Raw genomic sequence first — 59138 nt, 5'->3', positions numbered from 1 at the left:
GTTACTTTTGATATGTGAAAACAAACACCATTGCGACCCTCTAATTATGCGCAACAAATTCCACGCATCGAATCGTACACTACATGTGGAAATGGATTGACCGGGTCAAATGTACTCAACTGAAAGTGGTAACGGATTTACTTTGTTGTTGGATTTAACAATTTATGTTAGATAACTAGCGTAAATACTTACTTGACATTTCTGCAGTATAAAACAACAAAGTTCTTTTTCGACATTTTAGTTGTTTTTTTCTTTTGGTACAATTTCGGTACAGAAATAAATGCCCCCTTGGTGCAAAATGTAACGACCCCAGGGGTGCTATTTAACATGGGTAGCCGCCGAAACCTCACCTGGAATGGAAAGAACAACTTATTTCCAGCCGAGCCCGCGGTAGGCGTCATATTTACCTCTCCATCATCCAGTCTAGACCGATACTGTTAGAAACAGTACCAAATAAAGTAAATCATCCACTGAACACTAGTCGGGATATCAGCCACAACCGGGAATCGATCCGGGTCCAGAAATTAAACCAGGGTCGCTGTCGTTGTAGTCCAAACTGCTAATCACAGCGCTAATGAGTCCCTGATTATACAGGGGTATAAGGAATGTCAAAAAGGTAAAATGGTCTTGTCCTTGTGTCCGATCCAGTGGTTCCAATCACTGATGACCAATATTTAAAACAGATATTGAAATCAAAATTTTAGAAGATGATCATTATAATTATATAGATGTGCCCTAGAATGAAGTTTTGCTATGCTTTATCTTGTAAAGTAAGATATGATTTATAAATTGCGGGTTTCCAAAATTACCAAAACAATAAGTAAAATATTAAATAGTATGGATCTAATACACAGTGGCGGTTTCTATAGAAATGAAACAAACTCCTCAGCAAGCTGAAGGTATTTCATAATTGACCATACCATGTAGTCGTACTTTAGTAATCAGCTAACCTAACCAGTGTTCCTGGTTTGTCCATTCTCCGCAAGTAAATGCTAACTTTTCAAGATAAATCAGAGACGGAGGGTGAATGATTTCAGGCTAAAATATATCTCGCCTGGGTATCGATCTCACGACCCCGTGTTTCAAAGTTTTGCACTTTCTCCCGCTGACCCAAGCGGGCGGACTATAGTTAAGTAAAAGTAGAAAACTGGAAGCCAGCAAAATATTTACTTTTAGATATTACCATTAAGCATGGCCCGCAGATAAAGGTGCTGTTGTATATGTGTATTTAATTGTAAAGCTGTAGGTAGATGCATTAATTTCTTTAAAATAATAATTTGATGATGCAATTGCTTTAACTAGCTATGGGAATTCCACATTCTATTTTTAGTTCTTTCTAGCCTTCAATAATACATAACGTACTGATAGTCACGCATACAACCTAACGGAAACTTCCAGTAATATTCCTTAGACGTTATGGAAAACCCATAAAGCATAGAACATGAGAGAAAGTGCTAAAAATATTGTAACCTTAAGGACGGGAGGAGTGTAGTGTAGTCGTCTCTATTATTATGTTCCGGAATGGCACAAGAGTTGACTTTTGATGAGGATCACTTTATTATGATTTGTAAGATTTATATTATAATAAAAGGTGAAAAGCTGAACTTTGTTTGTTGTCATTTATATCCCTGAGCTATGTCTTGATAAACACAAGATTTGGTGGTGTAACACCTTTTTACACAAGATTAAGACCGATAAGAACACAACACAGAATATTTCAAACCAAGAGAATTTTAATATATGAACACTTTTAATGTTTATTAAATAATAACCAATAGCTTCTAATTCAAAGACTTTTAATAAATCATACTATCGTCCCTTGGTAGATGGTGTCCAAATACATTCGTCTCCATGTACTCCGTTTCGCGGAAAGGGTACCTTTTCGCTTAAATACATACAGTTACGCAAACGGTTACGGTTGCGCATAAATTTACGTAGATTCCGTGTATTACCATGTAATACGAAATGGTTGCGCCGTAGGTAACTAGAAATATAACAGTTGCGCCGTAATTAGAATGTAACAGTTGCGCCGTAATTAGAATGTAACAGTTGCGCCTATAATAAATCCATGATGGGCGTTAAACTTTGACATTGTTTACCTTGGTTACGGAATTTCAGTTGCGGACTAGACTATTACTGTATAAACTACCCTAGTGGAACTTTTAAGTTTAACCTATTGGTTGCGCTATTTTGAACCAGAACCGCCAAATGAAGTTTCTAACCTCTATTTATAGGGTTTTGTCGTGTATGAATTCCGCTCCTCAACTAGATGATTTCTCTATAGGTTTCTAGTGGTGGAGAGTTCCTGGAATTGGTTGCGGAAAGCGTTATTTGCCCCGAATTCGTACACTTCAAAAATACAGTTCCGTAACTCAACGGCGTAACTCAAATTAAAAGTTAACTACTACATTGTTAAGAAAACCGATTACAGATCTGTTATTGGCTACAAAATCTATGTCGAAATACCTTTTTGTCATTTGGTAATCTTTCCGTTTAGAATTGTCGTTCGGGCACTATATTCGTAAACAAAGTTTTATAGACTTTGGGAAAATGCGTAAACACACACAAATTGCAGCCACTCTCGAGGATGTCGGAGGCCACTACCGGTTTACATAAATTAAGTAAGGTTTATTCAGTACAGTTGACTAAATATTGTGTCTGAATTCGCTTTCTGATATGAGTTACGGATGATTTGTCACACATTTTCGCGATCTGTCAAAAGTGCGTTCCAAATTTCAAATTACAGTTTTATTGGTTGTAGGTCAATATTAATGATGATAAACAGATTGTGTATTGTTGTTTTGTATATTTCTCATGTTTAATGCATTCTGAAGTTGATTTGTCACTGAATATTACTTTTACCATTTTGGTCAGTAACCCAACTTTATCAAGGCACCCATTTCCTAACACTTCCCCCACCTCAGTTTTAACTTATCCTCCTGGATAATAGCCTGTTTATTCTGTTCTACCAAGGATATTTTTTTTTACTAATATTATATCATATTCTATAAAATCAGAAAAACAGATAAGAAGAAATATAAGATCACATGTATTAACAAACTCTTCCGCTCTAAAAACATAGAACTATGCAATAAAACATTATGTGGAACTTTAATTTAACAACAAACTTTAGAAATATTCATCAAGCGTTACCATTGAGATGGTCATCCATTGTTTTTCTCCTGTATGCATTCTCGTATGTTCACAGTTATAATTTACCATAATTGCCATTGTGTTTTCCTTGTATGTATTCACTTTTTTTAAGGATTGACATTTTATACCACAAGTATTAATAAACTTTTGTAACACTGTGTTTATTTATAAACACAACTTTCCGTTTTTATGTATGTATGCTAAACTTACTAAACACATTTACGTTACGTTTATCTCCATTATTTAATCTAGATATGATGGTCCTTCCTGCAATCGAAGCGGCGTGGTAAGGAGACTGGGATCAAAAGGCAACTTCTGGTTAATAGATACGAACTGTAGTGCCCGTAAATGTTGGACCTCACCAAATGATAAATTCTTCCCAGCTACAACTTCTTTTAAGAATCTAAAGTTCTGAAACCTTGCCCTAGTAATGCTGTCCTCGCTCTTTTCTTTTCGGTGTACGAGGGCTCCTGGTAGCGCAAGAAACTTGTACTTGTCAAAAAGGTAACACCTTGACATCTCAGGAGCTACTTCTCCGTAGACAAAAGCTTCCAGAGTCATGGCCATCATTTCCACAGTCAACAACCGTCTATCAGGCGTCATATTCAGCCACCCTTTTGGCGGCCACTGAACTACTTGACCATTTCCTAGGTCAATTTCCTCCAATGTATCTGGTCCCCATTTCCGGCGGGCTGGAGGACACATTGGCATGACACCTTTTTCTAAAATACTTCTGGCCATCGCCACATGATTCACTACTTCAATTTCTGGCTCCTTACCATCAACAGTTTCAGTGTTTACAACCACCTTCACTTGTCCGTTTAACTTATCAGATTCTCCCGACTCATTACCCACTATGTTCCCTTCCGATTCTTTGTAATTATTATTTATGTCCTTCACCTTCCTCCATATCTCATCATCACCCTTTTTCATTTCAACTGAGTCCCCTTTTTCATTTACAATAACCTCTCCTCCATCTAAGTCACTTACTCTTTCTTTGGTTGGTGTTGCAAATTTCACTTTCTTCACATAGTCTTTATAACTTGTCTTCCTCTTTTCTTTGATTACTACGTTGGTGTCAACAATTTCACCTGGTATAGTTTTAATGGCCAACGATTCAGTTATAAGTTGCAGCTCACCTTCCAGGGGATTATTTATACTAAGTCTTTCTTTTTCTTCACTTTCATCGCACCTTTCACTAATGGCTTTCTCCTCAATCCCAATTACTTCCTCGACTACTTTCACTTGTTCCTTTATCCTAGTTTCATTATCAGTACCAACTTTAAGTTCAATTTCTCCTTCTTCCTTCACATTAGCTTCCTCTCCGACCACTTCACACGTTACATTCTCCTTTTCCTCCATAATTGCTTCACCGGTACTCACTTCATCTACCTTCTCCTCTTGTTCCGTCATAAAAGTCTTACTAGTGTTCAATTCACCTACTACCTCCTCCTTTTCAACTTCTGCTCCTGTAACTTTCATCTGTTCTCCCTTAGAACTTTCAGCTTCTGCTTTGAAAGGCTTTCCTGCAAGTTCTCCCTTCACAACTTTGCCGTTTTGACTTCTTGCCAACATTAGACGCCTTACACCATTTTTATCCAGTCGAGTAAGTACAACTTTCGCCTCTTTTTTATTTCTTTCTGTACTCTCGAATTCTGTTTCGCTCATTGGAGGAGTGTCATTATTTTGAATTTTTGGTATATCCAGTTTAATAGGGTCAGTCTTAAACATTTGTTCATACACTGCTTTTATTTCTTCCAATGTTCCTTTGTGTTTCATTTTCTTTGCTGGTGTCTCATTTTCTTTGCCGTTCTTTCTCTTTTTGTGTTTCTTGGCTGCTGTCGCCTTAGCTTCTTTCATTTGTTTGATTTCTTTTTCTTTTCTCTCTAGATCTTCTGCTATCTTTAACCCTGCTTTCCATCCTTCCCTTATCTCACTTCTAATTTCATCCTCTGCTTTAATATTATCTAAATGGTTTGTCAACACACGCCTGGCTTCAATTGCGATGGGACTATCATATTTCTGGACCTTGGTCATGACGGCGTAATCTTTTGGGTACACTGCCAGATAAAAACAATTTGGAATGGATAAAAATCCGTCTGGCATCAAACTATATTCTCTGAAGTGCACAGAGTCACAATGTCTGCTTAAATCGTACACTCTGGTGAAGATGTTCATTTTTCGACACCAAGGACATCGAACTGACTGTCGCCGATGCACTGCCGAAGACATGTGGTGAAATAACTCCTTCCTACATTTGAACGTCTTTGTGCATAGAGGGCACTGTATCGCATCACCACCACCTTGTTCGTCACCCATTGTCTGTAGTGAAATAAAAGAGGGTTTACTATTGTTGTTGTTTTTATTGTTTTATGTTATCTCTTGTTATTAAACATATATTTTTAATTAATTACATTAAAGTTTGTTGTATATTTAGCTGTTATTATAGTGGTTGTTTTCTTTACAAACATCACATAACTTTATACAATTTGTTAAACAAATTTCCTAGAGAGTTCTTCCAAAATTAGATAATTACTGTTTCTTAAACAAGCCAATATAAACATTATTCGAGCCCTTTTATTGCAACTGTTACATTCGAGCTTTTTCGCGAGTAATCCAAATTGGAATGTTAACTCCGGAGTAAGGCCAAAGTCTGTCAATGTGGTATGCCTTTGGTTTCATTAATTTAGAGCGCTTCACTAGACACACTATGTCATCTAATACTTTTGTGACTAAATAAGGACCTTTCCATTTATTCACCAGCTTAGAGCACACACCTTTGTGTCGTGTAGGGTCATGCAACCATACACATTGACCGGCATTGTACTTTTGTAGTTTCGCATTAGAATCATAGTGACGTTTTTTGATAATCTGAACTCTTCCTGATATTCTCGCGAGCAAAGTCATGAATGCACGCTAGGTTTGTACGCAAGTCACGAACATAGTCATCAACAGTATCTAACTCATTTTGTTCAGTGCGTGGTCGACCTATTACGGCGGCCATTGGGAGGGTTACATCACGCCCGTACACCATTTTATTAGGAGACATCTTGGTGCTTGAATGACTTGAACTCCGATACGCAAGCATTAACAACGGTAGCAGTGTGTCCCACTGCTTTTGATTTTCTTGACAACATTTAGATATCATAGACACCAGCGTGCGATTAAATCGTTCTACTACGCCATTTGCTTGCGCTCGCATACTCGTCGCGTGTGTCTTCTCAATCGTGAGTAATCCACAAATTTCACTGAAGAGTTTTGATTCGAAATTTGAACCTTGGTCCGTATAGAGTTGCAGTGGTACACCAAACGACTTACAAAGTTATCGATGAACGCGTTCGCAACTGTCTTTGCTTCCTGATTTTGCAAGGGCACAACTTCGGTCCATTTTGTAAACCAGTCTGTGATAACTAATATATATTTATTGCCACTGTCAGTTGTGGGCATAGGACCTAGTATGTCCATCATAACACGTTCCATTGGTTCACCAACTGCATATTTACCTAAGGGTGCTTTGTTTTGCGACTTTGACAGGTTGCGGGCGGTACATAAGTCACATTTACGACAATAGTCCTTAATATGTTCAGTCATACCAGGCCAGTAAAATGTTCGTCTTATCTTGTCAATAGTCTTGTCAAAGCCTAGATGTCCTGCTGTCGGCACGTCATGGTAAGTATAAAGTACTACACTACGTTTACTTTCGGGCACAACTAACTGCCAAATATGTGAATTGTTATCAGTGTCAAACCTACGATACAAGATTCCCCCTTTCACACACAGTCTCTCCCACTGGCGCCATAACGTCTTTAATTCAGCTTTACCTGCTGAAACTTTGGACCATTGAGGACGATCTAAATTATCCAATTTAGCAGTCAGTATCGGTGAAATATTTGAGTCACCTAACTGAGCATTTTGTATGTCAACTGGAGTCCACCCATCTAATAGCACTTGATTTTGCGTTAGATCACTATCTTGAGCTTTTGCACGGTCACCTCTCGTCGTAGCTCTGACATCAGCTACGGTTTCATTATCTGCCCTAACGATTCTATTATAACTTTCCTGATCTTGCACAACTTCATTAGCCTTTATGTCACTATTTGATGCAGTTGGGTTATCTGTCTCTATGGTTTTGCTTGCAAACTCCTGACTGACGCATTCAGTAGCCTCATTAAGTTCCTGCTGCCCCGAACATGTGCTACATGGCTTCCTTGATAAAGCATCTGCATTACCATGACTTCGACCAGGTCTATGAATTACAGTCATACTGTATGTGCTCAACTCTTGCAGCCAGCGAGCTGTCTGACCAGTTGGTGCCTTTAAGTTGCGCATCCAGCTAACTGCTGAATTATCAGTGCGCAAGAGAAACTTGCGACCATAGAGGTAGTGATGGAAATGTTTAAGAGCTTTTACCACAGCCAACAGTTCTTTTCTTGTAATACAGTAAAGTTTCTCATGTCTATTCATGGTCTTGCTCATGTATGCAATGACGTGTTCTTTTCCCTCTATTATTTGTGACAAGACTGCACCTGAGGCCTGATCACTAGAGTCCGTGTCCAGGATAAACTCACAATCTGGTTGCGGGTATGCCAGAATTGGGGCTGTGATAAGAGACTCCTTAAGTTTTTCGAATGCCTCTTGACAGCTTTCTGTCCACGAAAATCTTACGTGCTTTTCACATAACTTGTGTAATGGCCTTGCTATGTCGGCGTATCCCTTGATAAATTTTCTATAGTAACCTGTGAGACCCAAGAAGCTTCTTACCTGCCTTTGGGTACGTGGTATCGGCCAATCCTTGATAGCACTAATTTTGTTCTCGTCAGTGTGTATGCCATCCTCGGATACCACGTGGCCTAGAAATGTGTTTGACTTCTGGAAAAAGAGGCATTTGGATGCTTTTAATTTCAAATTGTAGAGCTGAAGGCGTTCGAACACATTCTCGAGTCTTACTAAGGATTCCTCTACAGTCTTCCCTGGTGTAATGATATCGTCCATATAAAGTAGGGACTGTATCCATTGTATACCCCTGAGCACGTTTTCCATTAATCTCTGAAACGTGGCGGGACTGTTGACAAGTCCAAATGGCATTACTTTAAAGTGGTACAAACCGTTTGCTGACGTCGAGAATGCGGTCTTATGCTTGTCACTTTCGTCCATCTGAACTTGCCAAAATCCGCTACAAAGGTCCATGCTGCTGAACCATTTATTTCCGGCAAGTGCCTCGAGGCAATCGTCGACACGAGGGATAGGATAACCATCAACCTTTGTTACTAAATTTAATTTCCTATAGTCAACACAAAATCTTGTCGACCCATCTTTCTTACTGATTAACACGACTGGAGATGACCATTCACTATCTGATGGCTCAATTATGCCCTTTTGAAGCATGCGTTCCACTTCTTCTTTTTCGCTTTCTCGTTTACCCAGTGGTTGGCGTCTTGCAGCTTGTTTGATCGGTTGTGCATCACCAGTATTTATCTTATGCTTAACTTTATCAGTACATCCCAACTCGTCGCTGGATGTTACAAAGATATTCTTATATTTGTTTAAAACCGCTGCAAATTGTTGCTTTTCTTCCACATTAAGATGAATTGAACTCTTTTCAAATGTAGCTTTCAGATGTTCTGGCACACTGAAAGGGTCGTAATCAGCTGCTTTGTTTGCTGAAATGTGCGCATATTCCAATACCCCAGCTTCCGGCTCTTCATAGGACGATTTGCAAAGTCCAAAGCTTTCTCCAGGATGAAGAAGAATATTTTCTTCACTTTTGTTGATAACACCTACCCCTACATTTGAACTATGAGGATCGACTAACCCTTCTATAACTTGAAAATTTCTATCTCCAGTTTTGAAATTCTCTATAAACCCAGTTGCGGGGAGCTGTTCGTTCTCGGGAATAGTCACACTTACATATGCATACGATTGTGAAGGAATTTCAATGGGCTCACTCACGGTTACTCGACAAACACGATTAGCTTCATGACTTCCGTAGCACTGAACACATTCGCCTGACCTTAACACCAACTGAAGATCATCAAAATCTAATCGCTTTGCATGCTTAAGAATAAAGTCTTGGCCAATAATGCCATCGGTGGTAATATCACACACTATTACAGGATGATTTATTTCTTCTTCACCTAACTGAATTTGAAATTGCTCTTTACCATAGATTTTTATATTAGAACCATCAGCACCTTGAACACTTATATTTCTATTCCTAACAGCAAGAGATTCAATACCCAATTGATCAAATGTATGCTTTGACATAAGCGTAGCAGTACTACCACTATCTAACAGAAAATTGACAGGTTTTCCCTTCATGTAACCTTTGACATACAGACCATTATCATAGCTTGCATTTCCTGTGCTTACCTGATTTACACAGCTATACCTATTGATACTGCCAAATAATTTTTCTTTTGAACCACCAACACCCATATAGTTTATTGACTCACTTTCTTCGTTTTCATTTATGTTAATTTCTTTATCACTTTCAGTTATACCTATTTCTTTATCACCTTCTTCATAACACTTCTTTTTAAGATTATCATATTCCTCTGACATGGCAGGTCTTATATCTTCCTCTTTCGCCCGCTTCCGACCTACGGAGTGGACGGTGACCCGTTTCCCGACATCTTGTTGCTATTTGTTGAAGCCCAGTGACCGTTGTTAGCACCATACCTTCGTGGACAATCACGAGCTATGTGATCCACTGACCTACAGATGTAACATCTACGAGGGCCATTATTTCCTCGTACAGATCCCCTTTCTATTTTGTCTAACCTTATCTGTATTGATTTAAGAGCCTTCTGTAATCCATCCTCGTAACTCTCATTTCTGGTCTGCCAGCTTACTTTACGCTGTCCAAAGTCGCCTTGCTTTAGAGCTAATCTCTCATCTTCAGAGCTCTCCACTTGCCTGACCATATTTCTTCTTCTTTCTACATTTGATTCATTCAATAGATCTTCATACCTTTCCACTACCTCTACTGCATCTGCGATTGTTTGACAATCTCTGTCCATAACTCTACACTTCATGTCAACAGACAATGCTTTGCAAAACTGTTGCAATGCTAGTGTCTCTTGCGCTGCCGGTTCAGCTTTCTGATATGAGTTACGGATGATTTGTCGCACATTTTCGCGATCTGTCAAAAGTGCGTTCCAAATTTCAAATTACAGTTTTATTGGTTGTAGGTCAATATTAATGATGATAAACAGATTGTGTATTGTTGTTTTGTATATTTCTCATGTTTAATGCATTCTGAAGTTGATTTGTCACTGATTATTACTTTTACCATTTTGGTCAGTAACCCAACTTTATCAAGGCACCCATTTCCTAACAATATTAAGTCGATTCATTAAAAAAAGTTTTTACTAGAAGATTCGAACTAATTTAGCCAAGCCCTTTTTGATCAGTTGTTGAAATAATTTCAACAGCGATTTTTTGATAGAGCTTTAGCGTTCTTACAAGGTGTGGATTAATCGTTGTGGACCTTTATTAAAACTATAAAACCAGAAATTAGTGTCTCCTTATTAGAACTGCCCTTTATTTTTATTGCCAACCTTTGCATGGACTTTTGAGGACACGTGTTCTGACTGATCCAAAATAAGACTTATTTTGAGGATATTAAGTTTTTGTTTATGAGAAATTCTCTCCTATTATGAATTACTTAGTGCTTATTAAGTGTTACTAAGTCCTAACTTGGATGTAGTAAGTTCTTATTAGGAAACGCTGACTACATTTTATTAAACCCCAAACAAACAGTCAGGTAATGGATTCAAGGGTTGTTGAACTTTTCATTACCTCATATGAATAGGATGCCTTATTATTTTGCTTGGTATTTTACCGCTTCCCAAGGACCTTCTTTTAGATTTACTATCTGATACATAAAAACTGCATAACTGGGTTTCTCATAAATTTTACTAAAGTTTATTTTCTTCTATCTAAAAGATATTAGAAGCATCATAACAATCCAACAAAACGTTAATCTAAAATTGAAATTGTACAGTATTCCAATGTCCAGGTGGATGAAATATACAAATCCCAATCATTGTAAGCTTAGGCTATATTTGGAAAATTAAGACCACTACGCAGAGTTCTTTAGATTACTATGAGTGATATTGCCATATATAAAAAGATAAAAGAGGGAAACCTTGCTACGATAAATGTGGATTTACTAGTTACATACTTCAAGTAAGCTGAAATTTTATTGCCAGAACTGTTGATCTGTCCAACTAAAATATACGTAAAATGTTTACGTACAATACTTCGATGAGCGTTTGCAACGTTTACCTTTGTCTTCATTTAGAATTCAGTTTTAGTTCGAAACGTACGGTGCCCCTAAAGTGACATGTTACACACATTTTTTCCAATTAGGTAATGTGAGACTTTTTTTTATTTCGTTTAAACGAAATAAGTTATTTCGTTTAAACGAAATAAGTTATTTCGTTTAAACGAAATAAAAAATAGACTCACATTACCTAACTGGAAAAAAAGTGTGTAACATGTCACTTTAGGGGCACCGTAGAAACGTTCTATTAGATAAATATTGGCTGTTTCATAGAAAACACTCGCCAAAAGATAATTCTTGATGCTAAAAATTGCATTACATTTCATTCACCATTGACTGTTATTTTTGTAAATTTATAATATTGTGATCCTCTAAACATTAACATCTATTCTTCCTTTTTACTGTACTGTTGGTCTCCTGAAACAATTTTCGGAAAATAATAATGGGACAAATGCTTCAACAGATACAATTTATATAGACATTATCTGATTCTTGAAATATCGCCTATTTTTTTTACTGTCTTCAATTTACGTGGCTATTTTGAGTATTTTCCGTGTATTACGAATCAATTTTGCTGGTTTGCATTTCTACCAGTACGGACTCTAGTTTAGTGGTAGTGGTTGGGGTGGGGGTAAATCGTAAAAATGATAAGAACTGTTATTGTCATAATTTTCCTTCAACAATGAATTGCCTTTATAATTTGCAACACATAGTAGCGTGTGAAATGTTCCAACAACAAAAATGGCCAAAGTTTACAAAAATGAGAAATGAACTACTACCATAATATGAAATGACCAATTTTATGACATGTTAATACGTTTGCATATGAAACAACATAACATTATGTAGCAAATACAATTATAGGGAATAATGTATGAGCATATATAGAAAAATAAATTGAAATTACGTTGCATAACTGTATTTGTTTGTTGTCAATGGGGTGGGCAATCTCGTTACTGTATTCTCACTGTTCATTAATTATTGTACTGTTTTATATTAAACTTTACCCCTTTGTTGGTTTTAACGCACCTGTAAATATATTATAAAATACATATCCGTAATTATTCGTCATTATTTTGACGACTGAAATATAAACAGAATTGTATCCTATTTCTATTAACAAATAATCATGATTTCACAACCTGGTTAAAACTACCTTACTCATTTTACACACGTGTCACAGGGTGAGAAAAATGTGCAGCCAGACCGGGACTCGAACCCGGTGCAACGGCCAGTTTATTCCCCGGGGAAAAAACTGACTAGTCAGTTTCCCCCAAGTCAATTCCCTCCCCCCCCTACAATTGCAACTGGTTATACTTGATCGTTCTTATGGGGGCGGGGGGGACTAACTTGTCAATTCTTTCTCCCCCTCGTCAATTATTTCCCCTGTTAGTGAATTGGAACTGGTTATTCTTAACTAGCCTGCTTTTTATTTCTGATAGTCGGTTTTTATTTAAATTTCATATAAAATAAGAAATATGTTTCATATTAAGTGTAAATTAAAGAAATGTTTTTAAATGAACTTATTTTAATTTCTGTTATTATTTTTTAATTGATTTCTTCTAAGGTAAGGAAATTAATGCTGATCAGTTCTTTTTCCACCTAGCCAGTACTTGACCAGTAAGGTGGGGGAAGTAAATTTACTGGTCAGTTCTTTCCCCCCTAGCCAGTACTTGACCTGTCGGGTAGGGAGACGAAATTGACCGGTCAGTTCTTTCCCCCTAGCCAGTACTTGACCTGTCGGGTGGGGAAATGAAATTAACCAGTCAGTTCTTTCCCCCCTAGCAAGTACTTGCTCTGTTAGGTGGGACAGTTTTTCCCCCCTAGCCAGAACTTGACCTGTCGGGTGGGGAGAAGAAATTGACAGGTCAGTTTTTCCCCCCTACCATATACTTGACCTGTCAGGTGGGAGAAGAAATTGACCAGTCAGTCCTTTCTCCACTAGCCAGTAATTGCTCTGTTAGATGGGGGAAGAAATTGACTAGTCAGTTCTTTCCCCCCTAGCCAGCACTTGACCTGTCGGGTGGGGAGAAGACATTGACTGTTCAGTTCTTCCCCCCAGCATATACTTGACCTGTCAGGTGGGGGAAGAAATTGACCGGTCAGTTTTTTCCCTCTAGAATATACTTGACCTGTCAGGTGGGGGAAGAAATTGACCGTCCAGTTCTTTTCCCCCTAGAATATACTTGACCTGTCAGGTGGGGGAAGAAATTGACCAGACAGTCCTTCCCCTCTAGCCAGTACTTGATCTGTTATGTGGGGGAAGAAATTGAATGGTCAGTTCTTTCCTCCCTAGCCTGACTAGAGGGGAAAGGACTGACCAGTCAATTTCTTCACCCACCTGACAGTTGAAGTATATGCTGGGGAGGGGGGAAGAACTGATCGGTCAATTTCTTCTTCCCACCCCACAGGTCAAGTTCTAGATAGGGGGTAAAGAACTGACCGGTCGATTTTTCCCCCACCTAACAGAGGAAGTACTGGCTGGGGGGGGGGGGGGTGGAAAGAACTGACCTGTCATTTTTCCCCCCACCTAACAGAGCAAGTACTGGCTAGGGGAGAAAAAACTGACAAGTCAATTTCAGTTCCCCATCCGACAGGTCAAGTACTGGCTAGGGGGGAAAGAACTGACCTGTCAATTTCTTCTCCCCACCCGACAGGTCAAGTACTGGCTAGGTGGGAAAGAACTGACTGGTCAATTTCTTCCCCCAACTGATAGTGAAGTACTGGCTAGGGGGAAAAGAACTGACTGGTCAATTTCTTCTCCCCACCCGACAGGTCAAGTACTGGCTAGGTGGCAAAGAACTGACCGGTCAATTTCTTCCCCCACCTGACAGGTTAAGTACTGGCTAGGGGGGAAAGAACTGACCTGTCAATTTCTTCTCCCCACCTGAGAGGTCAAGTACTGGCTGGGGGGGGGGGGGAGAACTGACCGGTCAATATTTTCCCCCACCTAACAGAGCAAGTACTGGCTGGGGCGGGGGGAGGGGTGAAAACTGACCTGTCATTTTCTTCCCCCACCTAACAGAGCAAGTACTGGCTAGGGGAGAAAAAACTGACCAGTCAATTTCATTTCCCCATCCGACAGGTCAAGTTCTGGCTAGGGGGAAAGAACTGACCAGTCAATTTCATTTCCCCACCCGACAGGTCAAGTACTGGCTAGGGAGGAAAGAAATGACTGGTCAATTTCTTCCCCCAACTGATAGTGAAGTACTGGCTAGGGGGGAAAGAACTGACCGGTCAATTTCTTCCCCACCTGACAGGTCAAGTACTGGCTAGGGGGGAAAGAACTGACCAGTCAATTTCTTCTCCCCACCCGACAGGTCAAGTACTGGCTAGGGGGAAAAAGAACTGAGCAGTCAATTTCTTCCCCCACCTAACAGAGTAAGTACTGGCTAGAGAGGAAAGGACTGACCGGTCAATTTCTTCCCCACCCGACAGATGAAAGTACTGGCTAGCGGGGAAAGAACTGACCGGTCAGTTTCTTCCCCCACCTGACAGGTCAAGTACTGGTTTGGGGGGAAAGAACTGACTGGTCAATTTCTTCCCCCACCTAATAGGTCAAGTATATGCAAGGGGGAAAGAACTCACCAGTCAATTTCTTCTCCCACTAACAGGTCAGAAAAAAGGTCAAGTACATACTAGGAGGGAAAGAACAGACCGGTCCATTTCTTCCCCGCACCTGACAGATATTAAATAGTAATAGCAATCAAACAGAAATTAAAAATTTTGATTTGACAAAAAAAAACATTGATTAAAGTTACCAAAAAAGAAACATATATAGGTTTATTCAAATAACAAGAGGACCATGATGGTTCTGAATCGCTCACCTGTTCCCACATGACCCAGTTTTGAACTGAGTATGACGTCGTTTTTTCTATTATTTGACATAGTGACCTAGTTTTTGAGCTCATCTGGCCCAGTTTTGAACTTAAACTAGATATCATCAAGATAAAAAATTCTGACCAATTTTCACGAAGATCCATTGAAAAATATGTTCTCTAGAGAGGTCACAAGGTTTTTCTATTATTTGACATAATGACCTAGCTTTTGAAGGCATGTGACCCTTTTTTGAACCTGACCTAGATACCTTTGTTTGTTTTGGGATTAGCGCCATTTTTCAACAGTATTTTAGTCATGTAACGGCGGGCAGTTAACCTAACCAGTGTTCCTGGATTATTTACCAGTACAAACCTGCTCTCCGCAAGTAACTGCCAAGTTCCCAACATGAATTATCGGAGATGGAGGACGAATGATTTCAGACACAATGTCTGTCATCAAATCGTCACGGAGAACTCGAGACCCCGTGATCCATAGACCAACGTTCTCCCTACTGAGCTAAGCGGGAAGGCTGACCTAGATATCATCAAGGTGAACATTCTCACCAATTTTCATGAAGATCTCATGAAAAATATGGCCTCTAGAGAGATCAAAAGGTTTTCCTATTTTAAACCTACTGACCTAGTGTTTGACCACAGTTGCCCAGTTTCAAACTTAATCTAGATATCATCAAGATGAACATTCGGACCAAGTTTAATACAGATCCCATGAAAAATATGGCCTCAAGAGAGGTCACAAGGTTTATTTATTATTTGACCTACTGACCTAGTTTTTGAGGCACGTAATCCAGTTTTAAACTTGACCTAGACATCATCAAGATAAACATTCTGACCAATTTTCATGAAGATCCATTCAAAAGTATGGCCTCTAGAGAGGTCACAATGTTTTTCTATTTTTAGACCTACTGTCCTAGTTTTTGACCGCAGTTGACCCAGTTTCAAACTTATTCTAGATATCATCAAGATAAACAAGTTTAATACAGATCCCATGAAAAATGTGGCCTCAAGAGAGGTCACAATGTTTATTTATTATTTGACCTACTGACCTAGTTTTTGACGGCACGTAATCCAGTTTTAAACTTGACCTAGACATCATCAAGATGAACATTCTGACTAACTTTCATGAAGATCCATTGAAAAGGATGGCCTCTAGAGAGGTCACAAGGTTTTCCTATTTTTAGACCTACTGACCTAGTTTTTGACGGCACGTAACCAAGTTTCAAACCTGACCTAGATATCTTCAAGATAAACATTCTAAATAATTTTCATGAAGATCCATTGAAAAATATGGCCTCTAGAGAGGTCACAAGGTGTTCCTATTTTTAGACCTACTGACCTAGTTTTGAACCGCACATGACCCAGTTTCAAACTTGACTTAGATATTATCAAGATGAACATTCTGACCCGGGGGAAAGAATTGACTAGTCAGTTTTTCCCCGGGGAAAGAACTGACTGGGGGAAAAACTGGGCTGTTACATCGGTGCCTCGGATTATTATATTAAAAAATAGGGTTTTATAACACTTGCGACATAGTGTAGTAGTGTCCTATACCGTGACACACGCAAATGATATATTGTACTACCCAAGCGTTCTGTAATTGTATAAACTGATCGAGACTTCATAAACACAGTGTTGTTTGAATGTATTAGAGCAAATGTTCTCGATTATGATATTCTCTGTTTTACAGGAAGTAAACTGTTCCTTGATCTTCAACACGAACTCTTATTTCCAGATGGATTCGAAAAAATACACCGTGAAAACAATGCTGCGCACACTTGAGGTCTTCCAGTTTACGTATCGTCTAGTATTCACTCAATAAGAATGTTTGAGTTGGGAGTTATCTTACCTGATTCAATCTGGCTTGAAATTAAAATTAAAACTAAGACGTACTTACTCTGCTATGTTTGCAGATCACCATACTCAACTGTTGAAATTTGGGCCCGGATAAATATTTGCAATAATATTTTATTAGTAGGAGATATTAATGAAGACCAACTGAATCCAAACAATAACAAATTACGTAAATATATTACTAGTGAATAATATGAATAATGTAAAAACTGAAGCTACTAAAGTAAGCCCTTACTCTCAGACTCCATTACCTCCGACCTGAATCTCATCTTCTCTGGAGTGATTATATTCTTGTGTATTAATACGTGACCGTTTTTGAACTCTTGCATATCTCAAAATCAAGTAACAACTCAATTCCCCGTTAAAAAGACGAGTCTTGAATTACAAACGAGCTAACTTTGACTTACTAAACGAAAAATTCAAAGCACTGAATTGTCATTTTTAACACTTTCTGATATTAATACGGCAACTATGAATATCATGTATACACACAAGCATAGCAACCATTCGTCCGAAGGATAAACCGTGGTATAATATAGAAAATCGGACGCGATAGACAAAGACGCAAAGCTATATCTACTGGTAACTTGCAGATTGTACTAGATACAAATCGCTTAGAAACAAAGTAAATAATATAATCAAGCTTGCTAATAAAAGTTTTTTCTTAACATTAAGCGACTGTAATTCACCGTATCCGCGACAATATTGGAAAATAGTGAAATTATTAGTTAAGGAAAATGTATAGAATTGTAAATGTTTACCTCAGCCATTGAACAGCTTCATTATTACTAAACAAGATGTACTTAACGTTCTTTCCAACCTTGTTTTTAACAAGGCAAACATACCTGATGCAATTAGTCAGCGATATGAGAATTCCTCCTACATATTATTCCAGCCGCAGGCCGGTATCGATTTCACATTTACTTCATATAAATATCTGGGGTGGAGGTCATTTAACAACTGATTAGAACTGTACATTTTGATTGGTGGGTGAAAAATTCCTAAGGTTTCCAAATGGAATAGAGGATATTTTCTTAAGGGGTTTGCAGGTGCTCTGAGCTGTATTGTTAGAGACACTCCGGGAGAACTATGTTCCAACGTAAGTCATGTCTCAACGATATCATGTGACATATCTCGACGATGTCTGGTTACGGTATCGCTCAATATCCCGCGGCTTATATAATTTTCATTTATAATAATTATTTTGATTATATTTTCTTGTGGCTTTGCATGAACATGTATTCAGGTTTTAAAAGTAATCGCATAAATTGATTAAAACATTTAGATATTAAAAACAGTCGTCGTTTACTTGAGAAAATAGAAGTGTTTTGCTATTTTCAAGAATAAAAAATATACTACATGTTTTCAAAAACAATACTTACAGACAATTAATGGTCGATTGAAGGCAATGTCAGTTTTAATCTTAGTTATATATTTTTGCAACTGCTTTATTATATACAGGCAATATTTATCTAATATCATGTTCCTCATTCTAACCGATGATGTTACTAACTCTAAACCCGACACATGCAAGCGTTACTGACACTCATCGAAGTCTTGCGGCTAAACACATTACTTTTATTCGAGTAAAATATACCAGCAAGTCTAAATGTGACTAAAAATCAGATTTTATTCAAAGTGTGTAGTATTTTCTATCCGGTTTTCCATTTAACGGTTTCCCCTAAGATATATCAGTCCAAATGAAAGCAAAATGTACGCGGTGGCAAAGAGTTGACTTATACTACTGCATGCGCACACCTTAATTATAATTATGTCTGCAAACAGATCTTTTAGAAGCACATACGCAACGAAGCAACATAAAATGAAGATGTAATTGTAGGGTACATTTGTATTAGATTTGTATCGAGAAATATGCACGTTTCTACAGCAGAAATACTGCGCGACTTTAGGAAGAATGAATACATATTTCTCGATATGCAAAACAACAAAAAAAAAAAGTAAAAAAAAAAAAAAAATTCAGTCATGTGTTTACGAATCGGATAGAAATATCCGTCCTGAGGACACCTGCGCCTTGTTTCGGGTTATGACGTCTCAGGTTCCTAATACATTCGCACGTAATAATAATTATTATGTGCGGACAAAATTAGTGACACGCCTGCACATGATGACAAAAACATTTGTTACGAAATAGCTAATTTTTGTGCAAAGCTCTGGAAGTAATGCTTCACGATCCGGATAATCTATACATATTGATTAACTGCGTACGCATGTATCAGTTATTATGTGTTCTTACGTGAACACGGACTATTTAATAAGTGTGAACGTAAAAGCTATTTTGAGCCGATTTAGTAACATTAAGGAGGTAGGTTACCTTGTTACAAGGGTAATTTCAAATTAGTTGAACCGCAGCATTTTTTTGTATTTCGTCTAATATGAAGTTTTAACTGCTACAATCTCAATTTCGTTTGTCTCTGTCCCTTCAAGTTCAGTTTTTATCCAGGTTTGAAGAACATGACCCTCCAAAGGTATTTTATATTGAAAGAAGAAGGAAAATACGGATATTTAACACTATTCAGTGTATTTTAGTTTCATTGATATCCGTAGAAGTCTGCATAATTGATAATTTTACTAGTATGCACGTTAGCTTTCTAATATAAGCTTAAAATGTATATGTCGCGGGGCTCGTGTTTCCATGGTAACGCATTTTCTCTCATTTTTCAACAATTATGTATGAAAACGGGTTTTTCGATGGCTTCAGTGCCATTCTGTTATTGACCAACATGGAATATTTGGGTAATATGATTAGCAAAATACCAAGAACTTTACATGGTACTATGTTTTTCTTAAAGTTTAGAGTAACCATGGCAACAGAGATGTTTAAAATAGCTTATATGTTGCTTTTTACCGTAATTTCTTCTAAAAAAATATTATATAAAATTATCTTTCTTGTTAATGTAGCTTTAAAACATCTTATTTCTAACGTTAGTAATATTTTCATATGAATCGCAGTTAATTTAACAAATTTCACAGCTTCAAATACTTACAGCAGTGCCCGTCGTCTAACATTTTTATTGAAAAATCGTTCTGCATGCTGCTATTATTCTCATGGATATTGTTGAAATGAAAATAAAAAAGCCGAAGCTGTGTTCCTTAAATAGACCAGTGTCAACGCTTTTGAATTTTACAATTAGACATATAGGTCACGGGCTTCGTTTCCATGGTAACATCAATTTAATTCAAGACACCACGATTTTATACTGAAATTTGAACAATTTTGGAGCTTAGTTTTAGTATTTAAGTAACAAATTATCAACGGAAACTGGGGAATAGGTATAACAAATCAAACTGTCCAATATTTATTTGTAAATGACCGTAATAAGTTACCTTTCACCCAGCTTTATTCCCAATCACATCAGTTACCATCATCCATTTTCTTACATTCCGCATAACATTTCAATATAATTACATAAAAGAAGCAAAATATTGATCATTTTTCAGAGCGAAAGACTAATAAAAAGTATTTTAGCAAATAATGGCTGTTTAAAAATAGTTCAAATAAAGAAAAAGCACAAAATAACGTACTTTCAAAATAAAAGCTATTAATTTTGCGCGGTAACTGACACGTAACGTCATGACGTCAATGACGTCATTTTAAGGCGACAATGTTTTGAAGCGTTTCTGCGGCAATTCATTCATTATTTCTGCATTATTAAACCATTAAACATAAGATCGGAGGCAGGTTCAAGATTTTTTTCCAGGAGAATGGATATACAAACACATTTAGTTTGTCGTAAACGTCGTCGTAAATCGTCACGTTAGCTTCCGGTTGGACATGCGCACTTACAAATATCAAGGTAACCTACCTCCTTAATGAAGCGTTTACGTCACTCTGATAAAAGATATTAAGGTCCGTGGTGATGGAAGGCCCTAGGTGCCCCACTGAACATTATTTTATATATGGACGGACATCTTGGTAAAGCAAACGACCTACTGCAGGCGTACTGGATGGCTTTCTTACATGAAAATCCCATACTCAAAGCTTAATTTCAAGCGCATAGTTGAGAGGGCAAATGATTCGAAGTCAGCCGACTTTTGGCCTCGGAGTCCTTTCACGTTATAACTTACTATGGGCGGACAGAATATACAATGCCAATTTTAATGATTTTTGTAAAATTCATACAAAATCCTATTATAGATCTAGCGGATCATACATTAACTTTTAAAGAAAATCTTTTTTAAAGGAATCTATTGTAACAAAACAAAATCTTTTCACAAGAAATAGGGGGAAAATGTAAAGCTATACGGGATTTCAGTAAAATAAAAATATTAAATTAATTAAATTAATTGTGAATTTTAAAAAAGCAAAGGGATTAAACAGACCTAGTAAATAGCGAAATGATCAGGTATAAATACTCGAGTCACTGCGAACATATAGATTGGAGGGAAGAAATAAAACATGATTTAATGAGATTGTTGAAAAGCAAGTTTATTTTGTTTTTTGTTTTTTTTAAGAAAGGGACACAGTAAAATGCAAATTTGTCTGAGATTAAAATAAATGCTTATATTTGAATGCCTTTCAATTTAAGGAAAGGAAAAGGGCGAACTATTAAAACGACAAAAAAAACCTCATCTTTTCAGTTATAATAAGCGTAGAATCAATGCTTTATAGCACATAATAAATGAATCAACAAGGTCATACGGAGCGACACTGTAACATTGTCGTTGAGATATGTCACATGATATCGATGAGACTTGACTTACGTTGGAACGTAGTTCTCTTGGAGTGAGAGAGTATCATCCATTGCAAGACTCTATAGAAATAACATACCCCATAAACTCAAATCCCCGCGGTAATGAAACTGCGGGCGATTTCGACTGCAAACCTTCCATTTTTGCCACTCTGATACGGAGTGATCTCCCGTAAACGATTTACAGTCAACTCGTCCCGTTTTTGTTATTTCGTATCTCTTGACAATTTCAAAAATGGTAACTTCGCGGTCTTTTCTAAAGATACTTCTTGTTTTTCTATTTCGTCAAGGAGATAGGATTTCAAATCCCGAGGGGTAACAAACGATACCAATTTGTATAATTCCACTATGCATCATTAAAACTTAAAATAAAATCACGATGGTAGACAGATTGCGAAATCTAGGATTCTTCAACAATTTAGTCATAATTTAACATAGACATATATCTTCTGCCATACATATACAGCCGGGTTCACTTTGAATAGGACGAAAATTAGATATTCATTTCAATTAAGGTTATCTAAACCAAACAACCAGTTCTGACTGATCTCAATTCCTTTTCAAAATCAGTATATCGTTATAAGATACGATAAATACTTTATATTGTATGAATGTTACAGAATATTTAATTCTATGATTAATACTAATTGACCAGACGCCAGGCTCCGCCTACAGGTCACGTGGTACCACAAAATACTAAACCTCCGACATTTAGATCGATAATGGCTGCTGCTGCTACTTTACGCGATATTTCTGAAGAGATTGGCAAGAAATTTCTGTCTTATTATGTGTCTTTAAAACATTTAGATGAATTTCGAGAAAGTACTGTTAGGAGTCTTACATTGATAGTTTTGGGATTTTCCGACATTCGGGGACGGAATAAGTTGAGAAAGCATGTAGAAAACAAAAGAAGACGGAAGAAGGCTACACGACGACAATTACTGATGATATTTATTGTTGAAAATTTGTGTTGCTTCTTTAATAAATCACTGACAAGTTTATGCGTGGTTTTATTATTATAAAAATATTTGTTTATCATTCAGTTTCTTAGCATTTTCTCGACTTGTACTCTATCAGTACTTATGTCCCGTGTGCAAAACTGGAAAAAGTGCATTGAAGGATAATGATACATTTACATTTTAGGTATAAATAGCCCTTCTCCCTCAACCTAAAAAGAATTCACATCACCGTTGTCTTTCCACGTACATGTTGATCGAGGCAACTGAAAAGTTTGGGCACGAATAATGTAGCACTTCTAGTTCATATTTTTGCTACTTGAACATTTTGGCACTTTCTCTTCACAGTTTCTCGTTATGTAAATGCCCAATAAGAAGTGCTATGGCTGAGAAATAAACCAACAATGCCTAGTTTATCTTTGGCCTACGATGTGTCTGCAGAACTAGTAGACTGCCCGTATCCTCCTTTCTGTGTGACTGCGGAGGCAGTAGGGGGGGGGGGGGGGGGCGGGGGTATGGATGTGCGATTTTCGTACGGGCTCCGCAGCCTCTACGACTTTGTTTAGCGAAAAGTTATACATATTTGAATTAATTGAAAGCCCGTAGACCGTAGTCATGTCGTAGGTGGCATTGCACAATCTCCGCACAGGCATCGTTAGGAGGCCATGCGCTGATCGTGCAGCCAACGCACGATATTCCGTGGACAAAGTGCCTAAAAGAAATCGTACGGAGATTCTAGACACCTGAGACCTTCGCACGGCACTCGCAGAGCTGCCACAAGGTTCCTGCTTGCTGCACTACCGAATGAAATCGCATGGATATTGAGCAATCATCGCGCGGCCACATCATTTCCGTGCGGCGGCCTTTATATGGCATAACATTTTTCAGATGGTTATATATATTGGTCATCTTCAGCACGTAAGAGTTCCGTTGGAAGCCTGCGGTGACTGCAAGAAAACTGCACTGAAATTGCAAAAAAAAAAAAAAAAAAATATGGCACGATGTTAATGTGAACACATACACCGTAGCTCGTAGCCACCTACGATTCCAAATTTAGACTAATTTATCGCACGGCGCACGGGTCAAATGTGAATTATGTGAAAGCTAGATATATTAATACCATTGTATATACAAATATGTGGTAGTTTCCGTCGATTTTATCCACTTTCAATTGTCTGTGAGGACGTCCACAAGTCTTAATCCAGCGAAGATACCTCTCAAAACTTTACTTAGGTTTTGGTTCTGGGAAGCGACTATCGGACTTGCAAAGTCCCCACTGACACCTTTTTACCATTTCTAATAAGTTTTACTTATATATATAATCATTTTCAAAAGGAATTTATCAGTTATTTTTATCGGTGTCGAGATCGCAATGTCGGAGGGTAATATTTACATTAACACCGTCTGGAGGTGTGCGTCGAATCAAGCGCATTGATTGGTTGATCGCTTATCGATTTATTGGTTTGATTGACAGCCGGCGTCTGGTCAATTCTATAATATTATAATATTCATTTACTTTTTCTCGTTGAGAAGTCATCTCTGCTAGAAAATACTCGTGGTGTGCAACTTATTTGGACATATATACAAGATTTAGTAATAAATGAACATTTTCCAATGATGACAATAAAGTACACAAAGGATCTAAACAATGTTTTATTGGCAAACATTAAGTGTTTTATTTTTTTGTAAACTTTTTATATTTTTGCTTTTGGGAGAAGGGCGACCTGTAATTTTCCACAATTTTCTTTTGTTATGATCACAGCAGTGTTGTTTGTGCTGCGTTGCGGCCGTAAAATATCTCCCATTACTTTTAATCAGAGCTGATATACTTCGATCTCAGATCTTTCAATAAGACATGTATGTTGTGTAAGTGTTTTATTTAATTTTCGGCTAAAATATTTCGGCTTTGATGATTCCGATACCCCCGCTTCAATAGTTATTATTGTTTATTCATCCCTTGGACATGGTGCCTGTTTTTTTCTGTCTTTAAATTGACACTTTTATGTGATAAGGAGGCTTCTTAACCTCAGATCCCCTCTCTAAATTCCAATTTATCTAGCTCTAACCATTGTTTCCTCGTTAAGGGCAAACGCATTATTTTAACTGGGACCATATCCTGCTTTTCATGGATTTGCACGTATTTATGAACTTGTGTATAAATTTTCGCAATTAGAATAAGGCGGCTACATAAATCACAGCTGAAGGTCGAAAAACTGTTCCCATTTTTCATAAGTATTCGTTTGATACAGATTATTCGCAGTAAAATACGACTGATATATTATTCGCGAATGTTGAGGAGTTTAAGCATCACTTGGATCATGATCCTTTTAAAGGAGCTGTTCAAATATGCGTTCGTGAAACTATGGCACATGTTAGTATATCTCAACTAAGCTTAAATTTCATATAACATGTTAAATGAAATAACAAACAGAAAAGACACGGTAAAAGTGAATCTCAAGAAAGGATCAAAGAAAACAGACACAAATACTCGGCAAAAATGAACACTTCAAAACCACATCAACAAATACTTGTCCAAATTGACTGAGTGCGTTAAAAACTCCCATTGTATTTTTTTAAGCGATACTTTCCCATTACTAATGTCACAACAAACTGTCATATGTTACTGAACATTTTTTGTATTTTAGCTGTGTGTTTTAATCTATACTGAAACTAGATAATGAAATTGTATCCTACATATATTTTGTAGCATTATAAAATGTTATGACAGTACTTATTATATGCCATAAAATGTTGATACAGACGACATAAAAGTTTATTGCAGAATCTTTCAAAAGTTTATGATAGAATCTTTATGGCAACCTCCGTGGTTTCAGTTGCTATATAAGGGTGTCACTCAGCCAGAGAAATTAAATTCAGCCTTTACTCTGACAGTTACAATTTGAGTTTGTCTATTTTCACGTGGACATAGCAGTTTGTGTTGTAGGTGATACAAAACGTCGCAAAAATGAAGGTTAGCGCACTTCTCGTCGTTATGCTTGTGTTTGCCATGGTGATTACCGCACCGGAAGTTGTCAGCGCTAAAGCTGCAAAACAGGAACAAAAGGACGAAAAAGCGAACAGCAATGGAGGTAAGAATTTCATCATGTATTTAAAATATTTTTAAACCCTTTTTAAACTAAACAAAATCTGCTTTCACATATTCTGCACAAAAATCAAAACTAAATGTGTCGTTGCTTAATTTAACATAAGCCTCTGACTACAAATAAGCACAAAGTAAGACACTTAATTCATTTGATTTAAAGTGCAGCTAAGAAAGTGGCGTCTTAAAATACATAAAGAAAAGTCAAATGTGCAAAAAGTACCTTATACAAACAGAAATACGAGTTTATTTTGTCTTACATATATTAGAAATTGGCTAGGTCGAACGTATATTTCATTTTGTTATTAGGATTGCCACTGATCAATTATTCAAAACATTATACTAGTGTTTCCTACTCAGCCTGATATTGTTAAGCAAAATTTAACCTGCGATTAGTTTAACAGCCAGTTAAAGTTTTGAACAACCGAAATCTGAACTTTGACACAAAATAAAGTCGCCTCAAAGAGTTTGCACTGTCAAAGGAATGAATATGGCTTGGCTAGAGGAATCTAACTGGACCACCTAAGGAACATTCCTGCAAAGTTTAACTGAAATTGACCCGGTGGTTTAGGAGGAGATGTCCTTTAAAGAAGTTGTGGAAGACGGACGGACGAAGAACGACGGACGACGGACATTCAACTATTCAATATCCTAAAACCTTACGTGAACTAAAGAATAAGCAAGATTAATTTATGGTTCTTCACACTTGCTTTCCCTTAGATTATGAGTTATGCTCCGGACAAAAAGTGTGTCGCACGCATACTTGGACGGGGTACCGTTACCATATTCCCTTGACCTGTCGAAACATGTACATTTTGTAGTATTATACTGCAAGAAGTAATAATGTTAGAAATAGAAGTTATGAACAAAACATAAACTGCTATCCCCTCCACATCTTATAGTAACCAAACTTTATAGGTAGATTGCCTGTGGCCAGTAGATGACGATGCCCTGTATTATTTTGTGTGTCACAGGTCTAGGTTACAGTTGTCTTGAGACTGAAAATGATTTCCGATCAGTAACTGAAGAATGCTTGAGTTTATTACATTTGGGACAGTGGGTCAAAGATCATGGCCAAAGGAACCTCGAGATTTAAAACGATTTCTGAACAATAACTGAAAAAAAAAGACCGTTTCTGTAAAGAAACTTTCCGGATCCATAAACTAAAAACAAGAAGTCCGGAAGGATTAAATTGAAAACTGATGTTTACAATAGACTAATTTCATGAATATTATGTGCAGTTTTGCATTTATATATATATATACTCTGGGTACTATTCCATATTTGCATTTTGATATTTAGCTTCACGTATTCCCGCCATTTGGCGTTCACGTCCGTTGTTTATATTTTTATGTGAATTATCCTAATGAAGGAGTTAGCCGAAACGTTGATGTGATAAATTACCAGACCCAAAACATTTTATACGTGTTGTTGTTGAAATACTTATAAATCGAACAATGACTGGAAATTTTTTGACCTACCATTTTAACATTTCATGGGATGACTCTTTTCTGTTTTTTTTTTACTTTTTTTATATACTGTTCAGTAGAAAAGGTTTTGACTGTTTCACTCCTAATTCAAGTAAATATTGCATGTTCACGCAGTAACAGCCATTACTATATGGGGACAGTTTATTTTGTCAGTCATTGTTCTATTTAGAATATTCCAATTCTCTGTCTTTAAATAATATCTAGGATAAATCATTATTCGCAGCATTAACGTCTAGTCTGTCCACTTCAGTTACGACATAGGCGCGTTTCAATAACTCAATAACTAAGTACTTTTGCATTTATCAAAAAAAAAAAAAAAAATGCCATCTACTTATATATATATATATATATATATATATATATATATATATATTATATATATATATATATATATATATATATTATATATGTATTATATATATATATATATATATATATTTTTTTTTTTGCACAAGAAATTAATAAAATCATGAAATCAGTATTCAGTGATTAAGAGCACAAAGCCTTAATGACAAGGACTGACACTTAAAACCAAATTTATCATTATGTAATATCTTTTAAAACAAATATTAACAAAACTCCAATTTCCTAATTCTAATTTCATCTTCTACTATCAAACGTTAGAATTATCATTCCGCAATGCTTAAACAAAATTACTTCAGGTTTTATCTGCTGTAGTTCATACACAGGTTGGAGCATTGTAGAGGCTGGCTGTTATTAAAATTTTATAAAATAATCTGTTCTGCTTTTTGTCTACGATCGGATTCTACAGTAAAGACATAATGTGCTAAATACGTAAGTTGATGAAGACTCAAAATACCGACCCACATCCATTAATGTTACCCTAATATCCGTTATTATATATATGGTCATTACTCAATAGTACGTTATATTGTATTTAGTTGTTTATATTTCATTCAATTTTAATTTCTTTAGGAAAAAAATCGTTCCGTTTCATTTGTCTTTTTTTACTGTATTCAAACTTTCACTTTAACGTAAGCTCTTATTCTCAAAAAATGTTCTTATAATGCTAAAATGTTATGTTTACTGGGAAAATAAGTTAAGCGATAACAGAATGGTAAGTATATTATACTGGGGGGGGGGGGGGGGGGGGGGGGGGGGGGAGTGGGGGCGTAATTTTTTTAATCTCAATAAGCGTCCGAGATATCCAAATTCGGACCGTTACAATTTTAACACAGTTAAAAACACATAGCTACACGTGTTAATGATATTCTCATGGAATGTCTTTAAAGCGACTTAACATAACATAACATAACATAACATACATAACATAACATAACATAACAATCACTTTATTAAATCTAGATACATGTAACATAACATAAGAGTATACATATACAATGTTCACATGTAAATAAATTTTCACATGACATGGTACCTTTTGATAAATGATTAACAGCATATTTGTTTTGTTAGTGGAGCAAGGGAGAAAGGGATAAATGCCCTACTGTATCATAAATAAATTTGTAAATGTCCATTACATATTTGAAACGGAACATAGGTATGGACTGCGTGGATGGATCGGTAATCTCATTTACAAATAGAGATGAGCAACAGACCGTGATTGCGTCACCGTCTGTGTACTTTAATACAATCAATAGCACGTGAATTTCGCAGAAAAGGGAACAATGATAGAATAGAAAGTTACAAATGCTTGTCTAAAAATAAACTACGCTGTAAACTAGGGACATTAGGTGGAAGGGGAATTAATCTAAGGTAAATTTTACATTCATAGATCTAACTGTATTTAAAAAAAAAAAGAAACAATAACATAATATACAGTCAGTGCATAGGTAGTAATGATCGGAAAAGAAAATTTATACATAACTTTATGTATACATAATTATCTCTTAAAAAACGAAAATAAGGAGAGACTTAATGCGTTGCTTAATTGTCCTTAACAAAACTGACATGAATTTGCTGAGTTTCTTCAGCTGACTTGCATTGGTACAAGTTAATAATTCTCTAAATTTGTCAGAATTCGGCCTACTGTAATAGTATCGATTAATGTACTTTCTGCGATCATCATCAAAAAATGGGCATTTTAGTAGATAGTGCTGTTCGTCCGCTACATCGTTCGAGCGACAGATTAAACATTTGCGCTCGGCATAATCTTGATCAACCCATCTACCAATTTTAAACGGGAAAATGGTGATTACCTGTCCTAACCATACTTCCGGTTAAGCTTAATAAAATAATCTTCGAGTTGGATAGTTTCTTTAAATAATAAATCATTCCTGCCTTTATTTGTGTTAAGAAGTGAATAATGCCAATTTTGCGAATTTTGTTCTAAAAGATTTTTTTTGACTGAATATTGAATTGAGTTATTTTGTAAAGTGTCCTGCTGTAGCCAGATATCATATCTTCCTACTTCATTTAAAATGTCTTTAATCTTATTGATCCATTTGGTTCAAAATTAAGTTTATTTCTCATATATTGATAGATTTTATATGACAATTTATTTTGATTTCCCGTTAAAGTCGATTCCAATAACCAATCATCCTACTCTTAATAGTTATATCGATAGGGTATCTTCCGGTTTCAGCGTACAACATATACAACGGAGTACTTTTTCTGAAATATAGTATCCTTCTTAAAAATTCACGATGAATTTTTTCTAGTATTTCTGAACTTTCATATCCCCAAATTTCCGATGAGTATAGCATAATTGGCATAATGGTATGATCAAAAAGTTTAAGTACCAAGTAAAATGGTAACTTAAGGTTATAAATTCTGCGATAAAGTAAATGTAATGCCTTTTTAGCCTGTCCTGCCAAATGTTTCCTAGTGGTTAAAGAACTTCCAGATTTATAAAAGAATGTTCCCATATTTGTATGTTTGAACAATTTCTAGAGGTCCGAAAAGTAAAATTTCTATTGTTTCTTGAACCAAGTATCAGAACTTTTGTTTTGCTGATGTTTACTTTAAGTTTCCTTAAATCACAGTACTGTATAAAGTCATTTAAACATTTTTGCAGCTTATTTGGGTCATCTGATATTAAAACTGTGTCATCAGCATAGAGAAGAAGTAATATTTTAACATAGGTTTCTATTTGGTTAAACGGATCTCCAAGTTCGATTCCATTGTTATTCTTTTCTTCTAAATAATTTTCTAAATCGTTCAAAAATAGAGAGAACAAAACTGGAGATAAGTTTTCTCCTTGACGAACTCCGCAATTACAGCTAAAAAGTCAGACATTACACCATTTTTGGATAAACAAGACTTAATATTTAAGTAGATGTTTTTTACAATTCTAAAAAATTTACCGTCTATGTTATTTTCTAAAAGTTTTCCCCACAGCCCGACTCTCCAGACAGAGTCAAAGGCCCCAGAGAAATCTATGAACAAGCAGAATACTTTTTTATTTGATTTTCTGAGAATTTCTATCAGCGAGTTCAGGGTAAAAATGTAATCAATTGTCGAGTGATGCTTTCTGAAACTGGCTTGATTTTCTTTAATTACTTTATTATCTTCCAAAAAGTTATTTAACCTATTGTTAAGGATAGAAGTTAATAGTTTACTAACACAGCTAAGTAGGGTTATAGGCCTATAATTCTCCGGTAATGAAGAATCCCCTTTATCTTTAAATATTGGTAGTATAATACCTCTATACCATTGCGTAGGATATACACCAGTTTCAAATACACGATTAAATAATGCAATATACACTGGTAATAGTTTATCGGCAGAAGATTTAATATATTCATTAATCATACCACCTATTTCTGCAGCTTTACCATTTTTCAGGGCTTTAATGCACTTTTTAATTTCTTCACTAGTTATATTAGAGTTTAGAGAACTATCATTTGTTAAGTCTATATTACGAATCGCATCTAGGTCATCATCATCACCGTGATTATCGTTTTCACTTGCTTGTTTAAAGTAGTCATGCAAAGCCTTTAAAGATGGGGTTTCTACTGATTTATTAATTCGAACTTTATTTAAATACCTCCAATAATCTTTTGGAGACCTACTTTGTAATTTTCTTAGTTTTAATTTTTTATTTCTTTTATATATATATTAAGGTTTAGCAGTATATCACAAAACAACAGATTTTTTTTAGAAAATGAACAGCATCTTGACACACAACTTATCTGTCCAATACATATTTTACAGTTCTGTCCCACAGAGTTGGATACTTAAAATATTCTTAATGAGTTGTCCCCCTTTAAATAAGAATGTCATTTGTAAAGAAATAAATGTAAACAAATGTCAAAAACGAAGTTTTACCTAGTTATGTAAAGTTTATACACTCGCACGATGTTGCAAATGCATCAAAACGAAGGCATGTAACAGCTTTTAAAAAATGGTGAGTTTTTAAAGGCGCTGAACTGTCCAGAAGTGTGGCCCCTTCATGCAGTCCCTTTCCGGAATTCAATACATATATGAGTAATTTGACAATGGTTTTGTGGAATAATGTAAATGTTTTATACGCTGTTAAATTTTCATGTAAAACAATGCTTTCTTTCTATGATTTGATGACGTTCGAACTTTTTTCTCCGAACCATGGACCTATACCTTAATGTATTTATTCATTATTTTCTTATAATTTTTGCATGCATTATTAAGTATTAATCTATTTTCCTCTGAAGGATATTTACATGTACTATACTTTTTACGATGTTTATTGTAGTATTTTCTCGCTCTCTGAACCATACCAAGGTGTCCCATTTTTGTAAACAGACATATCACCTTGTCTTGTTGATTTAAACGAAATTTTTGCACTGTTCAAGTAAATCTTATTTAACTGCTCTGTAATGCTATCTAATTTTCCTTGAATATTAACTTGATCAGTACATGTATTTTCGATCTGCTCCAGTAATTCATTTATACTAGTATCTGATATATTACATACAAAATTATCTGCTAGCCTACTGTCCCATTTTGGTACACTAATTTTATTTTTCACATTTTTAATCTTAACTTCGTGCTTAATATTTAATACACAGTGCAGTAATGAATGGCCATCAGAATGTAAGGTATCTAGGTCAACAATGCTAAATTCGTTTAATAACTTGTATCCCTTTAAAGAAGTCAGAACATAATCTAAACTGATCTATTTCTGAATGTCATTTTGCCAACATTGCTGTCAGCGCCACATCTACCATTACATAAAACAAGGTTATTGTTCTTGCAAATATCTATCAATTTAAACCCGTGATTATTTGTTTTCTTATCCCTTGACTTTCTGTAAATTGGGATTTTATGAAAAAGCAGTTGCGCTCTTTGGGCAATAAACTAGGCTGCATCATTATCAATTCCAAAAGAGTTTATGACAAGGCCCTGAAATATGGGGCATTTTCGGTAGGATCCACCTAACACCTAAACACACCCAAAACTACATCAAAACATCCTAAAACTAACTTAAATGTAAAAAACCACTTTAAACGATACACATTAAAAAATAAAACAATCAGAATAGATGTACAGTTTAAATTAAAAGTTCAACGGGGTTTCATAAAGTAATTTTACATGAATGTAGTCCCATATGCTTTTATAATAAAAACGAGTGGCTAAAAAGTAAGCACGTTTGATTTCTTTATAAATCTATTTATTGTTACCATTACATATAATAACATATGTCCATGGTAATTTAGTCACTGTGTGGTTAGTGATAACAGGCTTAAAGTATTCAGCCACAATTCTTAGTGTATTATCAAAGTATATATTAATGATAATTATAATATGACAAACCATGATCATTTTTAACAGTGCATGCTTACGGTGATGCAAAGTGCTTACGGTGACGTAACTTGAGTCAGCCGTTCTGAAGTAGCCGACAGATATTATGTAAGGTGTTAGAATTGAATATATTATATGGCTGAAGCGTGTTTTAATTGATATAAAAACTCATAAGGATAATGTAATATAAATAGTTTGAGCGGCCAAAAGGATTTTCATCTTTGCAGTTTTCGAATCCCTCGTCGTTGACTTGTTTATAATTATGTTTACAGTCTGTCTACATTTTATTTTCTGATGAAGAAATCATAAATTGAAGTAATTCATAAAGTTTCAAAATGTTTCCGAAAACCCTTTTAAATTAAAACATTATTTCGGTGAACAATAAATACAAAATGTAATTTGAACTAGGTTACATTATACTAATTCCGTTCCTTCTGTATTTCATATAATCAATAAGATATTTAAACCTCATTTTGGTAATTAAGAGCATTTCGATGATATGAAAACCATGCATAGCCAGTTGGTATAACATGTCTTCTTACCAAAAAATTAAGAAAATATTGAGATGTTATGGTGCATACAAGAAAAGTATCTGTTCAGACAAACAAAACACTCACATGAAATTCGCTGTTTAGAAATTTCGGCTGTGTAGACAGTTTCTCAATGTATAAAACTAAAACCTGCAAATTTACAAATTAGTCTAGATCTTTTCTCAATACAATAAAAATAAAAGTAAGCTAAAAATGAAACTGCCACATCCTTATATGCCTAAAAATGACCATATTTCATCAACAAAATAGAACTACATTTTGGACTTCACTTAGAAGTAACTTCCTATTTGGTGTAAACAGTTCTTTAAAAGACTTAATTTTTTGACATTAGAAAGAAAAAATACAAAGTGAACAAATCTGACTAGATTAAAACTGGAATTACAGAATGAAACCTTTTAAAACCCAATACATTAGACCAACATATTTATACCAAATAACACTGTTTCTCAATCAGATAAGGCGAATAAAAAACGAGATCTTTTTTATTTTAAAGGCAGAAAACGTTCTCAATAATTAGCCGATTTTAATAAAATTATAAAAGCGCCTAAATTACAATAGCATTTGCAAGCTGGGTGCCAGCTATTGCAATACATAAATCCAAAGAGACTCTTTCTAAATAAAACTTGGCTTTATTCGTGTAACTGCTTCCTGGTATACCAGCATTATGTTCTTCACAGTTTCAGTTATGTTGGGCGTGCCAAACGGACTGTTGATTATCTTTTACAAAAAGTTAACCTTGCACAGGTAAAAAGGTGTATGTTTCACATTAACCAAACGTGTTTGGAAGACAGGACCTTTAACCAAAAAGCAGTGGCGGGTCACAAATCTAAATGTTACCTTTGCCTTTTTTTTCAAAATGATAGTATTTTGGAATGAACGTGGCTATCTTACAGGAATGGCATGTAGTTAGATGCTTATGTACGCCACAAAATGTGAAAAAGGGCATTTTCATTCTCATGTGCCGAAATATAATGTATTTTTATATTTCAGTAGACAACTGAAAAACCTGATTTAAGTAATTATACTTTTCTTTCAGATCAGAAAACAGTGGTTGAAAAGCCAGACCCCGGTAAGAATAATCAAGAAATCTTATCTCTAATAGTATATGTAAACAAATGGCGAAATGTAAAATGTGGTTTGTAAAAAATGCAATATTGATTAACCTGCTTAAAACTTTTACAATATTATTTGAGAAATTAAATAGTATTTTTCTATGCCAAAATTAGCACTTGAAGTTGTGTTGGTCCACATGGACATATCGCTGGGATGTTAAATTGGTTTAAAATTTATTTAAAAATATTTCTATTATACATAGTTTTCTGTATGCCGACACTAATCGCTAAAATGAGGTCTTAATTAGGTGTTTTGACAAGATCTCCCCGGTCTGGGGCGCAGCGCAATTTGTTTTAATTATACACACAATGGGATTGCGGGGCCCCAAGGACCCACTCATGGTGATCCCCCTGGAAATATCTGAAAACTTATATGTAAATACATCGTATTTTGATTTTGAGCTATTTATGAGTGTTCTTCCTGCAAGTATCCCATTGGTTTTATTTTGCATCATTAGGTTCAAAAGAAACATTTCCCTTATTTTACGACATGGGACACGATAATTTTGAATCCTTACGCGTCATTTGTCCGTCGTCCCTCTGGGTTCAAAACCTCTTTAGGGACATTAAATTCTTTCATATGAGGTAGTTATCCGGACGGCTTATAAAGGGCACATATACTGAATAAAAGAGCCAAGTCTCCAATTGATGTTTTGTCAGTATCATAAATCTTTCTTAAAGTACTTTCCTGAAAATAAGCATATGTTTACAACAGTACATTGTGGAGAACTTCAAACTCCAAGAATGACGTCATATTAATTTACTCATTTTACGACCACAGCTATCTTTGAAAGTCACAAGTCACAAAATCATGTGGCTTTCATATTTATGCATTTTATTTTTTAAACAGTCAAAATCTACATCTCTGTATTCTTTTAATGACATTCACCAGTTTCGAAAAACACGAATTTTATTTTTTAAAACTGGGCTGTGGTATGAACGAATTATATATTTGCGTGATTCTGTATTTTGAAGCTTTTTATGAATACGTTAACATGTTGGTCTAAGTGTATGCTTTATTTCAAAAATATCATTCAATAATATTGATGTTAGCAAAATGGTAAATGGCGGGCTGGCTGTTTAGTTCAGCATATTAAATGTCTTCTTCTACCATGACAGCAGCAAAGTAGTCATTTAACCTTATTTGTGTCTTAAAGTCCGACAAAAAGTACCCGTATAATTACACAGTCATGTCTTAGACCAGTCTAGTATAAAACTCCTGTTCTTGTCACTTTCAAGGTATTTCAACAGTAAAGTTGAGGAATATTATTCTGTATTCTGGCCCAATAGCGCATAATTAAAACAAATTTGAGGGGAAGCGAACTATCATCGCAAAACACCCATTTAATTTAGCTTTTTGTAAGTTTTATGCTAGAGTTGCTTTTACATGAATTGGCCCTTGTTATACGATATGAAGAATCCATAAAAGTATATCATGCCTTTGTCCTAACAGTCGCTGGCACCAACCAGTCTGCAGATAACGTAAAAACATGCATTATTCCTTCACCGCCTCGGTAGCCTAGTGGCAGAGCGCCCTCTTCGAGTGCGGGAGGTCGTGGGTTCAATCCCAGACCTTATCATACCAAAACGTTAAATATAGGACTAGTAGCGTCCTCGCTTGGCTGCTAGGACTGGTCAGCCCGGTGTCAGAATAATGTGATTGGGTGCGGTATCATGTCACGTGTCTACAGCGTGATGTTCCATTGAGGCAGCACTATAATGTTGGGCATTGCGCTCACTGCTTCCAGTAGACACTATCGTTTAAATGACTGAAAAAATGTTTAAAAAACGCTAAGCATGCACGCTCGCAAGCACGCACACACACACGCATTAGAATATAGAAGAAAAACAAGCCTGTTAAAATGGAAATTGATATCTACCATGAGGTGATCTCAATTTAAGGTCAGTCTTAATGCAATGGTGTTCTGTATTGCCATCGCTGAAACAACTTCGTTAAGATATGTTGTCTTTGGTCAATTATTGTTGTATTTGCAAAATAGTAAAGCCAGTATAAAATCATCTCATTAATGACTAATAGTATTTTATTAATTTTAATTTTAGGCTATTTATTTAAAAGCTCCATCGTCTTTCATTATTTAATTGCAATGTGAATCACAAAAAGGAACGAAAAGACATTTTCGTTTCAATGTAAAATGCGCCTCCTTTAAACCTTAAAAGTGTATTCTATATGAATAAATCATCGCTGCCAACCCGGCCAAAGTAAAGTTCTAATTGCCTATGTGTCCTCAACCAAGTAATCGCAATGCATGATTCTATTTCACAAGGCAGGAGACATATGATACAGAAACTCCCGTTTACTTAACCCACCAGCCATTGCAATTTGAATTCATCAAAAGTTCTTTCCAATTATTCAAGAGTAATCCTATTTTCAAACAGCGCCAAAGTTTTCTTCCATTAATTATACCATCTTGTGATGAAAACACGTTACTGCAAAGTGTTACTTAATGATTCATCATCTGTATTTGTAATCAGATAATACCAGTCATGTTATTTTGGTGTACCCTTTATCTTTGATTAAACTTGAACAAAAACAAAATGGCATGTTTTTGTGTCAAGAACGGATCCTGATATTGGGCGTTTTGTCTTAACAAACAAGAAGTTGTATCGCTTTTCGGCAGAACTTATTATCAAAATCAAATGAAGGATTCTGATATTGGCCTTGAAAATTCTTGTCTTGACGAAGCAAAGTATTGTCGACTTAATCCTCGTATAACTTCGGCAGAGAGTGTAGAAATACTGTAAATATCATATAGTTAATTACTATAATTCGAGTTATATCTGATGTATATTTTTATTTCAGGGAAACAAGTGTTTTATCCAGGAAGATACTGATGAAATATTCAGGTATTCAGTTCAATGTTTTTTAGTTTTGTTATACTCAGCGCCATAAATGAATTGTCAGTTTGCATTTGCGTTTATTTAAGAGAAATCAGAAAAATCGGTTTGAAATGAATGGTCATACAATATATAAGTATTTACAGAGCCACATAGTACAAATGCTTTTGGTTGTGTAGTACACTAATACATGCATATTTAAAAGATAAATAAAACTTACCATGTCTAAGTTGATATGGAATTTCAAAAGTGGTCGAGATGAGCATAAAAAGTGTTACTACCTAACATTTGATTTACTTTTTACTTGAAGGTCAGAATATTCTTTTTTCAGAGTAAACCAAAGATAATTTCACTTTTTTTTAAAAGAATATTTTTGTTATTCAATAAACGACAAGCGTGATAAAGAAGTAAGTTTTGTTTTGAGTAATTTAATTACTTTAATAAGTAGAATAGCTAAATGCAAGTCTCTTTAATTGAATCTTGAAATAAGAAGCAGTTTGAATCAAATTATAGTTCCTGAATTTGAGCACTGTCATGTACTTCTATAAGCATAATGGTTATAAAACGTCTGCTCTTTATGTACATATATACAAACTATATGATTGATACTTAAAACTTAAATTAGCAGTAAGGGGCATAGCCAGCCAGAAATGGAAGTTAAGGCATTAAATTGGGAGGGGGGATTCGGATGGTAAATGTAGCTCTGGTGCATTTTGATGTATATTTGGAGATGTAATCTCCCATTTCGGAATGCCCGCGAAAATCATGCACAGGTCCACGTCTATGGACCTAATAGTTAATAGCTATCCTGTAGACACCAGTGTGGTTTATCTAATGTAAATTAAAGCAAAAATGTCTGATAAAGTTCGCTTATATTTTTTAATGATTGCTAACTGTTTAGACCTAATGCAAGGTACAAGCAGTTTGGTTGGTATAGAAAGAGAGAAGAAGCAAAATATATTAACTAAGAGCTAGTGGGTCTCCTGGACTTTAGCCTAATATAAAATTACGTATATCTGGTTTGCAGTGCAGCGAGCAGAAATTTTGTTTTTAATTGTCTCAGGTCTGATTTGTAGGCTTTCCAAAATATATGCTTGCCGTTTTTAAGGTTGGATACACCCTTTAATCTGATAGTGTATAGACAGTATTACAAATATGTATGTACATAAACCAGGGTATACGAGTTTTTTTTTTCGAAGTTGGGGCCCAGGGTTGGGGAGACTGCGGGAGTGGAGACCCCGTCATGCAAAATGTCGGTTTTCAAAGAAAACATATTCTGTCATCACGTGTTTTGTGTTTTTGTTATCAGAAGAAAAGCTTGTATTTTAACTGATTTTTTGTCATGAAGAGTTAAACTTTATAGATATTGTTATATCATTTCTTTTGGTTTCTCTGTTTAAGATTTGTTTTCAATAAAATGGTCGGGTGCAATCGCGTGCCTGGGCAATATGCAAGAAAAGAGTTATGCTTCTTCTTGGCCTTCTTACTCATCTTCATTGATGACAAATAAATTATATAGTAATATATATGTATATTTAATTTCAAAGCTATAGCAAGTATTCAGGAAAAATAAACGTAAACAAAACAAAAGCTACTGGAAAAAGACAAGAGAGAGAGAGAGAGAGAGAGAGAGAGAGAGTTATGGTTCTTCACCTCCTAATAAATCTAATGATAATAAACAAGTGTACAAAGTTTAAAAGATTTAGCTCCAATACTTCAGACAAAATGCATATTAGACTGACGGCTCTTTGTCTACATACTCACCTAATTATGATAGACAAGTGGGCAAAGTTTCAAAGCTATATTTATTATTGTTTTTAAGAAAAGATTGACCTAAACAAAAGTTTAAACCGACGCCGACGAGCAGGTGAGGGGTCCTCCTCCCGGAAAAGTTTGAAATTTTGCATATCAAATCCTGAATTCTAAGAAGATTTTAACACTGAAAAGATAGCGGTGTGTTACTCTGCCAAATTAGCTTCGAAAAAAAAAGAAGATATTTTTTGCGTAGGAATTTGTACAAGGGTGTTATACCCTTGTAGGAAGTGGCTCATCAATGATTATTTTAAAAGTCAAATACAAAATTCTAGTGAGTTTTATGGATAGAATTATCTGTATATTCTTATCAATAAGAAGGAAACATATATACACACGAAATGTGGGGCTTGCCTCCCCCACCTCCCTGCTTCTATGCCTAAGTAAACAGTTAAGGCTACTGTTCATACATTGAAGTTATCAGTAAAACATAATGTTATCAAAATTACATCTTCTACATCCAAAAGTTTGACCTCATTTTCACATATAATTTCATTATTTTCTATATACTCCCGTAATAATTTACTTGTAAAGGTATTTACTTTAACCTTTACAAAACTGTTTGGAAGATAGTTTAATAGCAGTTGGCATGCATTTTCTGTTAATAAAATGTGTTAAGAGATCCATAAGCTCTTAATTTAGCTAAAAAAGCTTTTGACATGTTCATTAGCCCTGCTCCTTAAATGGTTTCCTCAAGGAATTTTCTAGACGTAGTAAGGTTGTCTGACAACCATATGATGACCTAAAAGCAGATGGGAATGGATGGAATATGTTGCTAAAATATTCAATAAGATGGCCGCTAATTATTCTCTCATAAATGGACATTGTGGGTGAAACAGGTACTAGTCTGTAATCCTTTTCTATGAAAGGGTTATCTTTTTCATAAATAGGGGCAAACCTGGGATTGTTTTAGCTTGTTTTGAAATTGACCTTTATCTATGTTGTAATTTGCTCAATAGCAACTGGTGCTGCAAGGTTAGTTTGATCTGCTTTAATTATTTTTGGAGGCTTGAATCAACACAGGTTGCCATTTTGTTTATGCATTTTTCTGTGACGTTGAAGAAATGAAACTTTGTTGCGTTGATATTACCATCTATTGCTTTGATGCTGGGGTGCTCCATATTCACTAGAGTGCTACACTCATTTCCTTTGTTTTTAACTCGACTTTTCGAGCTATTGCACTTGCACCGGCGTCGGCTTCGCCGTTGCCGTTGGTTTATGTTTTTGATAAAGTCAAACATTTTTACTTAAAACTTAAAATAGTTATTTACTATTAAAGTAATAGAAACAAGGAGAAACAATCCCCATAACTCTATTTGAATTTTGACAGAGTTATGTCCCTTTTAAGGACGTATGCTAGAATTTGGTGCGAAAATTTTCCCAATAACAGAATTTCTTCAAACTTTGGATATTGAAGGACAATCATCTAAGAAACAAAAAAAAAGCAATAAAAATCATAGGTCACCGGTATCAAAAAAGAGTTATCTGCCCTTAAAAACGGAATTTCCCCCAAAAATGACGTTTTCAAGGGCAGATAACTCTTTTTCGAATCCGGTGACCTATGATTTTTATTGCATTTTTTTGTTACTTACATAATTGTCCTTCAATATCCAAAGTTTAAAGAAATTCTGTTATTGGGAAAATTTTCGCCCATCTCATTTACAGGGAATTCTAGCATACGCCTTTAAACTTAGAATTGTTTGGTTAAAGTTTTATAAAGTTTTTACTGGCAAAGCTCTAATTCAGAGTCAAGCGCTGAGAAAAGTCTAGCTTCCTTTCTTACGGACGGCTCTTGTTTGCTATGTTGTCATGAAATGAGTTTAGTTTCTTAGATGCTATGTTTTGATCAGAAATCAGATAATTATTTTCAGTGTCTTAAACGGTATTTGACTGCGCTGACTTTTTGGACAGAAAAAGTTTGATTGTAGGTCAAAGATCTTTAAATCTTCTATATTCTACGCTAATTAAACTTTCGTTTCGAGGTGTTTCATTATGAATTATAATACAAAATTCTACCTCTGCGCTTCAGAAAATTGTATACGTGTGCTGTCTGAAATTAAATTGTACATACACGGGTCTTGTAGATATCGCCGCAGGTCCATACGCTGTTATTTTATTTACAGTGCCTTTGGACCTAGCTTTATGTTACTTGTTAGTTTGTATGGATATTATTTAAGCAATTTTCAAGTTGGTAAAATATGATAAAATCAAGTTATTTAAATCAGATTCGGCCTTTGCCGTAAAGCAAGCGAAAACACAGACAAAAAACCCTGACTTTAATGTTCTAAAGTATACTTAAAATCGTTATTTTAAAAATGTACTTTATACAATAAGTTTGGTAAAATAATTAACCATCGTTGCCTAAATATCAAAGTAACTCGTTTCTAAAACCTGTTTCTAAAATTGACCAGATTGCTAAAAAACACACACAGCATATAAAATCTAGGTATTTGAAATGTTAATGTGCTGTATAAGGCAAAAATGATATCTGGCGAGGGGGCAAAATACAGTGTGTCTTTTTCAGCAATCTCTGTTTTGAAAGCTCACTTGATTTTTCCTTTCTTTAGAAACTTCAACAACATTGACTTCTGCTGAATTGTTATACTGCTACTGTGCTATATTAATGTCGCACAGTCGACCGCGACACCAAGATAACACGAAGCGACAGCACGACAATACGATGCGATATCATGACAATATGATGTGACAGCACGAAAATACGATGCGATATCGCGATATTAATGTCTTGTTGTCGCGTCGATGTAGAGAAACCGTTTAATATATTGATATGTTAATAGGTTGTCAATAATTTCAAACATTTCAGCGAGTATCTAATTCTATTGTTATCCTATTAACAGCTTATTTGTATTTTTAATTGATATAATAACTTTAAAACTACAGTTTGAGGTTTCAAAACATACATGAGTTATCAATACAAGCTTTAAAGCCTCTATTCCTTGCGCCAAAATATTTCAATTATACGCCAATGTAATGTATTTTTTATTTTCAGTTTGTTAACAGGCAAACAAAACGGACACAAGGACACATGGACAATGGAAAAGTGAAATGGACTTGAAATTGACTTTTATGTTACACGGAAAGAGCTCTTTCAAATAATAAAATTGTGGCAAAAGTACACTTTTGTTTTATGTGTAGTCATAATGTACACATCTGAATTAACGACTGTAGTCGCATATCTTACATGTATTTATTCTGTTAGGCAATGTTTATTAGTTCAAGCTATACAAATAACAACATTAAAATAAATCTAGAATAAAGTGTAACAATTAATCCTATTTATTATATACTAAGGGCTTTTGTGATGGAAACACAACTTGTATTTCACTAATGACTACAAAACACTGTGTTAAACTCCCATCGAATACGGAAAAAATCATTCAATGGTGGGTCTACTTATTTTAGTTGCGTCAGTTAGTTTGCCGTTTACAACTAGTTTTCAGCCTCATTTTGACTGATGTAACAGTAGATATTGGTATTTGTATATAACAAAAAAGGTTATTAAACAGTACCTTGATCTGCAATGATGCATTCGGCTCTCGTGGATCTTGCCTGACCGGAACACATCATTGGATCTCGACCGTACTAAAACCACTCGAGCCGGATACAACATTGCAGATCAAGGTACTGTCATAATATCCCTATTATATAAACGTCTCCAGTCTGCATACCAAAACATAACATTTTGTTGTATCAAAAATACAAGCATCATTATGTTTACAGAAGATAAACAGTTTGCATTATTTGAACAGTGTCATCACAGATACACTTCCCTTTAGACAAGGAATAAGATACATTTGTATATGGTTCAGTGATAAGAGGACTGACAATACAACCAACGTTCGTGAGTTCGAGCCCCAGATCCTCAAAACTTAAATTAGTGTTATCTGTTCATACAGAAGCTCAGTATATTGGCAATTTACGCCTGACATGCAAAAGAACCAGGCTCTTCCGCTGTTCCTTGCACTTTCCTTAATACATAAACGTATTGTTTTATGATGGAGTCACATGTATGGTTAAGCTGACGACTTAATGTATATGTAGATAGATACATACCAACAGTCTAGACCAACTGCTAGTGTATGATTAAATATCGCGTTAAATGATTGCAGATAGAGTGAAATAAAAGACATTTTAATATTCGAATAAATGTTCAACTTAAAATAATCGTTCGATGGAAACATCATAGATAAATTAATAAATTAATGCAATTGTAAAATTTTCTACAAGTTTCTAGCAATAAAACAGACCCCCAGCCGATAGCACTTTTACTTATTTTTTTTGCCTCTGTAGGCAATTTGTTCATACAATTTCTCCATGAAATACCGCCCTTAAAACATAGGTACGAAGTTAAAAAGCTTCGAAATACATGTAAATGACTACACACACGCGGGCGCGTGCGTGCGTGCGTGCGTGCCTGCTTGTGCGGACATTTGTATGTATTTCAAAGCTTTTTAACTTCATACCTATGCTTTAAAGGTGGGCAATCATATTTGCTGGGAAAATTTTGTGCAAAAGAAAGTTTACCTATAAAAGATGGGGAAAGTCTCTACACTCTACAAAAGAATCAGATATTTGTTGATTTCAGTAGGAAACGGTATAAAAGACATAAGTGTAAGTTACGCCGACAGCGGTATCCCCGTCTACTTCTAGAGCGCGGGCATGCTTTGATTTTCAAAGCTCCGCCTATAAACATTGTCAGCTGCTAAAAAGTTTAAACATATTTTATTCCAAGTATTACATATACAAATTAAAAGCATACATACTATTTATAAGATAAGCAGGAAAGGATAAGAATGAAAGACTAATAGTCTAACAGAATTCTTCTCCTTGAAAGTTTTAAATACAGTTGAATATCGTTACCTCGATATCGTTTAGCTCGATACTCCGGTTAGCACGATGTGTTTGAGTCGGTCCCGATTTTTCCTTATTCATTTTAATGTAATTATTTATCATTACCTCGATATGCTTAGCTCGATATTTTGTTTAGCTCGATAAGATTTTTCAGTCCCGTCAACTTACCTGTACTGGTTTTATCCCTGGTTTCGTCGATATCACACTTGTCAAAAAATATCGATGTTATTTGTAAGATGTAAAAATCAACCTATTGTTGTCCGGCGATATATTAATCATACTCAAGTTAGTTTGTGTGTTTATTTTGTTTGTTATTTAATCTTTAATCCAATTTAAATGTAAGGAAGTTTGCATTTAATTCCCAATAATTACTCTTATAAAATACAGTGCAAGCAGGAAAGCTGCTTTCCGATGTAACAACTAATTTGGATGAAATATTTTCTGTTTGAAGGAGTAAAAATCTGCCATTTAGGATTGAGTAACAATATGCATATTTAACTGGCAAATTTTCGCTATCGAAGCACAGTCAAAATAGCTACTCAACTAGGAACTTTACAGCTGCATTCAGACTTGTTTAGGGAAGGAATAAAAATGCTAATGTTTAAATGTATATTTTGAAAAAATAAAAAGTGTATGTATATATTTAATTTAGATGTTTTATTTGTCAATAAAATTAAAATCGTATTTACGTTTTATATTATTTCTTTCCCCTTTCAAACCTTCTGAAAAAAAACATGGATATAATGACAATACAGACGTCCGACACAAGTACAAAGTAGTCATAGATAGTCGATATCGTTACGTCGAACTTCTGATACGTCGATGCAATTTTTACAGCCCCTTGAATATCGAGGTAACGGTATTTGACTGTAATATAATCTGTATTAACACCAAACTAATTCGTATCTCGAGTGATATTGTATGCTTATTTATACAAAATGTATACGTTATTATTTGTATATTTTTCTACGAGGTATGTTGAAAATACTCTAGGGCTAGCGCACTATTCTTAATAAAAAATCATTGATTATATTTTGTGAGCTTGGAGGGGGCATATCAAGCCCATTGAGACTTGGACATTATCCAGTACACTTATGTTGAATCCTTACTATTTAGAGTACAACCATTAATTACAACCCATACCAGGATGTACAATAGGTACAGGCAGGGATAGAGGACGGACCGGAAGAGGGTCCAGGAGTCAGACTATTCGTGGTCGAAGAAGAGCCCGTGGAAAGAGAACGCAGAGGGGAGACAGGCTAGATGCTGACAGGACATTTTCTGAAGATGAGAGAAAGAGAAAAGCACATATGTTGTTTTTGTTAGCAACTTGATTAATGAACATAATTTCATATCTATAATATATCGATAGCCTAGAGGTAGAGCGTTCGCTTAGAGTGCAGGAGTTCGTGGGTTTGATGTACAGCCGCATCATACCAAAGATGTGAAAAATGGTACCCGTAGCTCCCTTGCTTTGCGATCAGCATTTTACGGGAACCTGGCTTCTCGTGTCTCATACCCTCGTGTAAAGAGTGATTAATATAAATTGTAGAACTTGCTTCACAATCGACATAAAATAAATTAGTATAACCTATATCGCTTTTCATCTACATTCTAAAAAGCATATTTAAGATATTTATATTAAATAAATTCTGTGAAAAGATCCCTTGGAAGCATAAAACGCAACAAAGTAAAACAAATGCAGACATTTTTGATTCAGCCTTTTCATGAGAGGTTACATCCCTGACGCCCCCTAACGGAATTCCAAGCATATTGAACAAGCGGTAATTTATCGTCCATCGTGCACCAGTCACATTGTCTCAATATTTCATATTGCAGAGACACTTCAAATATTTTATGCTTTCGTCAACGTTACAGAAAAAACTTGCGTGAACTTCCCTAATGAACATCCAGTCTAGAGGTCACAGCAGTGTGCTCATGTTAGGCGAAATGTAAACAAACAAAAAAAAAAAAAAAAAAAGAAGAAGAAAAAACAGAATGCAAAATATTCTCACTTATACAATAAAACTCGAAATGATGAATGAAATTCATCCTAGAAATAAATTTGAATTTGAAGTCATAAATCGGTATACATCTGCACTGTTTATTTGATTCACATTGCACATTTATGCTGCATATACACATTTTAGCGTACACGTGTAGTTAAACGACGACTGACATACATTTTCACATCAACCAATCAGAATAGTTTTGTAATCTAGACCGGAATTTCACTAGGGAAATTCATCAAAGTTTACGCGATGCTTCTGATAAGAAATATGACCGGTACACAATGGAAGATAAATTACCACTTCTTCGATATCCATAGTACACTTTTACCGAACTGCGCGTTTTAGGTGAGAAAATTGCGATTGAAATGGATTAGTATATTTTCCCGTTCATGACCATGGTTCTTATATTATACCTAGGGGTAGGATATAACATGTACGGGGGCATTTTCATTCTAATCTGGTGCCAGTGTCCCCCATGATGACGAGATTACCTCGCAAACATATATGTATTTTTATAACATATTTTCACTATTCTATTCCTGTTTATTAGTTTATGTACATGTATATGCATTTAACTAATATCATCTTTGATATGAAACGAAACTTTCCCCATCTAACATATCGACTTCGGAGAAATCTCTTCCGTTGTTAAAATAATGAACACAAAAAGGAATCGAAATATTTTTGATGGAAAAATAAAAGGAAAATTACTGCCGTCGTTGTAGTACATGGCGATTTGTGGGGATATGGGCCGCCGTGAGAAAAATATTGAGAAATATAGAGACCTATACCACATTGTAGATTGACGTGAGTTATCGTAATTTCCCATGTATCTTTTTTCATGACGTCATAAATATAGCGACTAAAGAGAAAATAAGAAAGGCAGAACATGTATGACTGCTGAATAATTACAGGTAACAACGTCTTTGAAAACTATGTTATAACCGTAAAAATGATATATAAGGTGAAGGTAATGTTTATTCTAGTTGATAAAACACTTTTATGAAAAAAGATGGAATTTATCATGCTTTAAATAAAAATGTATCCATAAATGTCAGAAAATGACGAAAATGACTAAATAACGATATTAAGTGAGCAATTTCTGTTTAATGGCGCTGTATGTTCGATTCAAAATAGAAATAGTCTGATTATCTATCACTTCCATAGTCAAATAGCATAACTATATATATCTATATACCCTTGCTATCTGTGTGAGTGTGTCAGATCAGGTTAATGCCCCTGCACTGTAGTCAGAACGCAAAATAGAATAGAAAAAGTCTGTTACATGGTGCAATCTTGAAAATGCTTTTTCTAATGCATAAACAATTTAAAAATGTAAACATTGTTATAGTTTCGATTCTCCTATTAAAACTGATAAATCCAATTAATACATACTTCCCCGTAAACCTGAATTAAAGACATCTCCGAAAGGAATATCAAAAGTTCGCATAGATGATCAGCAATATTATGTTGGATTCCTTAATTGCATATACAATCACATTAAGCTCGTTTCATAGGTAATTTAACCTCTTATGTATACATGTACCACTACTAATTTATTTAATCGTATATCTTCATGTCGAACTGCTTTTTTACCCTACGTGAAAATATATTGCGACAAAGTATATGCAAACTCTGGTAAAAACATTCGTAATCAGTATAAAATCTTGCAAAATCCTAGAAATAGTAAAATCCAACAACAATTACAGGGTTTGCTGTTAGTCGTTTCATATGCTTTCTTTACTCTTTATACCTATTTAGTACTTACCAAATAACCTAATGAATGACAAAGGAACTGCTTTAATTAAACGCACGTTTTGTGAATTTAATTTCAGTTAAACCTTTTCTGCTTGTAACATTGCTAAACATATTTCCATATGAACATTTTAGGCAGTTTGTAAAACCCTCTTTCTGACTGAACAGCATTGATGTTCGGTTAGAAACTGCGGTTTTTCGAGAGGTAATTAGTGTTCCATGAGAACTACTTAGGCATAGCTTGTCGCAGATGTTTTAGTATGAGTTAGAAAACGTTATATACAGTCATGCCGGGGAGGCGCATTTGCTAAATGAATCTAACAATTCAAATACTACAATACTGCATTGCTTGGGATCGACATATCTCCGTATTTAAAATTGTTTTAAGTACACAGATTTACTCGAGATTTTTCTCTATTTAGATGGGAATGTTGCCCATACAATCTTTTGAAATATATCAGCCCAGGTTTGTCGCACAAAGCTTTAATAGAAGGTCATGTTGTCTTTCCGTTATATGCGAAATTAAATAAATAGCTTTACCTTTATATAATCGTCTATACATCTTTGCAAGAGCGACTTTCAAGAATTCAATGAAAGTTATCAATACATTCTTTTGCAGAACTACCGCTATTATCAACTGCGAGAATATTCTATTACATGTCACTATCGTAGTGCAGACTTTTGTGTGTTTTTTTTTAAAGTTTAATAGCAATTTGAAAACACTTCTGTTACAAGGTGCATCAAAACAGTAGTTATTTATCAAACTCAATGGAAATGTTTCCAAATGTATTTGGTAAAATGATACTTTTATTGTATGCGGTTCTGACCCGCTTATTTGGAGATATATTGTATATGTTGGTGTTCAGTCCTTGTCAGCTGGATTCTACACTTTCCCTTTTATCGTGTCTAACAAAAGAGGTGGCCAACGCTATGATAGGTAGTTCTTAAAGCCCACTGATACTGAGCTGCTTTGATATATTTCTGCTGTCCTGATTCGTCGGATCCTTAATAATGTTCTGCTGTTGCTCTGCTTTCTGCAACGGCATGGAGAACATGCGTAAATGATTTGTTTAACCCTTGAAAGTACAGAACTCAACTAATACAAAAAACAGAAGACTTCGTTTGACTGAGTTTGTTCATGAGAGGTTTAAAAAAGTGAAATACCCCTAGCGCTCTCTACAAGCACCGGCTTAAGATAATATTAAATGAACTCCTTAATGCAAAGGTCAGAGGTTTTTCATATAATTATTTACCCCATCATTTTTGTGTTTCATCAAACGTGCCTTAAGTTTCCCTTGCGTGAATAAGACATTAGCTGTCGGAGGCTTAATTTTATATATACTGTTTTATAACATTGGAATATGGTGGGGATATAGAGTGTGAGCATATTTTCCACACTACTGTTTTAAACACACCAGCGTTTTTGCAACTGACCGTTCCAAGGCGTTGTCACACTACATTCCTTTATTTTTACGTTTTGAGCTTGCTGTCTATATTTTTTACTTTGTCAATGTATTTATCATGTTCTAAACTATACATGTATTGATGCAGTGTTACGGTTTAAAGAGGCTGTTTTGTTGGAACGTTGCATTACCATGAATCAGAGTATATCACGCATCGGATCTGTTAAGAAATACTTTCAGTTGCAGAAAAGAAATGATGAAAGAAAGAAAATGAAATGACTGCTTTGTTCCAGTTTTGACAACATTCCCACCTGCTCCTGATGCCCTTCCTTCTATTATTAGCTGAACATAATTGCGGAAAGCCCCTGTTATACTCAGAACGTATTAAATGCAGGGGTAATAAATAATAATGTGTCTAGATAGCTTTGTTATCGCGGGGCTGAAGACGAATTAAGTATAACACTCTCGGTGTTGATGTCAAGTTTGAATGAATATAATTAACCAGTAATTTTGAGTTATTAAGAAGACTATCATGAATTCAAATCTTCCTTTAAGTTAACAAAAAAACTGTTTAACTTCTACTGGCATAACTGTCCTGGTCATGCTTAAATCTGATCCAGATAAAATTCCAAACAATGCATGTAATTTGCACATAATCTCATAATTAGAGCATAGACAACTGCTTGTGCCGACATTATTTGTTCTGGAATTTCGACAAATGCCTTCCTTCTAGGTACTTATTTTAAGCAGATATTGGTAACTTATATTCCCTTTTTGTATGTTATATTTCTTGTAACTTTCGGAAATAATTATTTTGCAAATTCAACACCATACGAATAGTTGAAAATAATTAATATCAAGAGGTAGAAGCTACGTGTAAAATGCATTGTAAATTAAGTGGGTGGGGTACAAATTAAACTGTTAAAATAAATTAAATGTATATTTTTCTGAGAAAGTACAAATATTAACATTTGAAATGTCCGATTGCTTGTTTAATGGCATGATATCCAATATTATAAGCAATTTTACTGAATTGTTCAGACATTTTTCAGCAATATTATTTTCGTAATCGGTCGCCATATTGATGACGTCATTTCCGGGTCCAGTCGCGGTCCCCAGAAGAGATACATACATACTGTTTTTGTCTTAGACCAGTGAATAATTTGGTATATGTGACTATATTTCTCAACTACTTTCGAGCGGGATTGCAAATGGCAGTGCACTATTGAGTTTTGAACAAACGCGGACAAAACAATCAGTTAACATTATCCGTATGCTTTACCTCTGACCTAATGTTTCAACTGGTACGAAACTAGAAATGTTTGGATTTTCATAAGTAATAAAAATCTTGAATCCCTTTGCTTGATTTAAATCTCATTATAGTTATATTAGTAAATATCACATTATCGTTGGGGCATAGTAGAGACCATGTTACAAATATTATTGTCTTCTTAAGTCATTTTGTTCCTTTTATACCTTAATGTTTAGATTAGGTGTTGTTAATTGAAATAAATAATCTGGCTCCAGTGTCATGCAATACAATCTGATCAATTTTCTAAATAATTTAGTCTGGCTCAATACTCCCATTCCTGATCCCTGACTTTGTCATGTTGCTGCCCTACAAAACATACTTAGCTTGATATGTTACTTCATACGAAATGATAGACTCCTGACAGAAGAAGGGGCAAAACAAAATTTGCGAAAGGCTGTACAAGAGGTGTCTGCTTTGCTGCTAAATGTGGCAGACGAGCTGACAGCAGCTACAGCAGGGCAAGAAGCTGAGCCAGAGGATGCCAAGTCCATCCTGGTGTCTGTGTAACACTGCAGGGAGATACCCACAGATAGAGAGAAGGTCTGTTGCGAGATATGACAGATCTTTGCAGTAGTATTCAGCCGGTGAGTAACATCTAACAAAGAGTATCATTGTTTTCCATGCTTAGCCCATGTATTAAGCGTTTCTTTTCTAGTATCTATAGTGTGATGCAAGGCTGTAGAAACTTTCAATACAATTTAGTAAAAATTTAATAAAAATAAAATAAATAGAATATTATCTTTGAAATTACATCTTTAGGTATAGAATGTTTTGTAGTCATTTAAGTCTGTAATTGTGTATGTATCGAGTTGACACAAACTTATAAAGTCGCCGTATGACAATAGGTGACTGTCTACTAAAATCTATAGGCACTCAATTTTACCAAATTACACATGTTACCTATCTGGCTATATAGAACAGTTTCTCTTTGGAATTGTGCCATGTCAAGTTATATATATAGCAAAACACTAAGGTGAGCAATACTGGGTCATTATATCTCTCTTGTAAAGTAATGCACATTAGGAAAATTATGGAATTATTTATCCTAGGACCCATAACCATCCAAATTTGCTCTCTCTCTCTGTTATCGAGAGAAAATCAATTATTATCTTATCTGCTATAACAAAAAACAACAAAAGACTCCGTTCGATAATTAAACTTCATGGTCCATTGGAATTGTGAATTTGGCATCATCAAGTGGACTTTCGGCACTGAAACGATGTACTAACCAATTAAAATCTGTATACACAATATTATGAATATGTTCTTGTGATATACTGCTTAAACTCGTCACATCTCGGTTGACTCTATAGAAATGACAATGATCTATAAAACAAAATAAATTAAGTTCCTTGAACTGCTACAGCATTCTGAAGACGACATTGCGCAATAATATATATTTATCTAGGTGGATGGGAGGAGTGTATTTGACAACAACACAATCATATATCCAATACCAAATATTAATCTCGAGTGAAGAAAAGCAGCTATATCAATATCTGATATATGCTTAAAAACACTTAAGGTTGTTCGTACCCGTTAGCATTGCTATATCCATTACCATAATAATTTCATTTACACTCTCTCTCTATATATTGTCGGGAGTAAATCAAGTATTATCTTATCTGCTATAACAAAAACAACAAAAGACAGAAATAGGAATAAGACATTATTTGGCAGTACGTATCCAGCAAACAAAGAAGGTGAATAAACGGAATTAAAACATAACATTTATTTGAAATTAAATACTTTTCATTAAATAGATAATTGAAATTAACTGCAGAATAATTAAATCTTTATGAAAGCAAACAATTATTGTCGAAATATAAACACAAAATACTACGTTGATACATAATACGAAAACCTTTTCCATGTATACCGACATGCCTAACAGTACCAAGGCCTCTATCACGCATCTAATTCTTCGTCTGTGCAAAACTGACTCCACATGTGATCCTTCATGTTTTTCCTGACAATCTACAGAAACTATCATCTCTGTTACTGATTAAATTAAACAAAATCAAAATTAAAATTGAATAAAGTTTGAGCCGAAGACTGTATAAAACAAAACACAAAGTTATGCATAAAAACACCCAACCAGGGTAACCATCTTGGTCCACCTATTATTTCCACCGAACCTGAACAATCATATCTACCAACTAGGGCAATCATATCCTTCAACTAGGGCAATCATCTGAGCAAAACTAGGGAAAACTACTCAGCCAAACTAGGGCAATCATCTCAGCCCGCAAGGGCAATCATCTCCGCTCAAGTAGGGCAATCATCTCAAACAAACTAACGGCATTCATATCCGCCCATGTAGGGCAATCATCTCCGCCCAACTAGGGCAACCATCTTGGTCCACCTATTATTTCCACCGAACCTGGACAATCATATCTACCAACTAGGGCAATCATATCCTTCAACTATGGCAATCATCTCAGCCAAACTAGGGCAAACATCTCAGCCAAACTAGGGCAATCATCTCAGCCCGACAGGGACAATCATCTCCGCTCAACTAGGGCAATCATCTCAAACAAACTAATGGCAATCATATCCGCCCATGTAGGGCAATCATCTCCGCCCAACTAGGGCAATCATATCCACCAAACTAAGGCAATCATTTCAGCCGAACTAGGGCATTATATCCGCTCAACTAGGGCAATTATCTCCGCCTAACTAGGGCAATCATATCTGCCCAACTGGGACATTCATATCCACCAAACTAGGGCAATCATATCCGCCCAACTAGGGCAATCATCTCCGCTCAGTTAGGACAATCATATCCGCCCAAATGGGGCAATCAAATCCACCCAACTAGGACAATCATATCCGCCCATACAGGGCTATCATATCCGCAAAACTAGGGCAATCTTCTCAGCCAAACTAGGGCAATCATATCCGCCCAACTAGGGCAATTATCTCCGCCAAACTATGACAATCATCTTTCCCCAACTAGGGTATTCATATCCGCCCAACTAGGAAAATCATATCCACCCAGCTAGGGCAATCATATTCGCCCAACTAGGGCAAACATCTTCGTCCAACTAGGACAATCATATCCGCCCAACTAGGACAATCATATCCGCCCGACTAGGGCAATCATCTCCGCTCAACTAGGGCAAACATCTCAAACAAACTAATGGCAATCATATCCGCCCATCTAGGGCAATCATCTCCGCCCAACTAGGGCAATCATATCCACCAAACTAAGGCAATGGCAATCATCTGAGCCAAACTGGGGTAATTATCTCCGCCTAACTAGGGCAATCATATCTGCCCAACTAGGACATTCATATCCACCAAACTAGGGCAATCATATCCGCCCAACTAGGGCAATCATCTTCGCTCAGTTAGGACAATCATATCCGCCCAAATGGGGTAATCATATCCGCCCAACTAGGACAATCATATCCGCCCAAATAGGGCTTTCATATCCGCAAAACTAGGGCAATCTTCTCAGCCAAACTAGGGCAATCATATCCGCCAAACTAGGGTAATCATCTTCGCCAAACTAGGCCAATCATCTTCACCCAACTAGGGTAATCATATCCGCCCAACTAGGAAAATCATATCCACCCAGCTAGGGCAACCATATCCGCCCAACTAGGGCAATCATCTCCGTCCAACTAGGACAATCATATCCGCCCAACTAGGACAATCATATTCGCCCGACTAGGGCAATCATCTCCGCCCAACTAGGACAATCATATCCGCCAAACAAGGAAAATCATCACCGCACAACTAGGACAATCATACCCACCCAACTAGGACAATCACCTTAGCCAACTAGGCATTTTTCTTCCCCAACAAGGGCAATCATTTCCGCCAAAACTAGGCTACTCAGTTATGCTATATCTGAAAGAAACTTATTGAATATACACTGAAAGACATCAATATTTCCGGTGAAATTGGCTTTTTTTCTCAAGTGAACGAGATACTTTCCTTATACAGCCTTCTTAACCAGGTTTTAACAAGTTATCTTTACAAGGACTTTCCAAACAAGCTAGTTCATGCATGTTATCAACAGGATAAAAAGCAAAACTTAGCTTTAATTTCCAACAAGACTTATCTTTGAGATGTGTTACTACAGCAATAGGAGAAATAATGTTTTAACTGCTTTTATAACCAAACAGTAATAGAAACTAAACTGCTGTTACTACTCTGGTGCAAACTACAAGCTGGTCCGTAGCTATTATTCAAACGAAAGGCTTTAATACTTGTCAGATTTATTATTCCTGTTGACATTTTATACGTCAGTTGTAGCAGTTAACTGTTGTAAAAGCTGACAACTATACCACTTTACTGCCAACTTCCTACTGCCTGCAATTATTGTATAGTACAGCTAGCTGTCTGAAATTTGTATCCCTTCAAACCGACCATGCACGAAAAATAATGAGTACGAAACATTAACGATAATATCACAAATTCTTTGAAAGTCTAAACTAGATAATACTTCATAGTATAGGCAATATTCACATCGGACCAAACAAGATAATGATTAAATTTTCTCATTAATCAAGCAAAAAATTATAAATTTATGTATTTGAGCCGTTCCCTATCATACAGTGCTTTCGCTACTTTCTCGTGCTTTGTAGCTTTTAGCGCCCCTTTCCTCCAGTACCTGATTCCACCTGTCTATCTGTGCCTATGCTTATTGTCTGTGATCTCCTCCTTTTCTTTCCATAGGCAATAAAAACATTTTCTCTTGCCGATGCGCTTCGTGCTCTAAGGTATTTTGTTCTGTATATCCAGAACCCAGACAACTCTTTATATTTTCACGATTTTAAAGATAACTACCTTGACTGTGCAAACCAGTTAGAAAACGCCATAAGTAAAAGAGAAAACAGTTATTAGTCGCCTACTGCTTCGAAACCGGTTTCCGGTCCATAACTCTGTCATTCATTTAGGGATTTTAGTATTACTTAGCACAAATATTCCCCATGATGAGATGACGTGTCCAGAGTCCTAGCTGAAAGGTTAAGGTCACAGATGGAGGTCAAAGATCAACAAGGCTTTGATACAAAACACAGTCTATCTATACTTCAAGAGTATCAATTCTTGAATCTGTTATGAACAACATGTTTTTTGACATGCCAATCACGTGTCCTAACAAAACGACTCTAGGTGTCGCTGACAATTACATTTTTCGTCTGCTAATAGAAAACCGAAATCACAGAGTAGAGGGTTTTTCTTACGTAAACACTCGACCTTTCTGCTAGATCATATTCAACATGTCCCCCTATCCCGTCATCTAAGAACATAATTATTCGATGACATTGACTTCTCAAGAATGACACTACAAACCTTAACATTTTGGTAAAAATATGTCCTCCGGTATTTATTCAAAAAGGCAAAGAATTGAAAACATAAAAATGTGTTACACCTTCACTTAACCATGAAAACCCTAAGTTAGTGTGGTGTTCTGGAAAAAATATCAATGTGATGATATACTCCTTTCAAATCAAAAGTAAACAGAAATGAATTTTTTCTGCGATATTGATATCTTCAAATTTTACTTTAAATTTATGCAAATACGTGTTTATGTGTCTACAGTGGAGAAATAGTCTACGTTTTCCCGTTTTACTGTATGCAACTGTTAAAGGATTCATTACATGCGGTACAGCGTTAGATTTAGATTCAACTCTCTTATCTAAAAGCCAGTTTAATTCTTCTTCTAAAAACATGTATTTTCACGTGCTGATTTGTTGTTTTTAGTACTACACTAGGTGGTATTTCTTTCAATGGTAATTTGTAACCTTTTTCAACGAGGTCCATAATAAAGGCACCATCCGATGCCTCTCTCCATTTATTCGAACAATTTTGCAACCTACCTACTGGTGACACAACTCTTTGTTGTGTTTCGACAGTTTCTAACTGCGTAATTGTGGTGTGCTCATCAGCATTTTGTGTATTTGTAAGTGGTAAATGTGGTTTATTACCTTGACTTTTTGAAAAAGATTTTTGAAGAACAATTACATTTTCTTTACATATGTACGTAAACACTACTTATCTTATTATTTGTATTTCTTTCAGGACATCCCGCCCCTCTTCATTGCTCTGGTTTGCCACATGCAAAATACAACCCCGGTCTACGCTCCTGTCGTGCTGCTGTCTATTGTGTATTGACCGGATACGCCTCTGTTATAACCCTCTGCTGTCTACGGTATGGCCAGTTTCGCCCAGATTTAGCTTTCTTCGGTTTCTCCGCTTTATACTTCTTAGAAAACCTTGCTTCCACTTTAAAGATTCGTTTTCCGTCGTCCGAGTCGCTCGCCAATGGATTTGCCTCATACTCTCTGCTGAGTCCGCCAGTTTAATCAGTTTTTTTGCCGATGAGTCATTAACTCTTTAGTGAAAAAGTACAGCATAATTTTCTAATGTATGTATGCGCTCTGTAAAATAAACTAATCTATTTGATTATATTTTCAATATCCATTATACATAACTGGTGAGATTATTCTATTTTTTGCCCTTATACGGAGTTCTTTTATTCAAAATTCTCCAGTCACAACTATCTTACTACACGTACTATTATTTATTTCTACGTTATATACTTTTATCTTTTTAGCTCACCTGAGCCAGAGGCTCAGAGTGAGCTATTGTGATCGCTCACCGTCCGGCGTCCGTCCGTCGTCCGTCCGTCCACACTTAAATAAATCTCCTCCTAAACCATCAGGCCAATTTTGATGAAACTTCACAGGGATGATCCTTGGATGGTCTTCATCAAAAATTGTTCAAAGAATTGAATTTCGTACAGAACTCTGGTTGCCATGGCAACCGAAAGGAAAAACTTTAAAAATCTTCTTGTAACAGTCTCCGGATTTAGTTTGCAAATCCGGAATTTTCGCAAACTCAGCTACCTTTTGCCTTTGACTTTTCTCTGATTTTTTGACATTAAACGATAGTTCTAATCCCATAGAGTAATAATTGGTCGTTTTCTTCTTTATATGTTAAAGAATGAATTCATGGGAGGTTTTCAAAGTGGGTCCTCCCATGGGAGTATTTTTTCCTCCCATGGGATTTTTGCTAACCCATGGGAGGTCCCACGGTAGGATTTCTCCCACTTTACCAATTACGGGAGAAAAAAACCGTGGGTTTTTTCTAAAATTTTCAAATCAAAATATTTTAACTCAAATTAATAATTTATACAATAAAAAACTGTTGTGACATGATTTCGCGTTGAAAAACGACTTTTTAAAAAAACTCCCATTTTCGTTATGGGGGGAAACCCCCCACTGGCGACTCGATGAATTTTGAAATTGCATTTAATGTTTCACTTTTTGCTAATTAATTATAATTTTATCAATATCAACTCAAATTTAACTTAAAGATGTATTACTGTGCGAAATAAAAAATAATCGTAAACCCACGGGTGAAAACCTCCCATTGTTTTAAATGGGAGCACAATCCCGTGGGAGGTTAGAAAATAAATAAAAAATAAATATTGTGACATTTTGACAGAACAAAACATCAGTTTTTTATTTTAATACTAATATTCCATCATAAATAACATCTGGGTTTCTACTCAGCGAAATATTATACATTGTATAATTACAATGCCACCGACACGATTAAACACAGGCCGCTTTGCTGATTATGACCGTAGCATTGCGATCTCAACGATGTCACATAATAAGACGGGGTCATAAAACTTACTGAAGCATAGACGATATATTTGACATGACAAATATGCACCGCGGGACTTTTTTAATCCAAAAATTTAAAAAATGCAGGAGATTAGAGGAAACTCTCCTTTTAAATTGAAGTTCACAAAGAAAAACATATCCAAATCTAACCCGATCTGCCTCTGTCATAATGCTAGTGTCAAAGACTTAAATCATTATTAAGTACTTCCTTTCTTATTTGAAATGCCTAATATATCTCCAGCAAATGTACTAGTATTCTTCATATAATTGTTAAAAATACGATGCGAAGAAATCAATAATTTTCAATATAATGACATTATTAACAAAATAAACTCGAATTCAAAACATAATGACCATCCTCCAACAACCTAAACATACCGCACCTTCTGGAAAAATTCTCCTCCGTAATTTGCCCAGTCAAGAACCATTATAGAAATAAAATCAGCAGAAAGGACGATATAATGATAAGACCTGAAAAATGCCCCACCCAGTTTTGATAAGAATTTGAAAAATTAATACTGTAACTTTAACTGTTAAAAGCTTACGAGATCATAACTGTTTTAATACTAGGATTAAAAAACTTAAATCAAGTCAGAATGCAGTTACTAAAATAAACATTTAAGAGAATGTTTCAGCTTACTTGAAGTAAACAGGATAACGCACTTATCTCTTTCTTAAGCACCGTACATAAAAAGATACATACTGGGTGGGTGGGGGTA

General features: G+C 35.5%; 1 long non-coding RNA gene across 1 annotated transcript; it reads left to right on the top strand.

Annotated features, from left to right (window-relative positions):
* The first annotated feature begins 25652 nt into the window (after positions 1-25652).
* On the top strand, positions 25653-42552 carry LOC128551588 (uncharacterized). Its single transcript, XR_008368840.1, has 4 exons — positions 25653-25881; positions 34673-34705; positions 37570-37613; positions 42427-42552. It is a non-coding gene; the product is annotated as an uncharacterized LOC128551588 (long non-coding RNA).
* Positions 42553-59138: the final 16586 nt, after the last annotated feature.

The sequence above is a fragment of the Mercenaria mercenaria genome, unplaced genomic scaffold, assembly GCF_021730395.1.
Source record: "Mercenaria mercenaria strain notata unplaced genomic scaffold, MADL_Memer_1 contig_1282, whole genome shotgun sequence".
In the NCBI taxonomy this organism is placed as follows: domain Eukaryota; kingdom Metazoa; phylum Mollusca; class Bivalvia; order Venerida; family Veneridae; genus Mercenaria; species Mercenaria mercenaria.
This window is presented reverse-complemented; position numbering and strand designations above follow the sequence as displayed.